General features: G+C 46.0%; 1 protein-coding gene across 1 annotated transcript; it reads left to right on the top strand.

Annotated features, from left to right (window-relative positions):
• Window positions 1-11,933: 11,933 nt before the first annotated feature.
• Window positions 11,934-54,375, top strand: SEC14L1 (SEC14 like lipid binding 1). The gene is made up of 16 exons (XM_071573617.1): window positions 11,934-12,045; window positions 14,348-14,439; window positions 36,752-36,901; window positions 36,992-37,123; window positions 39,154-39,282; window positions 39,533-39,767; window positions 40,474-40,583; window positions 41,344-41,533; window positions 44,659-44,747; window positions 45,552-45,622; window positions 47,003-47,174; window positions 47,448-47,582; window positions 49,283-49,417; window positions 49,898-50,149; window positions 51,114-51,292; window positions 51,805-54,375. The coding sequence occupies exons 2-16, from the start codon at window positions 14,377-14,379 to the stop codon at window positions 51,908-51,910; spliced, it is 2,148 nt and encodes a 715-aa protein (XP_071429718.1). The 5' UTR covers window positions 11,934-12,045; window positions 14,348-14,376; the 3' UTR covers window positions 51,911-54,375.
• Window positions 54,376-71,018: the final 16,643 nt, after the last annotated feature.

Raw genomic sequence — 71,018 nt, forward strand, 5'->3', positions numbered from 1 at the left:
GTTTGGTTTCTTTCCTGCAGTGGAGGGTTCAGCTGGGGTCAGCTCAGGGGAGCCTGTGCTCTGCATGGGAAGGGGAGAGGGAAAGGCCTGTGCTGGGATCCTGGCACCAGAGTGATCCTGGCTTCTGGCTGAAATTCCTTACCAAAATAAAAAGGGATTTTCCTGCTTGTTGTTGCTGTCAGATGGCTGATCTGGCCCTGGTGAGCTGTTGGAAGTATTCGTGGTAGAGATGTTATTGGGAAGGATTTTAAAGGGGAGCTGGGGGTGGGATGATGGTTCAGTTAACACTGAACCAGAGGAGATGGGTCTGTGTAGGACAGGGGTCTCTTGCTTAAACTGGATTTGTGGCTGAACATCCTGGTTGTTTCTTTTCAGGTGGCTGGACCAGGAGGTGGTTCTGCAGGATGGTGAGAGCTGCCCTTGCAGTTTGATTATACCTGTGTGGTCTTTTAGGGGAAATGGTTTGGATTGGAAGGGACCTTAAAGGTCATGTAGTTCCACCACCCTTCCATGGGCAGGGAACCTTCCACTAGACCAGGTTGCTCCAAGTCCTGTCCACTCTGGCCTTGAATGTTTCCAGGGATGGGGCAGCCACAGCTTCTCTGGGCAACCTATGCCAGGGCCTCCCCACCCTCTCAGCAAAGAATTTTTTCCTAATACCCAGTCTAACCCTGCTGTCCCTTTGAAGCCATTCCCTCTGTCCTGTCACTCCAGGCTCTTGTAAAAAGTCCCTCCAGCTTCCCTGTAGTTAGAGAAAGTAGTTTTGCCTAACTATATGTAAACATAAATAAAGTCCATTTCTCAAAGCTGAATTTCTTCCTTTCTTCATATTTAATATTTGTGTATGAACAAAGTAGAAGGATGTTTAACATGCTGCAAGTGCATGTACAGGCAGGCACAGAACTGGAGGTGTGCAGTGCTCTGGTCCTGCTCTGGGGAGCCGCAGGGGGAATTGGATCCTGAATGGAATTCAGGAGTGCTGCAGGATTTGGGAGCATCTCGGTGTGCCAAGCTCCCACCTCCACTAGAGGGTGTGGAGCTCCACAGAATCCTTGTCTTTTGCTGAAACTGGAAAACCGGGAGACATTCCTTCCTTTAATCGGTTGCACAAAGAGCGAGGCCATGGCAGGATTACACCCCGATGAAGATCCTGCTCTGTGTCTTGGCAGCAGCCGGGGCTCGGCTCTCTGAGTGCTCTGTGGGATGGCCCTGGACAGCTGGGAATTGCTCAGTGTCTGTGTCGGGGGGAGGCAGGTCAGCTGTGGGTCTGATCACTTTGTGCCCACCTCCAGTGGGGCTACCTGGGAGAGGCTGCTTGGAGGGATAACTTGCACATCCCAAATTCCCTTCCATCTGGGAACAGGTCCCAGCTCTGGGGCAGGGAGGCCAGTGGGACCACCAGTGCCCCAAGCCCCCCTGCAACATTCTCCATCCAAGGACATTGTTGCCAATGCAGTGATGCTGTGGAATTGGCACTGGTGAGAATTAACCCAAGGGCTGAGCAGAGCCCAGGTCCCAGCTGAGCCATTTGGAGAGGGCAGTGCCAACAGGAGGGCAAAGTGAGGCTTGTGGAGCTGTGCAGGGATGGTGTTTTCTCTGCACCACTGGTCCCTTCTCATCCCTCTCAGTGCACTTTGTTGTGCCTGATACTGTCCTGCAAAGCAGAGCAGAGGGAAAGGACCCCTGGGGCCGTGGTGGGTGGTGCAGCAGTGATGCTCAGCACCTGCATCCTGCTGTGCTCATCCATGGCCAGGAGTGTTGGTGCAAGGTAGGTCAGAGACCGACTGTGTCCTCTGGTGCAAGATCCTGGTACAAAGCCAGCCGTGGAGTCCCAGGCAGGGTCATAACCCAGCCAAGCAAATCCTCCATCAGCTGAGTATGAAATGGGTATTTATGTGCACAGCTCAAAAATAATGAGGAAGGAGGCAGAGGTGTTTGCATGGGCACTGGAGTTTTATCTGAACTGCAGGCAGGCCAAATCCCAAGTGCTGGGTCTGGGCTGGGATCCGGTCAGACCCCATGGAAAGGGAGCAGGTTCCCTGTGAGCAGGAGAGATGCCTGGTCTGCAGCAGGCAGCTGCCAAAGTAGGGCAAGTCTCTGAGCAATGGGGAAGTAGGCCGAGTCTGTAAGCAATGCCTTGCTGTGGCTGTGGCTTCTCCTTGAGCACTAAGCCCTCAGCCCCCATAGCCACAAGGCCACAGTGCCCCTCCACTGGGTCAGTCCTTGAAAGCTGGCCAGGAACCAGCCACACGTCAGAAGCCCAGCCCTGCTGCGAGGCTGCCTTCTGCTCTCCCCTCTGCTCCTGGTTTGTGCTGAGGCTGGAACTGCTTTGAGGACTGTGCCCGGCTGGACCTTGAGCTGGGTCAGGAATTGGTTCACAGGGTCAGTGTGTTGAACTTTGCATTATCAGAAGAGGAAATTTCTGTACTTTCATTCTGATCTTGTGCAGGAATTGCAAGTGTGGAGATTTGGGGCTGTGGCCACTTCTGCTGGGTAAACAGCTGGAGAACTGCCTGGTTTCCACCTTTCCCTCCACCACCCGCTGAGGTGGCTCTGGCAGCTCTCTTAGACTGTGACATCTGGGAATAGTGCTGGCAACCAGCAGTCCAGCCCAGATCCTTCCACTCGGCATCACTCAGCTTTGCTGAAGGTTCTTCTCTGCTAAGAAGCTGCTTTTAGCTGCTCCCTCAAGAGCTGTTTTTAGGTCTGTCTGTAGCCTTGCTCTTCCTTCAGCAGCAGATAAATTCCTGTGGTCTCTGCTGGAGGGAGGGCACAGGCTGCGGGAAGGTCATGTCTGCTGTCTCACTGCCCTGATCCTGGGGAAGGATAAGCCTGAGCATCCCTTGGGCTCCCCATCCAGGGTTGCATGGCAGTTTATGTCAATCACTGTGATGATGAAGGGAGGGGGCAATCAAAGAAAGCCTAAAAATATATATTTTTAAGCCATAGCAAAGAAATCTGCCATGGCTTCAAGCTGAACCTTCCAGCCGGAGGTGAGCAGGCTTAATTTGACAGCTATTTCTTAAATATTTTAAAAGCTGCCTGGAATAAACTGAATGCTTCCGAGTAGTGACCTAAATTCCACTTGCTGTAAATTTCATTAGAAAGTGGATTTGTGTGCCTGCCAGGCCATTGCAGCTTCATTGATCTGCCCAAACCATGTGCTGTGCAAGTGCCTTTCTCAGCAGATTTTTAAATAACTCTGCTGCATGCTGCTCCCCCAGAATGTGGCTTGTTTTCTTCCTTTTCTCCCCTCTTCCTCTTTTTTTTTTAATTTGTGGTGCAAATGCATCATTTGTTTACTAATCACGTTGCATCATTAGCTGTACAGAGTCATCCCACCGGCTGTGTGGGCACAGATAGAGCAGCTGGGAAGGAAAATGTCACTTGCTTGATGTGCTTTGCTCTCAGATCCCCATCCCACGCTGTGGAGGCCAAAGACTTTTGCAACCCCAGGAGCTGCCTGCAGCTCTGCTCTCCAGCAATGTCACCTGTGGTTCTGACACCCCCTTGAAGAAGCCTTCTTCCCTTCTGCTGTCCCCAAAGCACTGTCTATCCCTGTGCAACCACGGCTTTGGGTCTTGTGGAGAGGTGTGATGGTAGGACAGATGGCATAGACTGAGCCTTACCAGGGAAAAAATGCCTAGGGAAATGTGGGAATGCCAGACCTGTGGAGATGTGGGACTGCCAGACCTGTGGGTGCAGGAGCAACATGTATCTTCCTGAGCCTGAGCAGGATCACAGAGGTGATGATGAGTTCCCTTCCTGTGGCAGCATGTCCCACCACTTACCAGCATGAAATCCAAGTTTTTGAAGCCCCTGTCCTGCATCCTTATGAAGAGGGGGCTTTCTTGGGCTAAGTTTTGGCAAGACAGACTGCAAGGAACAGCAGCCTTCCTGCTGCCTCCCTCTATGGCTGCCAGCACAGGTGATGCCTAGTGCTGGGAAACTGGCTGTCCTCTGCCCTGGGAGAGGTGCTGCTCCATCTCTGCCATAGGACGGTGATTTATTTTTGGAAATTAAACGTAAGGTCTGAACGAAGAGTCCACAGCCCAGGCCAGCAGCGTGGGCTGTTTTGGGCACAGGGCCCTACTGGCTGTCAGCAACCAGACTAGAGCTAAATTAATATCCCATAAATCTGAAATGCTCTGCTGGTTTTCCAGTCTCTCAGCATCTCTACTGGAGTTGCCTGTTATTTATTTCCCAAGGGTCTGAGGAGATGTGCAATAGGTTTTGCAGAGCTGATGGCCCGGGTCCCTTTCCTTCCTGCTGCCAAAACCCTGAGCTTCTCCTTACTCCAGCCCTGGATGAGAGGTCTCTCTCCTGGCACTAAGTGGCTTCATCTGCCCCCAAGCCTTGCCTGTCCCCAGCCACAGAAAAGACAGGAAGGAGAACTGAAGGCAAAAGGTCTCCTGGCTCTCTCCTGCTTTGGTTTTGGGCAGTGTGGGTGGTTCAGCCCTTTTGAGGAGAGGATCTCCAAGCTCACCTTGGCAGGGGAGCAGAGGCACTGGGGACTGTGCCAGCCCAGCCGTGACTGGGTGCTGGCATGGCATTGGGAGCTTCCCTGCCCAGCACAGGGAGGCTGGAGCAAGTGCAGCTCTTCTCGTCAGTGCCAAGGAAAGGGCTGGTCAGGGTATAGCTGCCAGGGAAGCTGGATTTAAATGTTAGGAGACTCACCAAAGCAGCAGTTTCTCCTTGCAACACATGATGGGGTTAACTGAAAAATGAAATTTCTCTCTATCTCCTTCCTTGTGCTTTCTCATCTCCGCCAACGGAGCTGAAGATGGGAGAGGATTTTTTTCCTATATTTAGCTTTGGAGAAATTGCTATAACTAATCGGCTTTAGGATTTTGGGTTCTCTCTTTTATTTTATCTTTTTCTGTCACTAAGACCTTGTCATGTGGCTGTGGACTGTGGCTTGCTGGCTGTCTGTTTGCTCGGCTTTCATGGAGTCAATTAATAACCCATAAAAATAACACCTCCAGCTGTTCCACTTGCAGCTGCTGGGCTGGAGTCTAATTACGGGGCCTTGGATCCCAAATCCTGCTTTGCATGTAAAAGTGCCAGTGAATAGGAAGAGGCAGAGGAGATGGCAGTGCAAAAAAGGAATGCAGTTTGGGGTCTATTTTTAGACTTTTCAAGCCAAATGTAAAAAGACCCTTAGGCTGCTCACATCCTGCTGTATCTGATCACATGCACAATATTGTTCCCATGGCACTGCGCAGCAGCCAGGGTGGGCTGGGGCTTATTTTTGACAGTTAGCTTGCCTACATTTAAAACCTCCTTCTGGGTTCAGTTGAGCAGTGCTGTGTTGTGGCTTACATCCATGTACTAATGTTTTTTTGCAATCACCTTTAGTTCTCTGTGTGCTGCTGAATGTGCCAGTGTTGGATGTGGCTACAGCAGTGATGGCAAGGCACACAGCTGCTCACCCAGTGCATCTCAGAGTGGTGGTAAAGGGGTGCCCAACTCTCCTCAGAAAGTCCTTTCTGACTGATTGAGATAAAAAATTAATTTAGCTGGAGCTCTGGTGACAGGCAAAGGTCTTCCTCCCATCTCACTTTGTCTATCGTGCACCCTCTTCTGCATTCTGAGTGGGATGTGGTCTCTGGGTGAACCTGCTGGATTCTGGAGCCTGGGGTCTTGCCTCTGTTGTGCTGCTGCTGCCTCAACTCTCACCACTGCCATATTCATCAGCTTCTTGCTTCCTTCTCGTTGCTCAAGACTCCTCTCCTTTCTTGTTCCCCACAGACGTGGTGTGGCAAAGGCCCAGGAGGGTCCAGGTGCAAAGGGGGTGTTGGGGAGGGGGCACAAACAAAGCATTGTCTCCAGTCTCTGTCCAGGGAGTTTTCCTGGGGTATATCAGTCCTTTCTATCATTGGACTCTTGTTTAATTCAGACTCAGCCTGGTTGTGACCAGAAGCAAATCAAACAGCTGTTCATTACCTAATTTGAAATACTTAGTGGTCACACATTAGTCTGCAGCCACCAGCTGGAAACCACAACTGCAAATAGGCTTCCTGTGCTGGAGACCATCCCCTTCATCAGACCAAGTTATTTTGAGACTGATATTGGAACTTGTTCTCAGAAAAAACTCTGACACCTCCCACTTGCGCAGGGGTTGCAGAGCCAGTGCTTGACTCAAAAGGCAACTCCACCTCTTCCCTGTCTGCTCAGGCTCTTCCTGACAGCTATCAGAGCCAGTAGGTGTTAAACATCTCACCTCTAAACCCTAGCGAGGTGGAGCCAAACTCTCAGTGTGCCCCTTCAGTGGAGCTCTGCTACCAGTTCACTTACCCAGGGACAGAGGATGCTATCAATCTGTTCAGCCTTGCCTAGCAAAGAGATTGCAAACGTGGCTTTCCATCACGCGGTACATTAGCCAAATTAATTCCAGGACAGACAGTGGTGCTCAAGGCCGAGACAGATTAATGCTGCAGCCGTGTCAAAATCAGCAGAGCTGCTGCCTGCAACGTGCCAGCTCCCTGGGTGCAGCCAGCCTTCTGCTCTGCCCTCCATCTCACACCTCTCCGGAGCACTGAACTTGCTGGAATCAGCGATTCAGACAATTCAATTGGAAGGAACATCTGTCTCTAAACTGTGCTCCTATTCAGGCCACCAATGCCACAGAGAGTGGGTGACAGTTTTGTATGCATCTTGCTTGCTTTCTTTAATCTCCCAAACACAGGCACGCCTGTGGAGCACAGGAAGGTTCCTCCCCCGTGAGAAGGAAAAAGAAATTAGACAGCAGATTGAGTGTGTATAGCAAATAATGAGATTGCCTTGGATACAGGACCGGAATTTATGCAAAGAATGATGCTGATCGGAGAGGATAAGCAGCATTTCTAGGGTCTGCAAACAGCATAGTGAAACTTGTGTTTCTCAAGTTCTAAGACATGCTTGGATAAAAGCTGCCAGCACAGGCCTGATCCACAGACAGTGTGATTTAAAAATAAACCCCAAAATAGCTATACTGGTAGTAATTTTGGTGTGCTTGTAGCTCATAATGCCTCATTTTCCTCCAGGCACAGGAAGAAGCTGAACAGACACAGGCACTGTGATGCTGGAGGAGCAGCAGCTACAAAGGCGGCTTGTCCTGATGAAGCTCCACTGAAAGGTGCTGTGTTTGCCCACAGGGTGCAGAGCCAGCACTGGTGGAGTCAGTGTGTCCTTTAAAAGGAGCTGGATTTGTGCAATACCTTTAATACTAAGTAATTATTTCTTGTTACTCTTCTCTTATTAAAAAAAAATAATAATTATAAATGCATTAGGGGCAAATAGGGACAAAATCTATACCTGGAGAGTGACCCAACAGCTTGATTCTATGCTTGTTGAAGTAGCTGAGAGTATTTGTACTGTCAGACTCACTAAAAGGAGGGTTGGTAAACAGCCTTTGTTTTTATTTTTATAGGAAATTTTCTCACTGTTGCATTTGCTGAGCCTCTTGGCTGAGACTGCTGTTTTTCTAAGGATTGACTGATCAGATCCTGGCAGTGCTTTAACTCAAAGAGACAACTGGAATCAGGCTCCTCCCTGTGAGGCAGGTACCAGGAAGCTCCCAGGCAGTGGCACATGGACACAGGGCTGCTTCCAAAGGCAAACAGAAAAGCTGGGCACTCCCAACAGTCCATGCTCACAACTCCAGCTCCCTGTATTACAAGCTTAACATCTTCAACAACAGTAAAATACCCCAGCAAATAAGTTATCATCCAAGTGTTTTTCCTTTTATAATGGAGAAAAGGTCATGGGGGGAGCTCCAAAGGGTCTCTTGCCCTCCTCATGCTCCCCTAAGAAGACTGTGCTATCAGCATTTTAGGTGTTACAAATATCCAATGCAGGATTGGAATGTGTGTTGGATCTGATGCTCCATCCAGACTATCCACTCCAACTCCTCACTCTAATTATTCTGAACGAGCAGCCCCCCCTGCACCACCTGCTCACTTTTGTTTTAGCACAGCATGGCTCATGAGCAGCAACACTGAACTTGGCGCAGGGAGCCTCGGAATGCTGTGGGCTTTGCAGGGATAGCATGTGGATAAGGGCTGGGATGTGTGCCACATGCTCATCCTGATTCATGTATTTCATGAATCAGGACTGAGGTCCTATTTGCTAATGTCTGTCTGTGTAACCTTTGCTGTGTCAATGGTGCCTGTGCTCTGATGTCAGCTGCTGGACTCCGAGTGCTGGCAGCTGGTGTCCCTGGCCAGCTCCCAGCCTGCAATTCAATTTTCCTACCAGTCACTCGAGAACAGAGGAAAAAACATGTTTCTGACTGTTTGTGGCATCAAAACATAAAGGGCTTCAGTTTACAAGGGTATTTAAGGCTTTTCTACAGCGTGACATATGGGAAAGTTCAGATAAATCAAATAGTGGTATGAAGTTAATACACCTTCCCTTATGGTGCACGAAATTACAGTGAACTAAGGCTGGTTTAATTCTGAATGCAAATTGCAGAACAGAACTTTAGCACCTTCTAGGTATTGTACATGAACATCTCCCCCCGGACACATGCCAGTCTGGAGATATTTTTACCCTTTTCCTAATGTTGTGAATAGTGGGAAATTACCACAGAGCTAAAAGGCAGGAGAGCTTGGGAAAAAGGGAACCACACAGGAAGAGAACTCTGGTCCCCCTTCTCATACTGACTGCGTGACTTTTTCTACAGCATTATGTGAGCCTCAATATTTATACCTGCATATTGGGATTATTAGTGTTTTCTCTGCCATAACAAAGGGCATTGAGATCTTCAGAGACACATGAAGAAATTTCTCCTCCTGTGTACCATTTCCCCAGTATGGGCTGTTCACAGAGAGAACAAAAACACATCACAGATGGGCACAGTGGGGTCTGTGGCTGAACTTGGGTGTCACGGATAGTTTTAAGGGTAGAGTGAAGCAACTCACACCCCCTCAAATCCAGCACCACCAGGTTCTGGCTTCCTGGACTGACAAGGGAAAGCAAAAATGGTGACACCTAGTGAAGTACCTGTGATGAATTAAATAACTCTGTGTAAACCAGAATCAATGTCCCTAGGGCACAGCTCTGTCTCATTAGCTGCTTGTCAGTCATCATGCTTATTTTAGATGGGAATGTTATAATTTGGGACCTTTTCCATGGTTTTAAAGGTTTCGGAAGCAGGTATTTATTTCAATGTAGACAGGGGTACATAAAAAATTCTGCTGACACATATGGGACTGATTTGTTAGGGAATAGCTCTTGAAGCATTCAGTTTGTCTGAACTCAAAGTCTCATCTCTTTTCCACATATTTAATAAATGTACAGCGTAGCAGCAAGACCTTGAACAAACACGTTCTCTCTTGTCATGACTACTGACAATCTCCTCTCTTCAGCACAACAGCTCTGAAGATCAGATCTGCTGGACAGTAAGAAGTCAGAATCACTTCACTTTTCTTCACTCCCTGGGTTGCAAACAAAAGAAACCAGAGCAAGTTCCTGCCTGCTGAAATTCCAGGGGTTTGAAATGCATTCCAGCACGACCTGGAGGCGTTTTGAATCTTTTCTTGGTACACATAAGCCCTGCACTGCTCTGAGGCAACTGTACTTTAAGATAGATATTATTACTAACAAAGGATTGACTACCAATATTTCTCATTAATTGCCATGGCAATATTGCCTGAAGCAAGATAACAATTACTTTGAGTTGTATAACCAAAGTTCATAATGTGAAGGAATGCAATCCAGGAAAAGTGCTCAGATGGAGGGAACTGACTGACCTTGCATAACCTCCCTAAGGCCAAACTTCCCTTCATATCTGGCAAGCTGCACTCCGAGTTTTCTGAAAATATTGAACACTTTGCACTTTCAGCTTCTGTCTTCTGGGCTCCAGTCTCCAGCATGCCTTGCAGTTTTCCTGAAACATTTCACCCACAGGTTTATTCCTATACATTCCTGCTAAGAGAGCACGGCTGGAGCTTCCTTATGAGAAGATGTAACAGGAATAGAAATGATAATAGAAAAATTTAAAACTGTATTAATTTCTTCTTCTTTGTCTATATGGCTAAGATTATTGTTTCTGCAGAAAACAGCTGAGACACCTACCATGATTGATTCAGACACTAAATTATGGACTTCAGTGCTTTCACTCCATCAATAAACTGCGTAAATATCTTTAAAAGTCCAAATAAAGCTTTTCTGGTTACACAGCCATTTGGGTAAGTGCAATAGTGGCAGTCAGTAAGAATTAAAACATTTCCCAGAATCTAAAGACAGAAGTGTTCTGAACAAAGAGGAATCTGAGTGGGCGTAAATTCCTCGCCCTGCTATGCCAGTAGAATTATATCTCAGGCTTTCAGAGCAGGAAAAGGATGTTACAGGCATAATGGCAGGGAATATCAATCAGATAACTGAATCTAATTACAGAGTTACTAGATTAATTAGTTAAGTTCAGCTACATGAAGGCAATTGGCCAAGTGCCACAACAGAAAAAAGACTCAGAGGAACAATTTCTCAACACATTAAACAAGTTCTTGTAAGGACTAGTTTCAGATCAGACAACAGACTGTGCTTGGCTAACTCTAAAAGACATAAGGCTTGTGTAAGAAGGAACAGTAGCTGAATCCCTTGATAATAGTAACTACAAATTCAGCTTTTCTAAGGAAAGAATTGCACCTCAAGCACAGAACAATGACTCTGAATTTTAGTAGATTTATTTTCTAAGGGAGTGAGCCATTAATAAATGATGCTTTGGGTAAACAAAATGCATTAATAATGCTGTTGAAGGGAGCAGAGGCATGTGCCCCTAACTTTCAAAGTCCTTATTTTAACAGTTTGTGCTACTCTGGCAGTGTACAAAACATGATTGTATGTGCCATGTCCTGCTCCCCGTGTCCTCCTGTGTGTGCCTGGCTGGGGGTGTGAGGGGCACTCTGCGCCTCTGCTGAGCTCCCACCTGCAGAGCTGCCTCCAGCCCCAGGGTCCCAGCACAGGAAGGACACGGAGCTGTTGGAGCCAGTCCAGAGGAGGCACCAAGATGATCAGAGGGCTGGAGCAGCTCTGCTACGAGGAAAGGATGGGAGAATTGGGATTGTTCAGCCTGGAGAAGTGAAAGCTTCGGAGTGACCTAACTGGGGCCTTCTAGTATAGAATCATAGAATCCCAGAATATGCTGAGTTGGAAGGGACCCATCAGGATCATCAAGTCCAACTCCTGGCCCTGCACAGACACCCCAACAACACTGCCATGTCCCTGAGAGTGTTGTCCAAACACTTCTTGTACTCAGACAGGCTTGATGCTGTGACCACTGCCCTGGGGAGCCTGTTCAGTGCCTGACCATCCTCTGGGTGAAACACCTCCTGTTATCCAGCCTAAGCCGCCCCTGACCCACCTTCATGCTGCATCTGAAGGGAGCCTACAAGAAATACTTGGCAGGATAAGGGAGAATGGTTCCACACTGGCAGAGAGCTGGGTTAGATTAGGTATTGGGACGTTTTTCCCCAATGAAGGTGATGAGGCACTGGCACAGCAACAGGCTGGGAGGGCTGGGGTGTCTGGCCTGGAAAAGAGGAGGCTCCACTGAGACCTCAGTGCCCCTTCCAGTGCCTAAAAGCAGCTTGTAAAATGGTGGAGAGTGACTTTTTATAACGGCAGACAGTAACAGGACAAAACGCAACGGTCTCAAGCTAAAAGAGGAGAGACGTAGATGTTAGGAAGAACTTCCCAGTGAGGGTGCTGAGGCACAGAGAAGCTGTGGCCGCCTCAACCCTACGAGTGCTCAAGGCCAGGCTGGACGCGGCTTGCAGCAACCTGGGATCGTAGAAGATACTCCTACCCACGGCGGAGGGTGACACAAGACGACCTTTGCGGTCTCTCCCAACCCAAACCACTCTCTGACCCTCCCTGTCCGCCTCTCCCCGCTCGCCGTGGGGCAGCTCCGCGCACGCGCGCCGGCGCCCCCGCCCCTGCCCGGCACGGCGCATGCGCGCGGGCCGCCCCCGCCCGGCACGGCGAGCGACGGGCGCGGAGCCCCCCCCGAGCAGCGCCGGCGGCGGCGGAATGAGGGGACGGGCGGTGAGCGCCGGGACAGCGGTGAGCGTGGAGAGAGCCTGGGGGTTGCGTCCCGTCCCTTACCCTGCCCACCCCTCCCCTGAGAGCTGCCGCGAGTTTCCCATTGTCCGCCCGCTCCCTGCCGGCTCCGCTCCGCGCTGGCCGCGGCGAGCCCCGAGGAGCGACCGGCGCTGCCCGTGGTGGTGGTGGTGGGTTCAGTCGTGGTAGTGGGTTCCGTCGTGGTGGTGGGTTCGGTGGTGCTGCCGATGGATTCGGTCGGGTTGGTGTTGGTGGTGGGTTCGGTGGTGCTGAGTCCGGTCCGGTGGTGCTGGTGATGGTGGGGAGGGGAGTCGCAGCACTGGGAGGGCGGCCCCGGACGGATCCCCCCGGGGCAACTGGGTCATGTCACAGGTGTCCCATCCCGTCCTGTCCCCTCCCAGCGTGTCCCGGATCCCGCGGGGATGTCACAGGTGTCCCGTCCCGTCCCCTCCCGGCGTGTCCCGGATCCCGCGGGGATGTCACAGGTGTCCCATCCCATCCTGTCCCCTCCCGGCGTGTCCCGGATCCCGCGGGGATGTCACAGGTGTCCCATCCCCTCCTGTCCCCTCCCGGCGTGTCCCAGATCCCGCGGGGATGTCACAGGTGTCCAGTCTCGTCCCGTCCCCTCCCGGCGTGTCCCAGATCCCGCGGGGATGTCACTGATGTCCCCCCCATCCCGTCGCGTCCCTTCCAGGGGTGTCCCGCCTCCCCCGGGACAACGCGGAGCTGTTACAGTTGTCCCCTCCTGTCCTCTCCTGGACTGTGCCGCATCCCCTGTATCCCCCTGGAGCAGTGCGGGGCTCTCACAGTTGTTTCCCCTGTCCCTTTCCAGCATGTCCCGCATCCCCCGGGACAACGCGGGGCTCTCACAGGTGTCTCCTCCTATCCCATCCCGTCCCGTCCTCTCCCGGCATGTCCCGCACCCTTTCTGGTCTGTCACTGATGGCCGCCCGTCCCCTCCCGGCGTGTCCCGGATCCCCCGGGACAACGAGGGGCTCTCACAGGTGTCTCCTCCTATCCCATCCTGTCCCGTCCCCTCCCGGCATGTCTCTCATCCTTTCTGGGCTGTCACTGATGTACGCCCGTCTCCTCCCGGCGTGTCCCGGATCTCCCGGGACAACGCGGGGATGTCCCGGTGTCCCCCCATCCCGGGATGTCCCGGCTCCGCCGCGGCGGGAGGAACGCCGGAGTTTCTTTGTTGTGTAACTCTTTATTTTCCTCTTTGCCCGGGGATTACAGAGGGCTTGCGGCTGTTTGTGCTGATTCAGGTGGTTTTCTTGTAAAATGCAGGGTAGTCATGGGTAAATTCCGCTCTGGAATGTGATGTCGGAGAACTTTCCCGCTGCTCTGGGGGTGGTTTGTTGGTTCCTGCCGTGTCCCGGGAGCCGCCGAGCCCCGTTCGGAGCCGGAGTCGCTCCCGCAGCGCTGCAGGAACGTGAGAGCGCACTGAGGACACAAAATTAAAGCGAAGTTACTCTAACAAACCCATTTCTCGCCGAAATGACGCTGGCTCTCAGCCCGCGGCTCATCCGCGAGTGCTGCTGCCAGGATTTTTCAATAAACGTAATTGCAGTCGAGAGAGTTCGGGTCAAGCCGGGGAAAGCAGAAGCGAAGCCTTTGGAATAACTCCTCTCTGTATTGCCAGAGAAATTTTTTCTGGCCGTATAGTGGAATTCTTGCAGTTTCTCCTGTTGTTTTTTTCCCCCAGCTCTCTCATAAGTTTCTCTCTCAAAAGTTTTAATTAAATTTATCTGGCGATTATGAAGGAATGCTCTGAATCGCTGTGCTGCAGTGATCCATTTTAAACATTTTTGGTTTTTTTAACCTCCTCTTGTGTTTTCTGTATTTCTTTTTTTCCTTTTTTTTTTTTTTTTTTTTTTTTTTTTTACCCAGTCCCCATTCAGCGTGAGCTTCTGAGCAGGGCAGCCCACATACAGTGCTGGGGGACTGGGAAATGCTTCCCTGCCTGGCGCTGGGATGTGTCAGTGTTTGGTTCTCAGCAGCAGCACAGGAAGTCTCACCATCCTGACGAAGAGTCATAAACCCTGTTAAAGACGTGTTACCAAAAGTAGACTGAAAATGTGCTAATTTTATGTTGTCCTTAGAAGAAATGATAAGTCATTTCTGACAAATATATATATATATTTAGCTATTCAAGGCCCCCTTGGGTCTTAAAAAAAGTCATGGAATTGTGAAGGCTTTCCTGTGGAATTGCTAGTGTGGTACCACGCACAGGATAATTGTATGAGGAAATTGAAAATGGCTTCCTACGTCTGACAAATGGTTTTAAAAATTTCTTTTTCAGGTTTGAGTTGATCTCCCCTAACTGCAGCAATGGTGCAGAAGTACCAATCCCCCGTGCGGGTGTATAAACACCCTTTTGAGTTAATTATGGCTGTAAGTATTAGTTTTTGCTGTAATTTTCTTCTTTGACAGCCCCTTGTATTGCTGAGTACTTGCTGGGCTCTTTCATAGGTAGTGTAGAATATACAAAGCTGAAACAATATGTAAAATATGAGATGTATGTGTTTTGATGGCTTCTTCTCTGCCCAGAGTATTTTTTTACATAATGTTTTCCTTTTTTCCCAATGTTTAGATATAATTTACAGATGAAATTTACAGATGTATTTGAAAGTTAGAACAAAAGTAGGATTGAAGTGTCCTGCCCAGTTGATTACTGGAAACAAACTCTTCTAGAATGGGAGAAAGTGTCATGTATGTTGATTAAAAGATTGTTGTGGTTGTATCTTCATTGGTGTAGAGTTTACAGGACTAGAGAGCACAGAGAAAGTCATCAAAGCAAGGATAAGCCTGAATGAAAAGGGAGAAAGGATCCTGGTGATACTTTGATGTAAGGGAAGAAAAAGCTTTCTAGGGAGTCCAGAGAGATGAACAAAAAGCCTTTTGGGAGTGTGGTTGATAATTTGTGTGATAGTGTTACAATAGTGCTGAAAAAGAAAAAAAATTCTAATTAGGTTCTGTCTTTATTAGGTTCCTTCTCTTTTCTACCTCTTCCCTTCTCCCTCCCTTTTTTTTTTTTTTGAAAACAGAAAGTAATTTGACATTTTAGTCTATTCAGCTGAAGCCACAGCTGTGGGGCTCTCATGAGTTACAAAGAGCAGTTAAGGAGCTTTTCCCTGATAAAAACAGTTTAAACTAAATTGTAATCTAAATAATAATTGTTTTATTTCACTTGCTGAAAATACTATGTCTAATGGCCTCAGAGGAGAGTTTTAATAGTGCTCATAGTGTAAATATTTAGATAGATCACATGGTTTGGAGTGCAGAGTTCCTTACAGAAGTGATCCTTCGCAGTCACAGGGCAAAAAAAAGGATTAGGTCACTCTACAGGGAATACTTCCATTCCTTTTTATCTTATTCCTAAAGCTGCCTCTGGTATTACACATGTAGGTCTTGCTCCTGCAAACACTTCAAGGCAGAGAGTGGTTATTTTTCTGAGCACAGAAGAATCAGACTGTGGTATGTTTAAGGTCTTTTAGGACCTTGGTACACTGACAGCTGGGCTTCAGGCGGTTTCTAATTTAAATGTGATGGTGTATGTAACTTTAGCCTTCAGTGAAGTTATACTGGCTCTTAGATTAATCAGCCAAAATTGCTTTCTTGGACAAAACTCTCTGGCTGTTTGCTGGACTGATGAGTCTTCACCTCGCTGTTGAATTGAAGGCAAAAATCGTCTCCCTTGAGTTATCTCTTCAAGGATATCTTGAGTCAAAATGCTGATACCAGGATTTTTCCACAACTCTTTATTGGGTGTAATTAGAAACACTTCTGACTATTAATATGAACTGTGAGTTCTCAAACTGTTCTGTGTCTTGGGAATAATATTTGAAGAATAATCTTTAGCAAATATTAAGCCTTTCCTTACCTTAAGGCTTTTCTTTGGAGAGAAAGAGGCTGTAGTACATATGCAATTAAGATAAAATAATAGTTGGAAAATTAAAAGTGAACTAAGAGGAGAAGAATGTTTATAAAAAGAAACAGCTGAACAAGATCCTTTCTGGGTCTGAAGTTTAGATGAGCGATAATACTTATGATTTATTTAGTCTATGTCAAGGCAGTGAGTTATCACTTGAACTTGTTCAGAATGAGCACTGGATGAACATCCTCCTCCTGCTATTTCACTTCTGTTACTGATTTTTAAAACTTGTAAAATTCCTGGGGACGATCCATCAAAACTGTCCATGTATTTTGTAGAGGAGAGACAAATTCTGTAAGGAGTATAAACAGTATATGTTAGCTTGATGTTTTGTTACTGTTTTGTTGCAGTTTTCCCTTGGTGGAGTAGTGATTGCATCAGCAGCTAAAGTATTTCTGGAAGGAATATTTGTGTCAAATTTTGTGCTTACCAAAGTGGAAGCACTATGTTGCATATTCTCAACAAAAAAGTGCTATAATGTTATTTTAACAATGCCACCAGTCTTCTGAAATGAGGTACATGGCCTGGCATATACTAAGCTTGAATTTAAAGCATCCAACTGTGACTTAATAGTATGTTTTATTTGATTTTTCTCTTTCCCTGTGTCTCTTTTGCATGCAACCTTTGAGAGAAGAACGTGTCTTCAAGTAGAGGTTTAAACCCACAGATCTGTCAGTGAAAAGCCTTTGTCTGGTCCATGTGGCAGCAGAGTCCTGTGTGCTCAGTTGTCTAACAAAAATCACTGTTTCTAGCCTGGGTCTTGTGTGGGATCTCAACTCTGTTAAGGTGCTGAGTCCTTTTAAAAATTTTGTTTGGCAAATTGTCCTTCCTTTCCTGGCTTTTCTATGAAACTGGAAATTAATTTTATAGAGTAGTAATGAAGTTCACCAGTGTCAGTGGAGCCCATGTGGACTTCACTGTGAAGATTTCCTGGATGATACACAGAATCATAGAATGGATTGGGTTGGAAAAGACCTCCGAGATCATCAAGTTCAACCCTTGGTCCAACTCCAGTCCCTTTATCAGATCATGGCACTCACATGTTCCAATTAAAAATTGGAGCTCATTAAGTCAAACTAATATTTAGCCTTCAGATGGAGAAATCAGCATTAAATTCTTGTCTATCAGCAACCAAGTGAATGCCACTTGCAGAGTGGATCATTTAGACTACAAACTTCCTATTTGCCCACTTTTCCTTTCCTGGGTTTCAAGGAGGTACTTGAGGGAGAATGGAGCACAATCAGCATTCCATTCATGCAGCTCTAGTGTGTTTTGAGAGAACTTTGTTCTCTCTGTGAAGTGTGAGTGCAGCTCTATATTAAGACAAAAACCAGAATTTAATTCCACTTTGATCTAAGCCAAGATTGACAAGACAAGTGTTTTGCAGACAATTATGATATAAAGGCTTTTAAAATAGACACAGTCAGAATTCTTTTCCAAAGTTGAATTGATGTTGAAAATAAGTTTCTCTGCGATGCTCCTCCACTGAAATCCAAAACTCATCTGTTGAACCCTGGTGTGTCTCTATGACAATGAATTCAAGGCATGAATCCTCATCCCCCAGATGTGGGAGGGCACTGGTGAAGGTGCTGTGGTTGGTAGAGATCAGGAGGTCCATTACTGAAAGCTTCTTGCCTTCCTTCATCATTAAGGGCCAGCTAAGTAAAATCTAGTACAAGCCACTTCCCTTGGAGATTTCCTTCTACTGGCAAATTGTGTGGTTCCAGATAATATCAAAGATGCAAATCTTGTAAGGAAACTCTCTCCTGAACTTGAAAAGATTCTTGAATCATAGGCTAGAAATTACCATAGTTTAGTCTGACACACCTAACACAGGCAAGATGATTTCACCAAATATTTTCCGAAGCTCACATGATGATTTTTGGCTGTTCTGTGGCGTGTATGTCATAATTAACTTCCTGAAATCTCTGTGTTAGTGTTATATATATTTTTTTAAAAAACCACCCAGACCAACAGCTTGCACAGCTGTTCATCAGGCTGAATAGAATCTTGCCTGGCTTTTCCTCCTGTTCATGCTGGAGTTTATGTAATGCTGGAAGCAGCTGAAATGTGGAAAAATGGCTGTTTATTTAGACTCACTTGTCAAGTTACCAAGGTTGAATATACTGGAGAAAAACTGAGAAGCTGCTTTTATAAAACTTCTAAAGATTACAGATTCAATTTTTTTATAGTAGCTTAAAGAGGTTTACACTTAAAGTAATACAGGGACTTTGCTGAATAAGTAGTTCTTAATATTAAAAGGCAGTTAAGAACTTGAATCTTCCTTAACATACATGAGGCTAAAATTAACTTTGGAGATTCACAACTCATTTTCAGTCTGACATACTTTAGATAATTCCCCTTGAGTTTAATTTCCAAAGTATATTTAAATAATGGATAATCAGCTGCAATGACATTCCAAGGGTGGAATTTATGCAAATGGAAAATAAATAAGATTTTGGAAAAAAATACACATTGAATTGAACCATTGACCAGAAGGAGGGGTTTTTTTTCAATTTATGGAAGCTCTGTGGAAAATGTATTGCTCTTCAGCCCATTTAGCAAAAGACCTATTTGCAGCCACAAATTACTGAGTTTCAGAAATAAATGTGAATTTAAAAAAAAAATCGATCTCGCATTTTTCCTTTGTTCTGATGGAATATCTAAAGTATCTCAAGCATAAATCTTTCCTAGTAGGTATAATGTGTAGTGTCTTTGATTATATTATTTTAATGGTTCAAATTTGCTGCTTTTGGACAACAGGCTGCCTGGCTTTCTGTGGTTTTACAGATCTGAAAAGAAATAGTTTTTAAGGTCTGTCTCATGAATTAAAGTATCCCTAAATTACAGATAAGTAATAAGATTGCAGATGGGTCAAACATGCTTCAGTGACAGAGTAGATTAGAAAAAAATTATCTGTTTTTTCATATTGACTAATCAAAGTATGATCCTTTGATCTAGATTGTAATGAGCTTCCTGATCATTTCCTATTATCTTTTCATTATAAAAGTTACTACTTTAAAAAGTAATTTAAAAATCCCCCAAACTGTATCAAGAGCCACACCTGCTCATAAATTCTTGCAATTTTTATTCCTTTCAGTCTCGTTTCCTTTTCCAGGATAAAAATGCATTCCACACATCATGTGAAGAGGGGCTGAGAGGCTGGTGAGAAAAAGGAAGCTCTTCTTCAAGTGCTTCTAAAAGCACAAAGTAGGCTTTAAATATATAGAGAAGGATATAAAGGATTTGTCTTGGATACTTAAATCCCAGGGAAGGGAACAGCCCAGGTGTCCACTCCCAAAACTGCTTGGCTGTTTTCCTGTCTTGTAGAACTCCCAGACTCTGATCTCCTTTGCTTCCTGCCTTTGTTGGAAACTCAGGCTTGTTTGCTGTTGGAAATGTGTTGGTAAAACTGCGGTGGAGCAGAGCCTTGTATGGAATTTCTGTTTTTATATGGAGTGCCCGCAGTTTCACTGGAGGTTTGCGTTGTTGATGGTCTCCTGTGTCTGCACATGTTGTAATGAACCAATGACTATTTGGCCACTTGTTTGGAATGAGCCGTGGGTAACAAACAAATGTAAGAGTTCACTTGAGCACTGGGGGAAAATATTGACTTAGTAAGCTGCTAACGGTGCAATTTACGTGTTATTTCATGACTTACTCTTAGATATTTCCATGCCTGGCTGCTTCCTGCTTTTTTTTTTTCTTTTTGTGGGCAAACACATGACCCGACTGTAGCTGACAGCTGCAGTTCTCTTGTTCACCAAACCCTTTTAGTCAGTTTTTAACAACTCTTTTACACTTTAAAAGCTAAACCCCCACTACTGTCGCACTCTGAAAGGTGTCAGTAGAAGAAAAATGTGTATCAAAACCGTTCTCGTTGCTTTGTTCTGAAAGCACCCCAAGCTTTTCACCCTTTGCAGGTGTTTTGTCCCTGGTGTGAGATGCTGCTGCAGGTTCTGATGATCAGCCAAGCAACGTTGCCTTTGAGTTAAAACTCTCAAAGAGGTGGGAGTCTGGCAGGAAGGAAGTGGTTTCACATTTTGGAGAGTCCTGGACACACATGGTGCTACAGTTACAGTCTGGAAAAAGTGTAACTTCATGCTCATGGCCTAACGTGTGGTTAGCCATTAAAAAGAATGTATAAAAGCCTTCAAAACCCTGTGGGTAAGAGTTGGGGTATTTTTTGTGTGTTAATTAGAAAAACATATTCAATGAGAAGCCAGGGGTTGCCTAGAGATCAGAATGAGGTGTTTTCATATCTCATGGACAGCTACATGAACCTCCAGTGTGGACAGTCTGTGCTGCCTGTTCTGTGGAGCTCTTACACTGAGGAATATTTCAACTGCTGTGCATTTTGGAAACAAGCACTTCATGTAAAAGGAAGTGAAAGGAGATCCTGAGGGACTGGAGGCAACTCCTGAGCACTTTCCATAAACCACCTTCCATCAGAGTCCAGGTTTTGGAACACAGAATTGAAGGGGTGGTCTTGTAACCATGATTACTTTTGCTTTGCACATAGTTTGGATTCAGTATGTGTCTGGGATGAAGGCTGGCAATGTAATCTTTAAACTGTTGCAATCTGAATGCAGAATGAATCTTTTAAGAATATGCAAGGAAATCTGTTAATTAGCTGAAGTTGAAATTAATTACAGGTTAGTATTAAATGGTGTATTTTTTTCCCCAAGTGAATTTGTCTTCTGATTTTTCATGTAGTTTAAAATTACTGTGGATGTATTCTAAATGGAGAACTAGGCTGCTAAGCTGAATTATTAACTTTTAATCTCATTTTTGTGATAGAGTTAAGACAGGTCAGGTTAGCAGCTGATGTAAAATGCTAAGTTAGGCCTATTACGGGTAATTTAATAATTTGGCTTTCTCACAGTCCATTTGCAGCAGGTTTCAGTCGTCATCAGTCACTGCTGGTTGAGGTCAGAGCCATGCCAAGGACCTGCACTGGTGGAAGATCCAGTGGCAGCATGGTTGGAATCTTGTGGAAGAAGCATCTGGCATTGTCTGGGCTCCACTGCAGTGTGGGGCAGTGCTGCCAAGAGACCACAAGCAAACAATGAGCCATCAAAATTTCTCCAGAGTTCTTGGCTTTTCTCTGCATTGCTTTGCTCAAGTAATGCTGGTTTCAGTTCAGTCCACAGAGGTTTTCAGCCTGTGATTCACAGGCTCTCTGTTCCAAGGGTTAGAGGAACATCCCCAGCTATGTGGTTTCCCGTTACAGCTAAGCTGGTGTTCCAGGTTGCTGCTCTTGCTTTCTTGCACAGACACGTTCATCAGTTCTGGAGACAGGCTGGTCACCAGCTGTCCTGGAGGAAAGGAAGATAAATATCTTGTCGGCCCAACTGCTGAGCTCCCTTGTGGGAGCAGGTGCTCGTCCCCCCCGTGCTGTGGGTGAGCTGGTGGCAGCTGGTCCCAGGAAAGAGCGAGTCAGCAGGGCCTTTGTCAGTACATGTTGCACTGTGGGAGCCCTTGAATCCCTGTGGAAATAATTAGGGATCTGCAGTCTGAAAAATGCAGGAGTGGATTGCTCTAACAGTAAATGAAGGGGCCATTAGAAACTTGATTCAGCAGTCTTCAGGTATTATTTAGCAGTGCAAAGTACTTGCAAATTGTGCCTAATGGCTCAGAGTTGTGGATTCTGTGAGTTCCTTTGGCATAAAGGGGCATCTGTCTTTACCTTAGAAAAATGAAAATTAAAAATTTACATTTCATATGCTCCAACTGGACCATGTGTGAGTGGACTGCTGGTTTTGCTTTGTATTTATGTATAAAACTTTATATTTCTTAATCTTGGTTTCCTCTTGAGTTTTAATTTATGATAATTAGATTTGGGTTCTATATATCAGCAAATTTAAAAATAAAAATGTCACAGGGCTGTTGGAACTTACTGTCTTTGACAGCAGAGGGATCGTGGGAGGGAGCAAAGGAAAGCTACCCTTTTGTATTAAAAATTATTTTTCTATTTAAACTTGTTTAATTCTTATATTATGTGTTTGGATTCCCTTAAAATAGCATTTTGATGCTTTGTCGTGGTCAGATTTATGAGGTTAAATATCTGACTCCATAGGGTTATGAATTACCTGTTGGATAATTGCAACAGTTTCCATTCTGACATTATTTATATTCTCAAAACTTGAGTATAGATGCCTTTTGAAATATATGCAGATCAATTTGTGTAGCAGTTGAAAACTGCATTGCAAACCTCAACATTTCAGCCTCTCTGATAATTTTCTGCCTTTCCTGCTGCTGCTGTAATATTAGATCATATCGCTTTGGTAATAATAGATCTCATTTTGTGAAAATGAATTTTTCCCTGGTGATGGTCAGGATGGCAATGTGCCATTTCTAGTTGTTTATGCCACAGCAAAAGGAAACAGTTTCCTGATGAGAGCACTTCCTTTCTCAAGTGCTTTGTGTCTCTTCATTTAGTGCAAAATGGGAATGCCAGGGACATTGAGTCCAGTTCAGAAACATCAGTCAGCAGAACCTTTTCCAGAGGATGGTTTTTTCCCTGGCTATTTCATTCACTGTATAAATTATACTACATGATTGGCAAAACTGTCTTTGCTGTGCAATTTGTTGGCTTGTAGATAAATTCTTCATTACTGAATCCATGGCTCTCTGAAATTACTTATTTCTATTGAAGTGTTTCATGGTCTGCGTGGTGCAGCCACTGATGTTGTAATGAACAGGATTTAAAGCAATTTCACTCAAACTTGTTTGTTCTGTGCTGACTAAACCGATTCATGCTTTTGTTTACCTTTCTTTGCTGTAAAGGAGGGTAAAGAACAAAAATTGATTCTCTATAATGCATGATTTTAATAGCTTTTTAGAAAACAATCAAATGACTCTTGACTGTTCTTTTTTAATTGGCTTTTGAACAGAGGTGGTACCTTTCAGTCTGTATTTTGTTGGGGAGGCAGATTCAGGGGTGCAGAAGCTGTACCACCTTACCATGCCAGTGGTATTACCTGGTTATTGAGATCTGAATGATATATTTGGTTTGGGGAGGGAAGGGGATTCTGTTTGCCTCTTAACAACAACCACAGAACTGAATTGCACCATAAAAGGCCTCTGTAGCTGGAGTGCTGCATTTCTGGCAGTGGCCAAGGGCAGTAACTGCCTCTAGGGGAGAGGATAAGAGTGAGATAAACATATGGTAACACTCTCTTAGGATACTCTCTCATCCTCCAGCAATGTGTCTTGACAGCCCTTCTGGTCCAGAGTGTGCTGTTGTCTGTAATAGCATTGCATGTGCTCGATTTCTTGTGCCTCCCAATTCCTTTCTGGAGCTGAGTGAGCTCTGTTGTGACACCCTGCAGCAGGAGTTAGTGTTCCATGACATGCCCTGTCAAGAGATGGATCCTCTCTCTGGAGCCTGGCTCGGGCTCACTCAGCCTCACTCCTGCTGCTCCTTGTGTTGGAAGGGGCAGTAAAACCCAACTCAGTTCTCAGTGCTGCCTGCCCTGGTGGATCTGTCAGGTGTCTCCCTCAGTTTTTAAATACTCATTTGTCATGGTGTTGAGTCTTAGTCTGTTTGGTAGTTTATGATTTCACATGAGGAACCCCTGCTCTGTACTGTTGTTCTTCCACCATCAGGTTTTAACCTTTTTAAGGATCTTTGGTACTTCAGACATGGATATAAGGGAAAGAATTTTTTTGTTACACTTTACTTCCTAGCTTAAGAGGTAAATAGCCTGTAGGCTCCAGACCCTATCGTGCTGCATTTTGATGACATTGCATTGGCATTAGTGAATGGTCAAGATTTAATTGGTGTACTTCAAAAAAATAATTATTGGGTTTGCTTAATAGAGGATGGCTGCTTTCTGCCTGAAAGGTGATATCTTACTGGTCCAAAAGCCAGACTGAGACCTTTATGGTTGAGCCGTGCTGTTTATCTTGAATTATGTCCTTTTGGCAAAGCTCAGTGTACTGATTACGGTCTTGGAAGAGTGAAATCACCAGTGCAGGGCTTAGAGACCAATTGCCTCTGGGCAAAATGAAAACCTGGTGGGTGAAGTCTGAGGCAATGAAGTCAAACCTGTTTCACTGAACCTTCATGGGGGGGTGGGGGGGATCTTGCTGGAGATCAGGAGTCTTTGTTCTTTGTGGTACTACAAGTCTTTAACCTCTCAGAAAATGGTTTAATGAGGAATTCTGAGCCCACACTGTAGCAGTGCTTTAGTCATCCTTTCCTCCTCCACTCCTAAATTAGATTTTGTCTGCACAATAATAATTTTATTTAAAATAGCCTAACGTATTCCATGTGTAAAACATGTTTTAACAGACCTTTCTATTGGAAGTGGCTGATTCTAAGACCAGACAAGTGACGAATGCTAATTATAGGGCTCATAAAAGTGAGACTTAAGTGTGGTACAATAGAGCAGTAAGGAATATTTGACTGTACTAAAAATAGATCCTCAGTGGACACAGTGGGATTGCAGCTGAATTTTAAAGTAAAACTGACTGCAGAGGAACCAGGCACGCAGTTTGGTTAACTGGAAAAGGAAAGGGGAAGCCAAGTACCAAATTCTGCTTTCACTGTGACAGTACCCTGTGCCTTCGAGATGCCTGTTGGCAACACAGAACACAGTTGTGATTGTTCAGCTGCTGCAAGATAAATAATGGTTATTTAAAAGAAACAGAGAGACAAGCTTAATGGTTTACAGAGGGTTTTATGTGTGTCTCTTAAAAAAATTTCAAAGAAAGGTAGGTTCCTGTGTTATGCAAAGGTTTGTGTATTACCAGTGTTGAAGAGAAATAGGAAATGCTTGGGAATAGCTCACATTCCCCAGTAATCACATGCTGGTCTCCAGGCATTTAAGCTTTCACTGGCCTGTCGCCAGCCTGTGCTGTGATGCTCTTTTGGAGGTCAGTCTCTTCTCTATAGTATTTTAACCTTGAGCCAAAACAGTCGTGTCCTGTGCAATTGGGGTCAGAAGCCAAGTTTTCTATCGTAGGAACTACTGAAGTTAACTCTAATTGCAGGGCACATTCTGTCAAACAGAGTGCTGTGCTCGGAGCTACGTGGCCTCTGGGCCAGGCTGATTTCCATCTGTCTTGCTTGGAACATGGGCAGGGCAAATAATTTTTTTCTGAATATAGAGAAGTTTTGGCAAATGCATTTAATATAAACAAGTTGCAGTGAAATTGCAAGTCCATCTGGTATGGCTGTTGCCCCCATTGGGTCAGGTAAGGTCTGTTTGTACTGAAGACTTGGAGCAGCAAGGCTGCTAAGTCTGTCCTTGATATTCCACCTTCAGCCCAGACCAGAGCACTGGCAATTGTTTTCTTTCTAACCAGCAATTTGATCTTGGTCTCTAAGTCATAAGCCAGCCTAACCTGAGTGATCAGGCTTTCCCAGCCTACTCCAAAGGAAAGGAAGATTAAAATTATTTTATTTGCATTCAGCATAGTTGGGTTTTCTGTCCTTAATCTTTTGTTTTTCTCGAGGAAGGAGTTGTGCTTGCCCAACTTCTCTATTCCAGCTTCTCATTTTAGAGATTGTGTGTCAAGATTGTGCAGACACTGCAATTGAAATTAGGCTTGCTGACTCTTCAGTAGAGTGCCACTGTGCTTTGGGCTCTTCTGGGCTGTCTGGGCTTCCCAAAGTGGGGAAGAAAAAATAATTAATGATTCTTTTGTGAATGCCTGAGAGGCAAAGCAGGTTTAACTCTAAAACTCTGACACAGGCTGTCCATTTTCTCCTCATATCCTGCTCTGGTCATTAATGTGTTTTCTGAAGATGGATGTTCAGGGTCACAGACAATAATATAATAGGCCACAGCTCCACCTGTGCAGGTTTATTTAGGGAAACCACAGATGACTCAGATCTGTTCTAAAGAAACACTCTTCAAATTAAAGTCCCGTTGAGGTATGCATGTGGTTATTAAGGATCCTCTTTTACAGATAAAACATGGAATGTTAGCCCTTGTCTTCAGGTCAGATCCTTTATCCCCAAACTCTTCTGCCTGCTGAATCAGTGTAGCTTTCACCACCAGAAATCTGAATGAAGTTGCATTAAATCATTGAAGATTTAATGTTTATCTGGAAGAACACAGCATTGCTGCATGTAGCAAAGTGGTTCTTAGGTTGGTTAGAGCCAGTTCTTTCCTGTTTCATTACATGCAACATCAGGCCATTATAATTTTGCTGGTAAAGCTTCTCTGTGAGCAGTTTTCTGAAATGAAAATGTTGAATTTGAAGGGTACACTGAGAGGGATAAAATACTGATCTGTGGAGAAGGAGCCTGTGTGGGTGGCTTGACTGGTCACATCCCTCATGAGAATTGAGGTTTCTGTCTGGCTGTTTTTTCCTGGTGCAGGAAAGAGCCCCTTGGCTTGCTTGGTGGGTTGGTGACCGCAGTTTCATAACTCAGCAGCGAATTACCAGTAAAATTCCACTTACCTAGAAGGTTGCTTCATAGCCTGTTTTGGATCTCCTGCTTTATTTATAAGGTCTAAATTATTTTAATGAAATATTAAAGTATTAAAGTAACTTTATTCATGTTTGAAAACACTGGATGCTGAGACTGAGAGTCACTAACTCTGTAGCCAATGCATTTATGCGCCAATACAGAGGGAGTTTGTTGCAGAACTTCCAGTCCCCCCAATAAGAATTTGCTCCTGCTTTTTGCCTTTTTTCCTACCACCTACCTTACTTTTGGTTTTGGGCATTCTTAAACAAATTATGCTTTTTTTAGTATACCTCAAACTTGTAATGAATGTGTATTACCAAGTGCTTCCTGGGATAAGCTGACAGTTTTACTGATACTTGGTTGTAAGTCCTGTTTAGGTGGAGCATCCTTTCAATGAGCTGCCCGTGAAATCCTTCTGATTTCTGGCTTGTCTGCTGGCAGAAAAATGAGCACTTATTTGCTTCACATTTACTCCACAGAGAATGTAAATTTAAATTCTGAAATGCATGCAAACTTCTTAAATTGATACAAGGAAAGGGGGTTTTGTTCCCCTCCTGAAATTGTTACTATCTTCTTGAGGCTGAGTTTGATGTTTTCTGTAACTTTTAATAACTTTTTTTTGTAACTTTTAAAAATGTTAATAGAAAATAATTAGTTCTAACTCCTGTTAATAGAATGTATATAAATATGCATAATCCTATCTAGCTGATTCTTACCCTGAGTTTCTTCAAAACATTCTCTGTAACAGCTACCAGAGGTACTTGTTGCAAACAGTGTCTTGTGATTGACAGCTAAAGTAGTACCCCAAAGTCCACATGCTTTGGGAAAATGTTTTGTGCAGTAAGAATATCTTGATTTCAGTAGGACTCCTGAGGTGATCCCTCCATGGTGACCTCAAAGGACAGAAGTTTAAACACAGAAAGACAAACTGAGATGAATACCAAAGTTTGGGAATGTGGTGTGGATGCTGAGATTGCTTGGATAGTTGTCCAGTTTCAGTGACTGCTTTTGGAGTCACCTGGAGGATATAGGGAGCAGTGTGCTGCCTTTTCACTGGTGGACTGGGCAGTGCTGGGTTAATGGTTGGACTCCATTAATAGTCTTTTCCAACCTGAATGAGTCAGTGATTCTGTGTCACCTCAGAGGGACTCAAGGCCAGGTTACAAGAACTGGCCTGCAGGGCAACTTTTAGGGCTGTTTAAAATGCCAAGTTATGCATTTGGTCTGGATTTGGAATGTGCCTGGAGCCAATAGTGATCAACACTGTAACCATGGAAATGCTTCCTGAACTACAGAGATGAACAGAAATGCCAGTATTTGTGTATTACTTTCACTTGAAGTGCTTTGTAGTGGGTTAACACATGAAAGGTCCCGTTCTCAGAAGTCCAAGGTGGAGTGTGATGTGTTGTATAAGCAGCACTTTAACTGGGAGCTCTCAAACATGCAGTTTCCTTTGTAGTACCGTTTCGTGATTTTTGTGATTGACTGTGTGTTTAAACTACTGCTATTCCTGATATTTAACAGGAAGCTGTTCCTTTTACACTGCAGAAGACTTGGAAGAGATTAAATAGGTGTGAAGTGGCCTGGACTGTGTCTGCAGAGCTGTGTGGAGATAAAGCTCTGTTAGGTGTAATTGAGCTTTGCTCCTTGTCAGAAGCCACAGGGACTGTTCTGAAAGGTTGTTTCGCTTCCCCATGTACATCTCTCACATGCTTTGGCTGAGTAGTGGTAAGTGCTGTCTGGAGCCAGAAGCGTTCAACAAAAAATTCTCTAAATTTTTATGGTCCCAGCTGGAGTAACTCAGTGGAGCTAAAGCACAAGAATAACTTCTCTGCCGTTTCCTGACTCCATAGAGATTTTTAATTTACTGAATCAAAGCCCTTCGTACAAAATTACAAAGTAGTTACTGAATTTGAGTTTGGGTTATTTTGTAGTGGTTGAGGACAATGTCCTCATTGTTTTCAGGCCCTTTGTTTCAGGAATTTGCAGAATGGCTGTGAAGATGGGAGGTTTCTTGCTGCGTTTCTAGGATCTGAGCAGCAAATTGCTGTGCCTGCTTGGTATGGCAGGTCTGTTAACCCATTTGCTAGAACAAATAGGTGTTGTTTATTCAGTGATGGGGTCCACAAAATCACTTTCACAGAGTCTGTTTGAAATGTGCAAGAAACTTAACTGGGTATTTACTTAACTTGCAAGTACTGTGGGCTTCTAATACAGCTGAATGTAAAAATGAACAGAACGGTCTTGCCCTCTTCTTCATATGAAGTATTTAAATCTGAGGCTTTATATAGTTAAGCCAGGGGGCAGTTGAATGTGTTGGAATAAATCTCTCTTCTCAACCTCCTTTCCTCTTTGTGTGGACGTTTCAAGGTACTAGTGGGTCAGTCATAGCAGTGGAGGGTCTGAAATCCTTTTCAGTGAAACCCGATTAAATCAAGAGAACCCCTTTAAACAAGTATAAGCATCAAAAGAAGATAAGGAGGAGTAGGGATTATGCTCTTCTGTACACCTAATAAAACCTTTTCTGCCATGCAGGACTCTTGAGTGACAGAGGAGCCATCAGAGGCAAGAATTTAATGGCTTTGGTTAATGCCAGGGCAAAAATGGTTTCCTGTCCACCTCTGCTGCTTACAGATGGTTTTGTTTTCCTCAGCTGCTGGTTTCCTGGAGAATTTCTCAGGAATTTCATTTCCCTTCCACAGAAGGGAAGTGAGCTAAGGAAGCTCAATTTACTGTTAAGCCAGTTAAGGCTTTCAGATGCTTTTCTCGAGACCAGGATCCTGTAAAGAGCAAGTCATTGTAGCACTTCATGCTCGAGCAAGGCCCTGGTGATGTTGATGGCATGGTTTCTGTGGTGACCTTCATTGGTTTTGGGGGGTATGGGCTGCTCAAAGCACAGGTTATTTAACAGCTGTGAATGTTCAAAGCACAGGGAATGCCTGGAGACCGTGCAGGATCCAATCCTGTCTGTGAGGTCAGGGCTGATTCAGTGTGTTAGACTCTCATGAATCAGTTGAACCCTCGATTTTCTGAATATGAGAGACAGACCTGGGCTGTAAATTTGAGCACCACTTCAGTGCAATACCATAAAAATGTGGCATTTTAAGAATCTGAGTGTTGTGCTGCAGTCATTTTTGAACGACTGATGACTTTTCTTCCCAGTTACTGTCCCTGAAAGCTCTGATCACTGCACTGGAACATCCGAGGTCATTTTCCCAGCTTGCTTCTCTCACTGTTCGAGAAATTAATTAGCTTTCAATTAGGATTCATGAACAGCATCTGTGCAGAGTAGATTCTTGTTAGCAATTGTCTGATTATTTGTATTATAACATGTTTTTGTGTGGTCTGTTGGAAAAAAATGCAAACAATAGAACTTGAAGGACTAAAAAGCCAAGGATTTGATGCATAATTATATAAAACTTTCACAGCCCCTTTTATGAAAATTTTAGGCTAACTGCATTGTTTAGGAACTTTGAGTTATTCCTGCAGAGTAGAACATTTGGGCCATTTTGAGCAATGACTTGGGAATGCTTTGCTTTGGAAGACTGTACGTAAGCAGTGCTGTAAACACTCCTAATGCACTAATGATCATGTAATTAGAAAGTCCCAGGGCAGTAGCACTTTCTACACTTGTGTTGTAAACAGGAACTTTTTAGCCTCTAAAGTGAAGCAGAATGTTTTGTCTTAATGATATTGACTTGTCCTATTGATTTTTTGGTGTAACTTACACAAGGGTTATTTATTTTGACTTGGATACACTTAATAGTCATTAATACTTAAATGGCCAAATATCATCTTGTATCAGGGAACAGAGAGTGAAGACAATATATCCTGTTCCTGAATGACTTGTACCAGTATGGGGGAAAATGCTTTTGGGCTCTAATGAAGGGAGGAGAGAAGATGGTGAAAGTAAAGCAAGGTCAGGATGCAGTTGCCAGTGTAGTAAAGTGTGATGGGGAAAGAGTTGTGCAGGTTTTTTTACCTTGTAGTTTAGAGTAAGGGGCCACTTCATTTGCCAGGTGAGTGTCGAGTCAGGTCTCATTTTGAGGGATTCACAGAGCACATCCATCCCAGCACACGAAGCAGCTGCCCCTTGGAATGTCTGCTTGGCCCTCACAGGGACAGTTCTGCCAGTTCTCTGCTCTTCGCACCCTTCTCAAGTGCAGCTCCATTTGTAGTGGCTGGATATTCCTCTCTTCCATGAAATTTTGCTCTGTGTGGGGTGGAAAAGTTTTTCTTGTTCCAAAACTAATGTACTAAAATAAGGTATATTCAAATGGGGGTTATTGGGGTTTAGTTTCTTTTTTTAACAAACCAAGATGGAACAGAGCCTTCCTTTTTAGTGGATGCTTGTTGACTTCATTGCCTTAGTCTTTAAAATCCTTGAAGTAGCTCTCTTTTAGGTGAAGGATTATAATTTTTAATTTAAAGGGCTTCCACACAAGGTATTTTCTTGTATATTTTATCATTGCTTAACCCAGTTCAGTGATAAGTTGTTATGCAAACATTTTGTTTGTTGATCTTGCTGTGATACCCAACAGGTTCATCATTGCTGGAAAAGCTTTGGAGGGTTGTATTGTGTTCTATTTCTAATTTGAACACTTTTAAGCACTTTTTAAAGGTAGAACTTGCAATGGACAGTTTAAATTTTTTTTCTTTCCCTTTTAAAATCAGGCATAGTGTTCTCTACATGATTAAGAGAAGTAGCTAATGTTCCCTTTTACAAATACCAATTCTGCAGTGGTTTATCATCCCAGTACTCTGAAAATCTGATATCTTGATGGCATAGACTGAGCCAAGATTTTCAGAAAAATAAAAACTAAAGGTGGTTAAACGATCTCATATTTGTCTAGGACCAGAAATGGTGCATATAGGAAATTTTTCTGTTTCAGATGATGCACAGCCACTCACTGACAGGTCTGACCCAGCATCTCTCATGCTGGTTGCTTGTCTATAGTCCCCACAAACCTCAGCTGTGTAACTAAAGCATTCTTGGTCTTTGCTAGAGAGAGTTCTAGAACTGAGTGGCTGCCAAGCAGCCTTTGTTTCCCAGCACTAGGAGAATAACTTCTCTCTTTGTAAATGAGAACATTTAATGAAGTGAAAACGCAGTGGAGAGAAAAATCCCTTAAGCCTCCTTTGAGCAAAGGCTGCTGTGGAGCTGCAGTGCTGGGGAAAGATCACTGCAAAAAGCAAAGTGTGGCTGTGCTGCTAGGCCTGGCTGGGACCATGAACGTGTCCTTGGAGGACTGTTCTCCTCCCAGAACTGGCTTCAGAGGGGTATTTCTTTCCAGAGAGCTCTGTATTCAACATGCTTTTCCAAGCTGCAGTCCTGTTTACATTCCCTCTCCCTGGTGTCTGGGAGTGTTACCTTACTGAAAAAACCTATTTCTAGAGCTTTTTGAGGTGTATCCGCTCTAACCATCTGTTTTCTTCCACACACCCCCGGGCTGATCCCTGCCATGTGAGCTCACATCCCTCAGACACTGGCACCGAGATCACACTGCTCTGTGCAAGTACAATGATTTTTAAATGTATGTATGGGTTACAAGGGGAATGGTAGAGAGCTCTGAACAGAAGTAGATGGAGCATGAGAAGGTATCTGCTGATCTGTGAGAGTTAATCCAGAATTGTTCCTTTCCAAATGCAGCTGCCAAGAATTTGAAACCTCTTGGTTGCCCTCCCATGAGTCAGTGCTGTTCCTATTGATCTGCAGTGCTCTAATGCAGGGGGAGGAAGGGACAGAGGGATGTGCAGGAATGATCAGGCTGCTGGAATGCAGCCTGGCGGGTCAGGGCACCATCCTGCTGGAGTGACCCTTCTTGTTTCTTTGGTGTTTATGAATAATTCAGAAGTCCCACATGCTGGAGGTGCATAGGATTAGTGCCCACAGGTGGGCAGGTGCTGCAGGCAGAAATTAGTTAGGATGTGGCACACATGGAGTGATGCAGACTAGACTGGATTGCCAGGATAAATCTGTTGATGGGTTCGCTTGAGGTGCCCTTGGAGGATGTTGTGCTGCTCTTCCAGCACTTTGGAACAGAAAACATCAAAAAGAAATCAAACATCTTGACAGCTTGATTTTGTGCAATTAAGCTGTTAAAGCACTCAGTATGCTTCATTTTCCAAATGGTGACTGAAATTCTCATTTCACCAGGTTAGAATTTCTATTTGGAGGATTCAGCTTCTAGAACAATATAGCATAAGATTGCTTGCAAGATTTTTTTTTAAGTGTAGAAGGTAGTTTTGAGTCACCTAATGGAAGTACTGAGCAATCCCTATCCCTGAAGGCAGGAGACTTGGAATATATTAATCTGGCCAGAGGAGCTGAGTAATTTATTTGCATAAATGACTGACTTTTCCCACTGAAGGGCTGAGCACATGCATATGATCAAGGTATTTTATTAGCCCTAGGCATGGTTTGAGAAGCAAAAAGCCAGAAGTCTTTGGTCCTCATGAAAACTGGTTTGGGGTCATACCTAGATGCTGTTTTAAAGGTGGTATTTTGAAAGGAACTCGTTATTCCTGAGAGTAGATTCCAAAATCTAAGGGCAGGGGCAGCAAGTACAATTCCCTTGGCTATGAAAAACAACTGCAATGGGTTTAAAATAGTCTGACTTCTGAATTGCTTTCATGTCTTTAAACATAGCTGAAATACTAGCAAGGATAAAAATGGAATAAATCCTGTTATTTTGACTCTCCTCTGAGCATGAGTTGCTAAGGGAAGCAGTTGGAAAAGAAGCTTTATTACAGTGCTGTTTTGGTTGAAATTATCCCTGTCAATGCTCTTGCTGTTAACATGCATTAAGAAAGTTAAATTTGTGGTTCAAGCTGCTTCACCAGGCTGTGTTTTTCTTCATGCACAATGCAGCTTCTAATATGTCAGAGCATACAAATGTTCCAGAGGCTGGTGGGAAGCTGTAAAAGTACATTATTGGGGAACTGCAGAATTGCAGGCTTAAAATCATCTTTTAAAGGATCTGCACACAGGTGTCTCTCTCAGCCAAAGAAGTGTTGCAGCTTCTCATGTCAAGCCCAGCAGCAGCTGTAGAGGTTTTAAGGGTGACCATGACTGTGCTTTTTACTTATGCTCCACCTCAGAATCTCCACACACTGTATGTTACATGTGACAGGAGAAAATGGTGACATTAAGCCATGTCCTTGCAGCACCATTCTTAGGAGCATTGAGTCCTACAGCAGCAGCATTTCGTTCTTGCATGGAGTCCTTCAGGGTTTACTGCAGCTATTTTGCTTTTGAGGAACTAATTGTCTTTTGTGATTGTATTTATAGAGTGACATTTGGATCCTGAGACAAAGGTGTGGAGTATCTAATGATTTTATTTCTCAAGAGAGACTTATCTGTCTTGGTTTAACCACAACTCTATCATACAGGGAATGTGCAGAAATTTTGTAATGTACTTTTTTTATCAGACTGCTGGGGGAATATTGGATAATGCAGTGCAGTTATTTCCTGTCTGCAGAGCTGGATTTGAGACATAAATTCTGGTTCAAAACACTTCAGTAATGCAGCAAAATCCCTTCAGTTCTGTTAGAAAATAAAATCAGTGTTTGATCTTTCTTTAATCTTCTCGTGCTCTTTTAATAGCTGCAGTCTTGGCAACGCATGTGCTGCTCTGACTCACGTGTCTCTTGCTGTGTTGTACCACAAATTACAGGTTTGCTTCCTATGCTGTGTCAGTCCAAGGCCAAGGAGGATCTGTCAATGTCCTGTAGTCTTTAGCAGCTTTTCCCTGTCCACTCCTCCCTGGAAGACACAGCCATGCTTGAATCACATGGAATATTTTGAAGCAGCCATGGTTTACTCTAATCACTTTTTATTCAAACTGGGCTGTTCTGAGAAATGATGCATTACAAGAACATATTGGCAGTGCTGGCATAAAAAAACCCCTCAGCCTAATTTAAGAGCCCAATAAAACTGACTGTGAACAGTTTTCAATACTCTGTGTGCATGTTCTTTAGGGAGAAAGAATCCTGTGTCGCTGTTAATCTCTTTGGAACCTTCAAGTAGTTTGCTGCAAGCATTCAGCCTGCCAGCTTGTGGCAGATAATTATTTTGTTCTTTTCCAAACTGAGCACATTCAATTCAGTCTTCCCATTCAGAACAACGAATTCTTCTTGGGCATTTCTTTATTCACAGTTCAGTAAACACTCAGGAGCAGGTAATGTTCTGATTTGCAAGCATTCACAGGGCAAATGGGAAGTGTTTGGAGGACTAAGATGGGAAAAGCATCAATATGTGCAACGAAGGAGACTTGCTAAAAGGCTTTGGTTGTTCAGATGGGGAAAATTCATAGTCATCCAAATGTAAAAAATATTTGAAAATAGTGAGAAAAATTGTAGATATCTGCTGCCCCTGCTCTCCCATCTATAAAAAAATGTTGTAACCTAAGGTCCTCAAATAAAACAAAATGTAAGCGTTAACTGAAGCAATCTGAAAACCAGAAATACTTTTGTTCTGTTTCTTCTGGAAATACATTCTTTTTTCTGACTTAGGACAACATTTAACTACATTCCCTGCAGTTAAAATAGAGATTAATTTAGAAAGAATGCTGGGACTTGTTCAGTGAGAGGGCTGAGATATTCTTGAACAGCTCAAACATACAACCTTCTGTCCAGAACAAGAGCCTTATAAAAGAAATAAGAAACGTCTTTGCCATACTAATAGGACAACAGAAATAAGAAACTTCTTACACCGTGTTAATAGGACCCATCCTCCCTTTGTGCTGGAGCTGTGAAAGGCTTTTCCCCCGGTGCTGGCTCTTGTGTTCAACACTAATGCTCTGTCACTTGTATTGTGCACACAGCTCTGAGCCCAGAAATTATTGCTATTCTTTATTTAAGCAAAACCAGCTGTGCATAGATGAAGTCTGAAGAAGGGACCGTTGTACCCCTGCCCTGGTTGTGTTTCTGGTGCCTTACAGAGGAGCTTTATGAACTCGGGACAGTCATGCTGCAAAAATGGTTTAAAAATATGCACAAGAGGAAAAAAAGCCAGCACTGTTTTAGTGCCTTGCCCCACTGTCACCATAGTAACACTGCCTTCAAACTAGACTGGAACACTGGTAATAAACTGAAGTATTTTAATTGTTCTAAAGGGAGAATTAAGAGACCTTTTCTCCACCAGACCCACACTGCATACTTCGTGCAGCTGCTGCTTATTTTGTTCCACACCCTCTCCCTGTTGGGGCTGCAGCCCAGATGTATTCAGAGCTGTTAAAATCATATTTTACCCCTTTTAAAGAGCTGTTTAATGATGTTCTCTCAGATTTACATTGTTTAAGCTTTCTTCTGCATTGGGACACCTTGCAAAATTCCTTTCACCAAAGCCAATGAGGTTCTGATAACAGCAAAAAGGAAGGAATTCAGAATATGGAAAGCAGGCTAAAGAAATAGTTACTTAAGAAAAAAAAAACCATAAGGAAGCAGAGGTATAGTAGTGACTATGAAAGAAAAGGAAAAAATAACAGTTGTGTTGTTTCCTGTGGCCACTGTGGTTATAGAACTAAAATTCAACAAGTTTTCTAATGGGGATAACACTCATTTTCCTCTTACCTGTTTTACTGACCTCAAATTCTTTACTATCCTGTCTGAGTGTGTCTGACTTAATACTGTCTTCTCTCTGTGTGCAAACTATTTAGGAGATAACTTATTTATATGACTATTCTTTCACCAGAACCAGAGCTGTTTGCTAGCTCTCCATTATTGCAAAAAGTTTACATTTTCAAAAGTTTGAAATGGCCTCATTGTATTACATGACTGACTGTTGTTGGACAAAACTGTGAGCTGATAAACTGCAGTGAAATCATTATGAACATTCTGCACAGGGAGCTTGAGAGCTCTGTTAGCTTAAGAAATAGCTTTTGAAATGTTTTTATTAGGCCTTTGGGAGCTGTAAGAAAATCCCTCTGGACAGCTCGATGAAGCACCGGTAATTAGTGTGTGGGGTTTTTTATTTAATCCAACATACAATTGTTTTGTCCTGTGGTGTTTTAGAACTAAAGGGTCTTATTTTCCTGTTACTACTGACAAGAGAGTTGTCACTGAACAGAATGAAAACCTTCCTTTTTAAGAGGGAGGGGAGAAATGAGGTGTGTTGCGTGTTTTAAAAATCGTTTTACTGGAAAAGAGCATGTTAATAAATGCATTGTTTGGAATGCACTGTGACTCTCAGCTCTAATGTGGCTTCAATAAGGCTCAGCCCCTTCCACAGAAACTCTGAAGGGCATTGAGCCTCCAGTGCTGGTGGCATCAGGGAAGGAATTCTATGCACACCCTCAGGAATTAATTGTGATGATTGTTTTCTTCCCTTTCCGTCTGTACAGGCATATGAAAGAAGGTTTCCTACGTGTCCTCTGATCCCCATGTTTGTAGCCAGTGACACTGTAAGCGAGTACAAGAGTGAGGACGAAGCCATCCACGTGATTGAGCGGCGCTGTAAGCTGGATATCGATGCACCGCGGCTCCTGAAAAAGGTGATTGGCCTTCCAGTACCCATTTTATACTTCTGGATACCCTTCCACGTAAATATTGTATCTTAACAGAGTCTACCTTATCTTCCTCAGATTGCAGGAGTGGATTACGTCTACTTTGTCCAGAAGAACTCCTTGAATAGGCGAGAAAGGACTTTGCATATAGAAGCCTACAATGAAACCTTCTCTAATAGAGTCATCATTAATGAGCACTGCTCTTACACAGTGAGTAGCAGGCTCTTGGTGCTGCTGCAGATGGAGCTAAGTCAGTGTTTAGATTTCAGCACTCAAAACCAGAAGTTGGGTTGTTCTTGGCTTTTGCCTTGCAAGAAAAAAATAACCACCACACCACCATGAGTGATAATTGTTGTCAGTGTTAAATGTGACACGCTCGCTTGGAGAACTGAGACACGTTTGGCACCTTCTTCCTCGAGCATCTTCTTGGAGAGCAGAACACAAAATAATTTGCTGTGTTTGACAGCTCTGTTTAGGCAAATCTGTGGTCTGTAACAGCAATGTGGGCCTTGGTGAGGCTGATGACACCCTGACAGAACTGTCAAAGGAAAGTTCAGCAGAGCTCATTTGCCGTCTGCTCAGCTCAGACTGAAGTTCATTGAGTCAGCTAAGTTTTAACCTATTTTTTTTCATTGTTCTTGGTCTTCAGTGCAAATGTTTTCTGATCCAGAGGAGTCTGGTAGCATGTTTACTGCTCTGGTTGTAGTTTATTTCTGCATGGCTTAGCCCATGCTCATAGGCTATATACCATGGCAATACAACTTCAAATTGATGTTAAAGGTCAGATCAAAGCTAACAAATGTAACTAATTTATCTCTATTACAACATTCCTTTTATGTACAGGTCATAACATTTTCTGTTGTGTACAGGCCTGTGGTTAAAAGATCACTGGATGTCAAACCCACTTGACACTATTATCTGATTTTTTTATTATTATTTCTGACATTATTTCCAAGACAAATTCAAAAATAGTTTTCTACCTGCAGTTTTTCTGTGAAAGCTCAATTTAAACAGGGGAAATGCTTACAGAAAAGTGCATGTGGTAAATATGTACAAAACACAACACTTCTCCTTGCCCTGGCTCTACTCAGTCAAGAAATTAGTAGGTAAATACAAAACTAGATTACAAAACAAGAATAAATTGTTTCCAAAAGATCATTCTTATTAAAGGTAGTTTATAATTGAATTTATAAACATGCAGGAAGATACTTACATGATGTTGTTGTTATTTGTACTTAGGCTGTACAAGCAATTCTTGTACCTCCTGTTCCCTAAAGCAGAAGAAGCAAAACAAGGGAAACTTTTTGTTTTCTGTAGTTGTCTCCTTATAAAGTGTTGATACTGTTCCAACTCAATTTTAGCATGTTTTGAGGGGGAAGGGAACCCTAAAGCATCAGGACAATTGCGTGCTCATGAATCCAGCATTTGTATAAGGACAGATTCAGAGCCCAGCCCTGAAATGGCTTAAACAAGTCTGTTTTAGCTGAAGAGAATTTAGAAAACAGCTTTTTGTAAAAGTCAGCATCAATCATAGAATTTAGGTTGGAAAAGACCTTTAAGATCGAGTCCAACTATGACTAACAATATATCTGTTTCAGGATGATCTCAGCAAACCAAGAGATAAGCTAAGAGGAAAGGTGGAAGTGCTCTAAGAGTATTCAGCTAAATTAGAAGCCTACACTTTTTTCTGTGGCATTATCATGGGAGGAAAAACTAAAACAGTTTTCATTCTACAAAATACTGAAGTACCTCGTAGGTCAGCGAGGAACAGTCTGTTGCAGGATGTCTGTTGGAAACACATCTGGACTGCAGTGCTTGGAAGTGCTCACACTGTACTTGCTGCAGGGCTGAGCTGGCCTGGGCTGTCAGTCAGCAGAGAATTCACTGTGGAGGCTTTTACCCTGTTCCACAGAAACACTGCAGTCCCAGCCCTTATCTACAATGAGACAGTGTGTAAATATGCCAGTCCTCTGGCTCTCAACTGGTGCATGGCTGTTTCTCCACCCTCCTCTTTCTTGTTAATTAAAAAAAAAGAACCATGGGACCATAGGAAGGGCCCCTCAGCATTTTGTCCTTTGGCATTGCCTCTTCCCAACCCTGTTTTGCAAGTGAAGGAAGACATGCAAATTTCACTTGAATGTTTTCTAACTGTGTGAACCTGTGAAAAAGAAACCTTTCAAGTATTGTGAAGGGAAAAAGCCCTAGATGGGTAACTGAGCCTATGATCTTTTACCTTGCAGGTTCATCCCGACAATGAAGACTGGACCTGTTTTGAACAGTCAGCAAGTCTGGATATCAAATCTTTTTTTGGTTTTGAAAGCACAGTGGAAAAGATTGCCATGAAGCAATACACCAGCAATATTAAAAAGGTGAGCCTGCAGTTGAGAAGGAGGTGACTGACTCCAAGTTACCAAAACACAATGAGGCTGCTGCTAAGTGACAGACTGCTCTGCTCAGAAAGCTGGGCTGCTTCCTCTTTAGCTTGGGACAGTGTGTCTGTGTAGGGCTGTGTTTCAAGTGGAATCTTTACAGAGATCTGGCCACTTAATAGGTTTTCAGCCCAATCCTTTCTATATCTTCAGTGGGTGTTTTTTCAGTAGCCAATTTTCTTTTTTGAAGGGAAAAGAAATAATAGAATACTACTTGAAGCAGCTGGAGGAAGAAGGAATAACTTTTGTTCCTCGTTGGACTCCTCCTGTCGCATGTAAATCAGAGAGCAGCACATCCCACACAAGGAGACCAGTTTCACCCGCTATTAATATACCAGAGTCTGCCACAAAGGAGGGCTTGAACAACAAGGAGATCCTCAACACCTCCAGCAGCCCCTCGGAGCCCACTGCGGGAACGCCAGATGGTATGGTGGTCTGAGGTGTTCTGCTGGGGTTCTTTGTGCTGTGGAGCCTCTCAGCACTGTGCAGCTTATTGTGGGCAACTGGAAAGCTCTTTATTTGGTGACATACAATATTAAAGTGCTGGCTCACCAAGCAGGGACATGTGGGATAGCTCAGGTAGCTGTTACAGGCTGATCTAGTAAATGGAGATCAGGTATGAGCAGAAAAACTTTACTGTTCATTAGGTTGCAAATGAATGGCCACTTACTTGCCCTGAAATTCAGGGATGGGTGTAACTATGGTAATAATGGGTAGGAAACAGCTGAAGCTTCCCAGGACAGTCTTCTCTTGTATCTTCCTTCCCCCTGTTAATAAGGGATTTTGGGAAAATTCTTGCACTGGGAGATCAAAGCTTCTCTAAGTATTTCTAGAAGCAGCAATCCCTATGCTGCTATGGATTGATGAATCTGAATATACTGGCAAAATGCTTTTGAAAAATCTGCTTTTGCTCCTTCCTTAGTTGCAGATGGAGAATTTATCTTCTCTATTAAGACGACTGTGTGTGTTGCCTTGCTCACCTTTTTAATAATTCAAGGAAATGTTACTCAGTTCTGACTGTGCAGAATGCAGCAACTGCTTCTCTCCCTGAGACAGCAGCGTGTCAGCTGCCTTGGTGCTTTGCCCAGACCAGCCCAGGCCCACTGTAATCCCCTGTACCTCTCTCTTCAGACAAACTAGACGCAGACTACATCAAGCGGTACCTGGGGGACCTGACCCCGATGCAGGAGAGCTGCCTCATTCGGCTCAGACAGTGGCTCCAGGAGACGCACAAAGGCAAAGTAAGTGCCTGAGGAACCACTAAGGTGGTCTCTCCTGGCTCAGAGTGTGTGGTGTACCAGGTGGGCCTGGTGAAACATCCTGACACACCCCCTGTGGCTGACTGTTCCTGCTAAGTGGCCCTCCATGATCAGAACCTGATTTAACCAAGTTAAAACAGTGGCAACAGGAGTTTATTGTGATTGTCCAGCTGATTTTTCCAGCTGAGGGACCTAAGTAATAATCATTAAAGCCTCTCAGAATGTCAGCTAAACCATCACAGGGGAATACCAACAGTTTTGTAAGTCTTCCTGGTTTCTACAATAACCTTATTTTTTGCATTTGTTTGCTTTGGCCAAACATCATAGTCTCAAATATTGAAAGGGAAGAAATGAGGCCAGTTAAATCACTGATAGCAAGGCTGGGTTTTTTCCAGTTGCTTGTGATTTGCATGTGTGGCTCGGCTTCCTCTTACTTAACAATAAAATACAGTCTCTGTTTTATCCTGATTTATTTAAATTGGACTGTCTTGGTATGGTCATACAGGTGGAAATGATTACATTAGAGTTCATGAAATTTTTATATCCCTTGGAAAGGTAGCTGCAGTACCTGACAGGGCTCATGACTTTGTTTCAAACAAAGTCTGATTTCCTTGAGTAACTTCCTTTGTTACACACCCTCCTCCTGCATTTGTGCAGGGCTCATAATTTTTCAGCATCTATTTATTTTTCTGTTCTTATTTTAAACCTTGAATACAAAATTGGGTTGGGTTTTTTTTGATAGATCCCAAAGGATGAGCACATTTTAAGATTCCTGCGTGCCCGGGACTTCAACATTGATAAAGCAAGAGAGATCCTCTGCCAGTCACTGACGTGGCGTAAGCAGCACCAGGTTGACTATATTCTGGACACCTGGAACCCTCCACAAGTGCTCCAGGATTACTATGCAGGAGGCTGGCATCACCATGACAAAGGTATGGATATTGAACAGCCTTTCTAGGTTCTGAATCAAAGGTAATAGTTGTCCTACTGGTTAACTAGAAGTGACTGGTTAGAAATTCTCAGTTGTTACATAATAAACACACTTAAATTCATAGAAGGGTTTAGGTTGGAAGGAGTATTAGAATAATCCTGTGGCTGCCATGGACAGGGACAACTTTCACTAGACCAGAGGTTGCTCAGAGCCCTGTCCAACCCGGCCTTGAACACTTTCAGGGATGGGACATTCACAGCTTCTCTGGGCAACCTGTTGCAGTGATGTTGCCAGCTCCCAGGAGCTGCTGGAGGCAGACTCCAAGATCATAGACTTTCTGACTAATACCGACATATTTAAGCCTTCTTTGCCAGGAGCTTAAAAAAAAGCGATTAATTGAACTTCTGTAGCAGTCTGAGATGCTTAAAAGAGTGTTAGGCAAATGCTGAGTGTGCTCTTTCAGTGATTAAAAGATGTTTGCAAATAAGTGTATCTTTGTAATCAATTTATTTCTGATGTTGTATAAGTCTGCTGATGGCATAAATGAATATTTATTTGGCATTACAATCAGCCTAATGATGAGAAGTGGAATGTTGCAAAAACATCAAATAGAGCAGGTTTATTTAAGAAGAGAAGGAGCTTTGGCTGAATTCCCTTTGCATGGTGAGCCACAGCCAGATCTTTGCAGCACAGATGACTGTGCCTGACACACTCCCCTGTCCCTCTGCTTTATCGAGCACCAATCTTGTTGCTAATACATACATGGAAATGAAACGTTGGAATTTGTGGCTTGAGGCAAGCTGGGCTCTTTAGATAAGGAAATGATCCCTACTGTGAGCGATCTGTGTTCTGATTGAGTCTTTTCCCACTAAGCACCATTGTTTCTGCTTAGGTCTTCCTGTTACAGGCAGTGTGTGAAACAGGACAGGATGCTGACAGCAGTAGTGGCCAGGAGACAGGGAAGATGCAGCAGAGGATTAATCATAGAGCTTGAATGGCTCTTCCCTGCTGCTTTGGGTTTGACAGATCTCAAACTGAGAAAGTGGAAAATGAGAACATGCTTGTAAAGGTTGTAGAGGAAAAGACCTGTGAATAAGTCCTCGCTTTCGCCCAGTTCCTTCTCCTTACTTTGCAAAGGCTTTCTCTGTCAATAGCACATAACTGGGTCCTGCCAGTGAGCAGAAAGGTACAGAACACATCAAAGACTTGTTTAATGTTCTTCTGAGAAGTTCTTCAGTCTTGTGGTGAACTTCATGCCCCCTCCCTTCCCCTCCTGATCCTTTGATCTCTCCTGCAGCATGCCCACAAGTAGAGCATGGCTTTGTCAATAATAGAAACACAATTTCAGAACTGAGCCATTCTCTGTAATTTAAAATTTTACAGTGCTAGGTTCTTTTTTTAAACCCTCTTTTCTAGTATTGCTCCTCTCCTCCTACATATGCTAAATGTGCCAAACTTAAACTGGCTGAGTGTTTATGGCTTTTAGTGCTAAAGCAAAAGCAGAGTGATTATGAAGCGTGTTGTCTAGAATGAGCTATTAGTGCAAAAGAAAAAAGTTATTATTTTGGCTTGCAATTAGCACAGTTTTCTATACATCTGAGTGGCTTTTATTTTGACAGGAATGCTTCAATCTGATGTCTTTTTAAGATCACAAAGCTCTAATGGAATATAAAATACACAGTAATAATACAGCACTGTCAGCTGGGACTCTCCTTCATGTGTCATTTGGGTGGACCAGGGTTACTAAACTGTTAGTTTGGGTTTGGATGTGGATGTGTATCCATGAGGGAGGGAGGGGGACCTGCTATGAAGCTTAATACCAATTTTTGTTTAGTGTTTCAAAAGCTAAACAGTACATTCCAAGATAAGTGTGTGCTGATGTTAAAATAACATTTTCTTTCAGTCCACCTGATAAAACACAAAATACTGTGAACTTCCATGAGGGTGGTGTCTTTGCCAAATAAATAACTTGCCTTGACTCTGCAGTTTTGGTTGTTTGTTAGGATTTTTTAATAGTGTATTTTTTACAGTTTCTTTCCTTGTGTCTCAGAGGACTTAATGATAATTTGATAGCCCTCTTGAAGCTGTTGGAGGGGAGTGAAGCTGCACAGACAATGGGACTTGAAGGAGATTTTTATGTAGAAAACTTTATTTTTAACCTTCTTTTTATTTTCTGTCTTAACATACTTTTATAAGGTGCTGATTATTTAGCCTATGTATTAGATTAGATGAAGCAAAGCTTAAAAAGTGCATCACAGCTTTGAGAGGAGACTGGGAGCTGTTTTGGACAACTAGCTCCTATTAGGAACTGGCAGAAATGCAAGCTTTGATTCTCAAATTCAGCCAACACAGTTATTTAGCTTAATGCCTCAGTGTGCTGCCAGTGTCAGCCTGCCCAAGTGTGCAGCCAGATGACTGTGGAAAGGCAGGGCTCTAATGCAGAGGGTCCAGCTGAGGCTGATCTCAAGAGCAGAGTCTGTTCTCAGCAGGCTCAACCTGCATAAGTGAGGCTTTGTGCCAGTTCCGCAGAGTGTGCAGTGACACAGCTCAGAGTGTGGCTCCAGCAAACACTGCAGAAGGCAAGGCTGGGTTAAGGCTTTGTTTCATTAATTCCCAGAACTCAGAGTACCTACTCCAGAAAGGTTGCTGTGAGCTATCCAGAGCAATATTGCATCAGGTGTGATAGAAGCTTCTCAGCCTTCGCTGCAGCTCCGCAGTTAAAGGGAACACTTGAGTTCATTAGTGTATCTGAGCTGTCCTGGAAGCTAATAATAGTCCTGTGTCTTTAATTGTGTATACAGTTGTGTGCAGTGTGGTGCTTGAAGTCCTTTGAACTCCTTGAAGGTCAGGGAGCTATTTTGGCATTAGAATGTCTTTGCAAACTTTTGCATCAGGAAATCTTTAATCTCCTGATTAAAGTTTTGAAGTTCAATTACAGATAATCTGTTGGTGTAGCTGCACAGGGTAAAGTTCATGCTGCCATCTGCTCCAGGTTATTCTTCTTCTAGGGGAGTTTTAGCTGATGATGGTTGTTTTCCATTCAAAGTTTTAGCATAAAACCAGCTCATCAAACTGTCTCTTGCTGTAAAGTAAAGGACACTCTGGTGGTTTGGTCTCTTTGTGCAGATGGTCGCCCACTGTACGTGCTGAGGTTGGGGCAGATGGACACCAAAGGCTTAGTGAGAGCTCTGGGGGAAGAGGCCTTGCTTCGATACGTGAGTATTTCTGCAGCCAGCAAGTTGCTAACAATGTGATATTTTCCTTTAGAAGTTTCCTCTGCCAGAACATTCATCCCTCTGGGTATTTCAATGTACTTTCTGGCCGTCTGTTTTTTGGTTTGAATACATCTAAAAGCTCCTGGTAGCGGTTCCTTTAGCCTTCTTTCCAACTGCAAACTGATGGTGGAAAGGCGTAGTCTTGGCAGCTCCTGAAGTTACTGGTTGGCATTTTCACAGATTCTTCTGCACTTGTGCAGGGCTTCAAGTGGAAGCCTCTGCGTTTGTACAGAAAAGAAAATGCCACAGAGTTTGTCAAGCCTGTACTCAAAGGAAAAGAATAATTTTAAGAAAAAGTGCTTGCCTGTAGTTCTGCCTTCTCTAAAGGCATCACTCACACTGTGTTATTGTGTAATAGCTCAGTTTCCAAGCAGAAAGCTGGCAGAATTCCAGGTTTGCACTAACTTTTTTTGCCTCCTAATAATGACAGTCACAGCCATAGTAACTGTTAGAAGCATCGACTGGATTTTAGTTTTTCTCTCCCAGTGCCATTTCCAGGCAGACAGTAAATTTTGTTAGCCCTAGTTCTGTTTCAAGGTTACTTTCTGTGATTTCAAAAGGGGCTTTAATTTCTGAGTAATTGGGTGTAATTGCAGAGAATTCTAGTTCATTCTGTGTGGGAAAAAGAAGTTCATACTGGTTTGATCTTGTAGTTTTAATTAGTCATTGGATATAAATGTATTTTTCTTTATCATATCTACTGAATTTGAGACTCTTCTCTAAGCCACACTCTTTCTTTTACAGGTCCTTTCAATAAATGAAGAAGGACTGAGGCGATGTGAGGAGAATACAAAAGTATTTGGCAGGCCAATAAGGTAAAATAACAAGTGGATCTGCTCTTTGGGAATTGCCTTCTTTCATGGTGTGTTTGTGGGAAATGCCAGGCAATGGAACAAGCAGAGTGTAGGCTGTGTCTCACGTGCAAGTACAAGCACAGGTACAGTTAACTGAGAACCTTCCCAGTTAGTGATAGAGGGAACGTGCCTGGGGAAGCCCCAGCAGTCTCAACATTATAGTGGTTCTTCTTGGGGCTGCTGTGCTTCTGCTTTCTGTTGGATATCTGCAAAACAGTGCAGCCTAAGTCCCATTTCTCTTCCTGGAGGATTTTATGGACAGGCTGCCAGTATAAGTGGCTGCTCAGCTCTTGATTCCAGGTGAGGCCATGAGGCTCCTGTGAAACCTGGGGTCTAGTTTTCCAAGTATTGACGTGACTTGGTGTGAAATTCAGTCAAAAATCATTCGTTATCACATCCTTAAGTCATTGTAGGGATCACTTATGAAATTGTTAATGGCAAAATGGATTTAAGGGTGTGGAATGAATGGAGGTCCATCTCTGAGAAGATCTTATATTTCTTGGCCTCTCTTCAATTTCTGCCTCCTTCCCTTTATCTGTAAGGTCCAGGGATGTGTGGTATGTCTGTTTATCTTTTCCCTGTTACAGAACTTGCTGTCCTGGCTCTCAGTGGAAGGTCAAACCCAAGGGATAGGTTTCATGTGTGTAGCTGAAATTGGGCTGCCTACCGGATCTTCATTTGTAGCTGTAATCCTAAAGGGCTGCATATTAAATATTTAAAGTGAAACAAAGAAGGGTTTGGTGTTTCATAGAAACCTTGTGCATAATGGAATGGCTGCTGGCTGGTGCAGCACAGCTGTAAATCTTGAATTCCTGCCCAGGGCAAGACCTGAACTTGGATAGTAACTGAAACACATGCTGATACTCAGTATTAAGAACATATCACTCCCTGTAGAAGAAGCTTCTGTCCCTGAGATCTGACAACAGAATTAGCTTTGACATGTATTGGCACCGTTACTGCAGTGTGCGAGTAGGAAATCTGCACCGTGAATGTGAAATTGCTTCATGGCAGCAGCATGGCCAATTAATTGATCTCCCAGTAAAAGCAGTGGTTTAATGTTTGGGCTGGCTGTAGACAGAATCTTTTGGACTTCATATGAGCCTTTACCTGCAATCTAAAATATCTGTGAGGGAATCTACAAGATGTGCAAAGTGATGGTTCCACACTCTTAAGACAGACCTTAAGCTCCAGTGAGTACAGATAGCACAAAGCAAGGAGGGGAAACAGGAGAAACATGCAGTGGGCTCCACACATTTCAGTATGTTGGTCACTTGCAGAAGAAAGGAGAATTTTGATGCTGTTGAGATTTTTCTATTTATTTTTTGTCTTTCTTGAATTCAGCTCTTGGACCTGTCTGGTAGATCTGGAAGGCTTGAACATGCGGCATTTATGGAGACCTGGTGTCAAGGCATTGCTGAGAATCATTGAGGTGGTCGAAGCCAATTACCCTGAGACTTTGGGTCGTCTTCTTATCCTAAGAGCACCTCGAGTATTCCCAGTTCTCTGGACACTGGTATGTTTGTAATTCAAGGTGTTACTCAGCTCTCTCGGTACACTATTACACTTGCTGTTTGTAAAAGCACTTTAGAGTTCAGGTTTTATAAGAAGGAAATGCTGTCATTTGAAAACATTTCTTTTATAAGATTCCTGGAACAGCTTGAAAACTACCTAAGAACTTGTTCACATAGTTGGTTAATTTGGTTAATTTGTGATCAAACTGACTTCTTGAAAATTGACTCAAGAAATATGGGAGAGCCTGATCTATTCTGTTTTCCTTTGTTTGCAGGTTAGTCCATTCATTGATGACAACACTAGAAAGAAATTCCTTATTTATGCTGGGAATGACTACCAGGGTCCTGGAGGACTGCTGGATTACATCGATAAAGAAATTATCCCTGATTTCCTTGGTGGAGAGTGCATGGTATGAATATAAACTATTGCATATACAGCAAGTTATCTGTGGGGTTTTTCTTCTGTTTTTCACTCCTGTAAGCAAAGAAGCCTTTAAGCACAGAGTGATTCCTAGTGTAGTGTGAAGATGGGGGCTATGATGTAGGACTCCAGGCTTAGTGGTGTTTTCTGGATCCACTTTAAAAAGACAAGTACAATGCTTCTCTACAGTGAGTATCAAATAGCTTATCAAAATAGCCAAGCACAGTTCAAAGCCATAGTCTGTTACCTGGCAAGTTCAAACAGACAAGGTTACACAGCACTGAGGAAGAGCTGTCACCATCAGCTGATCAAAAGAGTCTGTGTGACCTAAGAGGACTGATACCATAAGGAGCCCAAGGCAACATGAGGCACATCTGCTGACAGGGCTCAACAAACATCCCAGTCTCCTCACACAGGGGGTGCATTGACAGCACACCAGAAAAATTGTTTTACTGCAGGGTACTGTAATTTCTCAGTCCCTTGTCACATGGCTTAGTAGCTGTTTCCTGCCTAGACTCTGGGTATCAGTTGAATCTCGATGATACTGTCAGGTCTCTTTTCCCTTTAATGTTCTTGACAACACAGGCTCACTGGGGGATTTTTTTTCTGGAACCTCCATCATAGTAACACTTGGGTTATTTTTTTTCTGAATTCAGCTGTGTTAAAATAGAACCTCAAGCTTGTGTTTTAAGCCCCTGTACACTTTCTAGATTAATTTCTGTACCATTCTTAAAAATTCATCTCTGTCTGTTCAAATACAGTCTCAAATGATAATGAAGTACAGTTAGATGTGTTGGAGTAGAACATGTGTTTATCTTCAGTGGGCTGCTTTTTGCTGCAGCAGTAGCTTTCAGTGTTATCTAATTTGGAGCTCAAAGCTGGCAAAATCCACTGCTTAAGTAAGCAAAAATGAGTATTACCAGAAAGCAAATTGCTGCAATACTTCCTGCCAGTTACAGGCAATGACAGAATCTCTCTGTTCTTCTTTACTTTTGGATATTTGAACAAAAATTACTTTCCTGAGAAGCTTTCAATTCTGTCGTGTAATTCAGTTACCAAACACTTCTACTGCCCCAGACACTTCTGTGGAACCTGTTCCTGATCAGATAGTTGTCTAACTCCATTGCTAGAGGCTTCTTAAAGAAGAAGTTTGCTCAGGGAAGTTGTGTAATCACTTCCAGTACTGGGCTGAAGTTATAACTTCAAAACTGTTGCCTTCCTGGCTGCAATGTCCTATTACCTGCTTGGAAACTTACTGTATCTCCCCACTATCCATCCTTTAATTGAGCTACCCCAGTTCTTTCAGGTCTCTGTAGGCTCCATTTTTCAGACTGAGTCACTATTGCCACTTTCCTCAGGATTCTGAAGTGGCTCACCTCTTTTTTCAGTAAGGTGGTATGAGAGATAACTACAGCATTTGCACAGCCCTTTTCTGTGGTGCTGGCTGTTGTGTTTGTACAAGATCTGTTCCTCTGGTGTGCAGTTCTGCAAACACCAAAACAAGGTTATTGTAAAAGAAATTTATGTACGTGTAGTGTACAAGCTATAAAATTACTTTCAGGCTGTTTGCATCTCATTCTTTGGAATACTGCTGAATGTGAGGTTTTGTTTCTGCAGTAGCAACAGGCAGAGAGTGGGACAGGGAGGGAATGATCACAGGAGATAATTTTTGTGGCTGTTTGTTTTTAGTGTGAAGTACCAGAGGGTGGGCTGGTTCCCAAGTCCCTCTACCGGACAGCAGAAGAGTTGGAAAATGAAGACATAAAGCTTTGGACTGAAACCATCTACCAGTCTGCAAGTGTCTTCAAAGGAGCTCCACATGAGGTACAGCTGCAGCCTGACCTTTGCTTTCATTTCAGCTGCTGCTCTGGACTCTGGTGGACTGAGGAGGGTTTAGAGTTCAATCATTTAGTTGCCCTGCTTCCACCTTGCTCTTCTATAGTTCTGGTGCATAATGATGCTTTGGTTGCTGAAGTTTGTGCCCATTCCTGGCATCATCTTGTTGCCATTTCGAGAATATCGCCGGTTTTCATTCTATTCAAAGCCACATTCTTCTAAGCAAAGCAAACAGTATTCTCAGAAGCTGCTTGAGAGCTTCTTAAAGTCATGTGTTAAAATAAAGTCACCCCATCAGGAGGGAATTTGTGTCTCAATGCTTTTTTTTGACTACTAAAAAGCCTTGACTTTTTAATAGTCGATGTCAAGCCCTGCAACAAAAAGCTCTGTTCTTTGTGGTTTTTTTCTGGTAGGTGTTTGCCTTTATTAAGCAAATTCCTGTTGTCTAATATGACTTCCTTGTCTCAGGTTCTTATTCAGATTGTGGATGCCTCATCTGTGATCACGTGGGATTTTGATGTGTGCAAGGGCGACATTGTTTTTAACATCTTCCATTCCAAAAGAGCCCCACAGCCTCCTAAAAAGGACTCTCTGGGAGCTCACAGCATCACATCTCCTGGTGGGAACAACGTCCAGCTGATAGACAAAGTCTGGCAATTGGGGCGTGACTACAGCATGGTGGAGTCTCCCCTGATCTGCAAAGAAGGGGAGAGTGTGCAGGTGAGGCACCAGACCCTCGTGTGGGAGCAGATGGAGCTCAGCCCCCAAACTGCCTGTTCTCATTCACAGCCACTGATGACTGAGTGGTGATTCAGTTCTGGGCTGTCTGCTTGCTTTTGGCCAGCGTTCCAGCTTGTGTTCCAGGCTAAATGCTACAGGAAGCAGGGATAGTATTGACGTGGGAACTGTTGGGTGGGGAAGTCTCATCAATCCAACAGTGACTGAGGTTGATCAGCAAGGAATATAGAGAAGCCACCTAGACTGAAATGCATATCCAGAAAGTAGCAAAACACAGTTTGTGCTGTAATTCTGACCCTTATTTTCTGAGGCAAACAGTCTGTATTTGAAAAATATCATAGTGCCTTCCCCTCAGTAATGAGGGAAGTCTGGAAATGAAGACTGAACTTCTGTGTGATTGTCCCTCTAACAGCCACTGTAAAGAGCTCCCTATAGCCAAAGTTCCTGAAGCTTTTTTTATGCCATTTACAACCTGTCTTTTAATTATCAAGTTTGGTATTACATGCAGCGTATTTACAGTCACACTGTGTCACTGCTGTTCCTTTTACCTTGAAATAGGAGTCGAACAGCCTCTGAAAAAGGAGCTCCTTAAGTCACCTGATTGGAAGTGTTAAACTGGAAATATGGGCAGTGACCTCTTGAACTGCAGTCTCCCTAAGGCAGGAGCCTTGACTGCCCTTTTCACTGTCTGTCTCAAAGGACAGCTGTTAATGAAAATAAATGGGAAAAAGTGGATATTGCTTTAAACCCTTGACACTCTCAGAAAGCTGGAGGAACCGTTTGTTGGTGTTCTGTCCCAGCTTTGATAAGCATGTTCTGTGGGGAGCCACAGCTTCGGGAAAAATAACAGCATGTAGGCTTTTTTCTGAGCTTAGCAAGGAAATTTCAAGCCTGCAAATCTTTATTAACAAAACTAATTTTTAATTTTTGCTGTGTCTGGTTCCAGGGCTCCCATGTGACCAGGTGGCCTGGCTTCTATATTCTGCAGTGGAAATTCCACAACATGCCTGCCTGTGCTACAACCAACCTGCCTCGTGTGGATGATGTATTGGCATCTCTACAGGTGTCCTCTCACAAATGTAAAGTGATGTACTATACAGAAGTGATAGGATCTGAAGATTTCAGGTATGTCTGGCCAATGTCAAACTTTTCTCACATGTAGATGATCCAACCAGTGTCCAGTGAACTTAAATACAAGTTAATTGTGAGGGCATTAAAAAAAAATCAACCAGTACTGGCACTGAGGACAGCTAATGTGTAAAAGAGGTTAATTAGTTATCTTGTGGTAATCATCACTAGTCACTTTGCTTTGAAAGCCTTGTGTAAGTTGTTTGGCTTGGCAGGTTGTCCTGGAGAAATGGGTGTGACTCAGAATGGAATTGAGTCAGTTCTGTTGCTGGCCAGTTGATAAACTTGGCTGAAATTATTTCTCAGTCTCTTTGAAGAACATCTGGGTTTTGTGAGGTGTGCAGAGTCCTCATTTTATGTGTTGGGGCAGAAAAGTTTTTGAGTATTTGCACCAAAACTGTTACTTGCTTTTTTCCTCAGTGTGCAAACAAATACAATGTAGATACAGAGCAGAAATCAAGATTTTTGCATGTTCTGAGGCTTAAAACTTGCTGTCTTTTTGATTACAGGGGATCTATGACCAGCCTTGAATCAAGCCACAGTGGATTCTCCCAGCTCAGTGCTGCCACCACCTCCTCTAGCCAGTCTCATTCCAGCTCCATGATTTCCAGGTAGTGCCACAAGAGCTGAAAAGCAAATGGATGTGATGGCTGGACCCTCGCCTGTGGCAGCTGACTGCAATACAGCATATTCAACTGGCAATTGTGCAAAAAAAACCCAACCCCACCCCACAAAAGCCTTTTATAGATAGTAAAGTAGCTGTTTGAATTTTACACTTAGTGGTTTTGGTCTTTGTTAGATCTGACAGCTTGTCTCTTGACTTTAACTCTTTTTCCTAACTCAGCCATAAATATTTTTGCAAGTGTGCTTGCACAAATCCTAAATCTGAACACAAGGGCTCTTATTGAAAAGGAAAAACAACCAGTGCATCAGTTAAGAATAATTTTTTTAACTGTGTAGATGTTTTAAAAGCAAAAAAAGAGAAAAACCCTACCAAAAATGTTCCATAGTGCATTAGAGATCAACTGCAAGTCTCCTGTTAGGACATTCCTTGCCATCCTCAGAAATCCCCTGTGATATTCCAGTGCTGCAAGCTGTTCTCCCATTGCCACTAATGATGTCCGAGACAACAGCAGTTGCTGGATACTTGACTTTGTGAGTCCATTTTTTTCAAAGCATGCCCACGGAGCTGTGGCCAGGCTGTAAACACTAAATACACCTTTTGTATGAGCACATTTTTGGGGAAATTTGAGCTCTGGGTCTTGATGGGTTATTTCATTATTTCTTGGATTTGTGCTTGAAGCACTGCAGAGAGAGAGGCAGAGAGCAGGCTCTCCCTCACTGTGTCACACTGGGCTGATCCAGAGCTGCTCTGAGGATTTGTTCCCAGCTCTGTGCTGGAGCTTCACTCTGTTTCCTTAGTACATTCCAAGTGAATTGATTTCACTGAGTTTCTGTTCTTACCAGGAATTTATGCAGAGCTTTAGCCTGCTGCCTGAATCAGTCTGAAGGAGGTATGGCTTAACATCCTTCCTGTTCACTTCTCACTCCCTCAGGCCTCCTGTTCTTGCCTGTCAGAAATAGAGCACTTCACTTCTGAGCAGCACAAGTTTTAGGGTGGGCAGGGAGCACAGGGCTCTTCCTTCTGGGTGACACAGAAGATGCTCTAGGCATTTTCTGGACCATTTTCACTATTGCCAATGCCATTGTGGATTTTGTCCCTGTCTACCCAGGCTCAAGCTGAACCTGGGAAAGTCCATTCAGGTGTTCTTCCACCTCAAGCCCTCTCTCCATGCACAGCGGAAGGCTCCAAAGAATCAAGTGTTGAGCAAAGGGCTGTCAGACAACTACAAACCACACCTGGCAGTGGAGCAGAGAAGATTTTGGTCTGAAATGCAGCAGGATTTGCAGTTAGACCCTGCTTGGTCTTTTCTGACTCTCATAATGCTAAATTGTCCATCCAGGCTCAAGGAGCTTCTGTGCAGGCTGTAGTCCCTGCTAGGGAGGGGATAAGCTCTGTCTTGGGGACCAGCACTGTTGAGGGTAAGTGGTAGAGGAGTTTTCACTTAGAAAGCAGAACTCACTTGAGATTCTGAAACCCCTGCTTGAGGAAAGCTGGTTCTAAATTCGGTATAAAGCTTTTTTATGGCTGCAGAGCTCTTGAGAGGTAGGTTCATGACCTCTAACAGCACCTGTCCTGCAGACTAGTTCTGGCTGTGGATGTGGCAGAACTGACAAGTATTTTAGTAACAGAGGTGCTGAGTGACAAGTCTCCATAAACCGAACCAAACTGGTCTGTTTTGGAGGGTTTTAAGGACTTAGAAATTGAAGGTGGAGGTTAGACCTGTTACTTAAGCTGCCAGAGTGGGCAGTTGTGTGAGAGAGGCCACTGCTTTGATGTCAAGCAGCTCCCACCCAGTGTCTGCACAGCAGCCATTCCACTTCCCACTTACCAGGCTGGAAGGGCTGAAGATGGTCCCCTTTCTCTCTCTTTCTCTCTCTCTCTCTCAGATGGCGATTTTGCTGACAACTGTAAAGAATCAGCTTCATTGAACACTCCACATCTGTCCAGAGGTGTCTGGCTTTGTAGACCTTTTTGAGTTGCAGTCCCTTTTCAAGTCTGAAGATCTATATTTTGTTTTTCACTTGAGCTGGCTCAAAAGTGGCACTTTGGGGTTTTCCTACTGTTGATTGTTAACACATCTTTTAGAGCTCAAAGCACATGACAGCACAGCCGGGAAGATACAATTCCAGAAAAAAACAATAGCTAATCTTCCTCTGAGCAAAGTGCTGTGGCAATATGACTTGATCACTGCAGTCTGACTAATTAATTTCCCATGCCCTGGTCTTTCTTTGTGTGATATTACTGCTCCTCCTCCTTCTCATAGCCAGTAACTCTTCCATTGGCACTTTTCATGTTATCAGTGTCCTTCTGCACTTCACTGTCTCTCCTCATGAACTGCATATCAAATTCTGTAAATGTTTTGTATACATAATACCTCATTCTTGGTAATAAAATACAGATAGTCTTTAAAAGATTTTTTTATCGTTATCAATAAATGTGAACTGTTTGGAAAAAAGGGATCAATCTCTTTATTTTATTCATCTACTGACAAGTTTCCAGGTTATTTTATGTGCTGGGTTTGGGTCTGCCAGATCTGCTTTGGGACAGTGTTGAGGAAGCTCTTCAGGTTTGCCACTGGGGAGAAGTTCAAGCAAAGAAGTTTGTTTTGGAGACTAGAACCCTGAGCAGCACCAGGTGGGTTTAGAAGGAAATGGCCTTTGCTGGACACTTCCCTGGCACAACACAAAATGCTGACTTTCCCAATGAACACTCAGACCTGTGTGAATATACAACAGGAGTAAAACACTGTGCTGAAAAAGTCTTCAGGTAGTCCTAAAAATGAAAATAAAATGGCTGCTTTTACGGGTTATATGACAGTTTTATTCTCTTTTGTCACAGTTTGAAAGGGAACTTCACTCTGGGTAGCTCAGCTGATTGCAGAGTGTGCCTGGGGCAGAGTGTTATGTATGTCTCAGCCAAAGGGCTTGCATGGGCAGGAAAGGTGCAGGTAAATGTCTCTCATGTGCCCTGTGCAGGCTGAGATGTGTCTGGACACCTGAAATGGAGTGGAATAACTTTTTTTTCCACCTGTTTATTTCTCTACCCAAGGGCCCTGCCTTGGGTTCTCTAGCAGAGTAAGGGATGAGTCCATCCCTCCATCCTGGGTGAACCTGGGTGTTCCTAGTGCAGGCACAGCCATCCGAGCCGTGAACCTGCCTCCTTTTCTCTCATTCAAAAGAAATCATGCTGCTCTCCAGAGCAGCCCATGCAGGGGTTTGATACTCTCCATTTCTAGGGGTGAGTGAACCGTAAGACACCTGACAACTTAGGCAGGAGGCTGAGACAATCACATTTAGAAAACTAGGATGTTTAATTAGTAGAAGTAGACTAAGCTCTAGCTATTTTTGAAACAGTAGCCAGTAAGCGTCAGACCAATTTTTCTAACTCCTGGAGTTGGAGCAGTGGCTGAAATGTGTTTATGGTTGGTCTTCAAAATTTTATCCAAGCTGTGAAGTTTCTAAAATGAGAATCTTTTAACTATAGTCATGGAGGTCTGTCAGCAAGACCAGATGGCTGCCTGACCTACTTTAAGTTTTAACATGTGGTCAGTATTTTTATGCCAGCACATAATTACAAGGGACAAGCTTTCTGCTCCTCTGGACCTTACTGAGTTCAGCAGCCCTTGAGAAGGAGTCACACAAGGAGCTGGCCTTGCTAGTCAGCTGGCTGTGCTTGGGGAGATGTGGGGAGCTGTTTTTCCTGGCCAGTACTTCTTTCTGAAATGGTAATTAAATAAAAGCCTCTGACTTTACCTGAGCTGGGCAGGTGATAACAGTGTGGGCCAGGGCTGCTCTGCCATGCAGCTCCCCTGGGAGAGGCATTAATCTGGTTGAACGGTTTATTTCAGGTTTTGGTTGAATGGGGGTTTTTTGCGGGGGAAAGGATTTGATTGTTTTGTTGTTGAGTTTTTTTGAAGACAAAGCAAAATTCCTAGAAGAAATGTCATGGGTTTTTTCCTACCTGTCTCCCCTGCCAACCTTCCCTGCTCCCTGCAAAGCCAAGGGCTCCTTGTTCTCCAGATGTCAGATCCTGTTGTCCTTCTATTTTCAAACCCAGCTTGCCCATGCACCTATAAATCCTCAGTCCTGAGGTCCAAGGGTCCCGAATTGCCATTTCCAAGTCTCCCCATCCATCCCTTCTGCTGGAGCAGGAGCTGCTGCTGGCTCACTGTCCAGTGGCACTGCCCAAAAAGCAGCACATGCAGGAGCAGCCAGGACGCTTTTCTCTTCCATTGCTTTGCAGGCTCGGCTAATTCTGTGTGTGGTGCAGGCAGTCAAGTTAAAATGGTGCTGAAAAAAAGGCTTCTGTCATTGCTGGCAGTGCAGGATTCACAGTGCAGGAAGCCTGCAGAGCCCTCACCTCTGTGCTAGCTGTGCTACAAGGACCCAGGGTATGCTGGCACCATCCTACATCCCGACTGCTCCCCAGCTCCCTGAGGGCTGCACAGGACCAGCAGCTACAGGGGAAGGTGCAAGACCAGCACAGCATTCTGGAAAGCTGCTTCCCAGGGTGGTAGCTGCTTAATGCCATGGGGAGAGGCAAATCCTCAGCCTGAGGCATTAGGCTTTGTCTGTCTTTCCAGTCACCAACATCCAGCACAATCCAAGCTCAAAAAAAAAAAGTACCTTTTTATTTTTTAAGAGGAAAGCACTTACTTTATTTTGCTAACTCATGCTGGTGTAAGAAGTTTGGACGCTGGGGAATAATGTCAGAATTTTCCAGCTTGTTGTTTCTCTTTGATTCCCTCACTCATGGATGCTGCTGAATTCATTCCACTTGATGCCATCAGCCTTGGTCCCCTGGAGGGCATGCGGCAGCTGCAGGCCAAGGGGAGCAGGGAAGGGACCCCAGTTTGGGGGCTTGAGCCAGGTCTGATTCAGCCCTTTCCCCCAAGCACAGGGTGAGCTGCAGGAATGGGCTAAGAGGGACAGAGCTGGGCCCCCCACATCCTTCTTCCTGGCTTAATAAACCCACAAATAATTAGATCTCGGGCTTTTCTGGTGCTGAGGGATGCTTCCCTTTTGCTGTGGGGTGACCTGAATGGGGCAGCTCCCCCTGGATGGGCAGCCTGAGGGGAGTTCTGGCTTGCAACATCTCCCAAGTGTTGAGCTTGGGATGCTGCTGTGCCCCAGCACTGCCCCACACCTGAGGGCTGTGCTTTGAATTGTTTGAAAATAAAAGGCGAAATGAAGGAGGAGGAGGAGAGAGAGGAGAAGAAAAGGGGAAAGGGGAAAAGGAGTTAATGACTCACTTCATCCTGCCACTACCCAGCACCAAGAAGATGCAGGGCAGCCCCAGCTTTGTCTCCCATCCCATGGTTTACACACTCCCACTTTTCCTAATGGCATTTGTGCAGGAAACATCCAACTGGCTGTTGAAGAGCAAGTGCAGGGGGACTCTGTGTGACCCCCCAGTGTGGGCTGTGCTGGGGAAGATCCACAGCTGGGGGTCTGTTGGTTGCTGGATCCCAGACCCCACCCTGTGCGGGGTCCATGGCTCACCCTGCTGTTCCCCCACAGTCTGGTGTGTCCCCCCCCCCCGACCCCTTGGAGCCCCCATGGGGTTCCTGACCCCCACAGCTGCCGGCCCAGGGGTGAGCAGGGGGAGGCCAGGGCAATGCTGAGCCGGGTCAGGGGGGTCCCAGCTCTGTCGGCAGCCCCTTGTACCCCCACATACACCCTCTGTCACTTCTGTCCCTGCGGCGGCACCCACCGAGGGGGTCAGGCACGAACACACCCAGCCAAGCCTGGTGTATAGAACAATGGACTGAGGGCAAAGGGCTGGGGGAGACCCCTGGAGTGGAGGGTCCGGGGACAGGGTATGACACGAGTGGCCGCGGCACAGCCGGTCCCCGCACAAACCCCACTAGATGGTGCCAGCAGCCCACACACAGCCCCGGGCACCCCGCACTGCGGTGCAGGGGACACTGTCCCTGCTGCCGGGGGTGGGGGACACTGGCCCTGCTGCCGGAGTGGGGCACTGACCCCGCTGCCAGGCAGGAGGGTGACACTGTCCCCGTTGTCGGGAAGGAGAACACTGTCCCCTCTTCCAGGGGGTTGGGACAATGTCCCCGCTGCCAGGGAGGGGGGGAGACGGTGATCCCTTCTGTCAGGAGTGGAATACTGTTCCACTGCTCCCTTTGCCAGGGGCTCGGCGTAATGCTGGGGCTGCCCCATCTCTCCCATGCTCTGCTGCCCCACGGCACTGGTCCATACTGGGAGCTGCACACAGGGCAGGGGCACCCGTGTAGCTCCCCAGTAAGGGGAGCATTTCGTGCAGGAAGAAGCCACCTCTTCAACACCCAGACCCATGGGGCAACTGGGCTGGGGCAGCCCCAGATCCCCCCAGACCTCCTCACCCTGTGCCCTGCACAAGCCCCATCCAAGAGGATGCTCAGCTCATCCTCCAGGCACCATCCTGCCTCTTGGTTTGCTCTCCCACTACTGAGAATCTTCCTAAACAGTCACTGTCTCCCAGGAGTCCTGAGAAAGTTAATCAACACTGGAGAAAACCCTTGAGGAGCTGGTGGGAGAAACCCTGTAGAATTGAAAAATATTCTATTGATTTCTTGGCCCCAGTAAGAATCAGCCCATGAGTCATAATGGGCTGTATCCAAACATTGACGTTTAATTATGAGCAGGATTCCACCAGGGAAAGGGAGATAGAAAGACGAACAGCCTGGTGAAAAAGATGAGAACTGAAAATGCAAGTTCTCCCAAAAAAAAGAGCCTTGAAGGGAAGGCAAAATAAAATCTTTCTCATGTATTTTTGCATTTGCATTGTTATTTATATTGTTGTAACACAGTACCTCTTTTTGGAGGTGTGGAAATAGCAACAAAGGGGCTGGAGGACTCTCAAGTCCAAAATGTGTGTGCCACAGCAGGACTTGCTCCTCTTCCTATGGCTGGCACTGGCACAGGTCCTGGGCAGGGGCTTTTCCAAACCTGGGGAATGTTGGGCAGTCAGTGCATCCTTCCTTGAAGCTCCTGACATTCCCTCCAGCCTGGAGAGGCCAAACAGCTCTGGGCACATCCCCACTGGAACCCCAGAGCCCACCTGCTGTGGTGTACAGGACATGGGCTGCTGTAAATACAGCCTGTTAGTGGATTGCTCCTGCTCCAGCAGATTTCCCTCAAATCCCTTGTTAGCTGGTGATAGATGTTTCATAACAACTCCCAGAAATCTTTTCCAATCATGGTTTGTGCCAGCAGAGCATTACCAGGCTTATTCACATCCTGGCTGTGTGTGCAGCCCCTGCCTGGCTGCACTGGCACACCCAAAGCCAGCAGCTCCTGTACCCAAGGGTGAGGGCTGCCCAGGGACACATCGGGACATGGTTCCCAGCCCAGGCTGTGGCAATGCCATTTGGCCACCATCACCAGCCCAACCCCATGTGCCCACCCTGGGCTCAACACCTGCCATGGAGTTGGCACAGCAGGACCCCAGCACTGACACCCAGACCAGACCCAAGCAAAGCAGCCAGATTTTTCTTGCTGGACATGGGTCACTTTAGGGGTGAAACTCCCGAGGCAGCTGCTCTGGCCCCACAAAGGTGCCAGCTGGAGATGGGGGTCTCTGTAGGGCAGCATCCTTTGCACAGTTTTCCGTAAAAGGACCCTATTTCTTTAGCAAGTGAAAGGTCTGTCTCTCCATTGCCTGTTCCATCAACCCCTCTGCAGAAATCTTGTCTGTATCCCTGCTCCAAGAGCAGCCAAGACACACTTGCATGACACTGTTCCCTGAGCCAGCCCTGGGCAGGCACAGACCCGAGTGTGTGTTCATCCTTCACAAGAATTAAACAGGAAAAGAAGCAGGAGAGGATCATGTGAGCTCTCCTTGGGGAGGGCTGGAGCTGCCCAGCACTGGCAGGGACATCACCCAGGGCAAGGTCAGTGGGCCCTTTCAGTCCACCCAGTAACTCTCCTCTGCTCACCCCATCAGAGCTGCAGCACCCAGGACCCTGCAGGACCCTCCAAGGGGTGCAGTGGCCTGAGAAATCATCTTTGACGATATTTGATGCTCTACAGTGCTGCAGAGAGGAGGGAACCCATTCTGCAGCCACGTCTCTAGCTCTCCTGGGCCCTGGATGCTGCTGAGAGAAACTGCAAAAAACTGAGGAGGAGGAAGAATGGCAAATCCCATCCCCTGGGGCAAGAAGACCTCTCTGGATCTAAGAAACAGTTTTCCCCACCTGGAATAAGGCAGGATCTTGGCAAGAGGTGGCTCGTGCTGCTGCCCAGGACTCAGTCGTATGTTGGAGCTGGAGCTCCAACCCTCAGACACAGCCCAAGAGGTGTCCCCATAGCTGGCACTCACTGAGAGCAGAGGGCACCACACAGACCCATCCCACACTGGGACCAGTGGAGCACTGGCGTGAATGTAGGTGCACCAGACTGACTCATTGTGGTGATTGTCCTGCAGGATTGCCCACAGTGGGACACCCAGCAGTCACATCTCCAGGTCCTTCCCCTGGGGAACGTGGAGCAGTGACACCAATCTGTGCAAGCAGATTTCCAAAATCCCATTGAAGCATGGCCCAACCCCACATGGGACACACTGCTGCTGGGGAGCCATGCAGGGAGGGATCCCAGAGCAAGCCACTGATCCCAGAGCATGTAACACTGGCAGTGCTGGGGCTTTGCCTCCTATAACAGAAGAACAAATGTGTTCAGGCTCAAGGGCTGTGATGCTGTTCCATATTTGCTTTGCTTTGCCCTCTGAGGTGCCCTTGCTGGGGGCAGTGAGGCACTTGTGGATGTGGTTTAGAGCTGTGGATCTGAAATAGCATCCTGGGAATGGTGTTGGACCACTCCTGGAGGACCAGAACTCTGCCCTGGAGCCAGGGACCCACTGCTGGGGCTTGCACAGAGCCTGGCACAGGACCTGATGTGGAGCTGCTGGAGAAGGAGGAGGAGGAGGATGAGTGTTAATTAATGAAGGTCTGGGAAAGCAGGCATGAAGCAGGTCAGAGGATAACACACAGAACCAGGTCTTGGAAAGCTGCTGTAGTTTCAGGTCATGTTGGGGAGCTGGTGGTGCCTGAAGCCACCCCAGGGCTCTCGCTGGAGAACAGCCAGGAGACACCATCACTGAGCCTCCAGCCCAGGCAAACAGCAGCATTAACACAGCCCCAGGGATGAACAGTCTGGTTAAGAAAAAAACAGTTCAAGGAGCCCACTGGGGATGTAGAGAAAGGCTGGAGTGACGTCTGACACACACATACCAACCTCCCCCAGGAGAAGGTGAAGACCCCAGGGCAGGCAGGGATGGATGGGGATGGAGCAGGCAGGGCCTCAGGGCTCTGAGTCAGGCCACAGACATCACAAGCTGACAGCCCCTTCAGTGCTGGCCCCTGAGAGCCCCTGAGAGCCCCCAGGGCAGGTCAGAGATGCTGCTGGGTCAGTGCTCACTGGGACAGGCTGGGAGACAACCACTGGCAGGGACCTGGAGAGCTCCAACATGGCCAGTGAAAACAGAGCAAGGAGCAGAGCAGCTGTACAAGTTTCAGTCTCCTGGTTCAGGGAGGGCAAAGTCATAAATTTCAGCTGTCTGTGGTTTGCAGCTCCATAGAAAGTGCAGCCAAAAGAAAGTGTTTTCAGCCCTAGAGCTGAGGGCAGAGGGACACCAGAGCTGAACCAGTGCCAGGCTGCAGCAGGGGTGCTTGGGAGAAAATTTAACTCCCCTGACAATGAGAGTGCTCCTCCTGCAGCCCCTCTCTGCAAGGTTTCTCAATGCCTTTAAAGTGCAGGGTCCCAGGGGCTCTGGCAGCAAAGCTGTCAGCCTCAGAGCAGCATCCTTCCCTGTGCCATCTGGAGCGTGACATGGTGGCAGCAAATCCAACTTATGAGCCAGAGGATTGCCAAACACATCTGGCTTTGTCAGGTCATCCCGCACCGCTGGCGCTCATCATATGGATCCAGGACAAAGCCTCGCCTTTGTTTGCTCCTGTTGGGGCATCAGGAGCGTCCTGGGCACTGCAGGATGGCAGCTCGGGAGCATTAGCTCACCGTAGGGTGAGTTTGTCTTCATGCTAAACTCTTCCTGGAGATGTCAGCTGCCAGAACGTGTCATTTATGCTTCATGGCGCTGCCTTAGCGCTTCATGGATGTGACAGAGTGACAAGCAGCAGCATCCTTGAAGGAAGGGCTCAGTCTGCATGGCTCTTCTGTAATAAACAAGTATGAGCAGGGCTGGGCTGAGCCAGTCACTCATGGTGATTCTGCAGGGGCCAGGGATGTCCGTGGAGGTGGTCGTGGTGGTGGGGACATGGGAGCTGTGCTAAAAACAGCCTCGGTCACTGGGAGGTGCTCCTGAATGCAAAGGCAAGGCTTGGGCTGCCCCAGCTCGGTGTCAGAGCCGGGATGCTGCCTGCCCGCCCCGGGCTCTCCTGAGTCACGGCCATCGCCCTGGGAAATGGGGCGGCACTGGAGGGAACTGGGTTGCTGCTGCTCTCTGTACAACGGGCAGGCTGGAATGGCAGAGTCAGCTTTGGGAAATGAAACCATGGGGGATTCTGCCTGTTGCAGCTGTAGTTAGAGCACTCGTGGGGGTCCTTCTATCCATCCATATCTGGAAAATCCTTCACCAGTGTGAGCCTGCTCACAGAGACTGGCAGCCCCTGCCACAGACCCTGGCTGCAGAATCACAGGATGGTTTGAGCTGGAAGGGACTTTAAGGGACATCTCATTCCAAACCCCCGCCATGGGTTGGGAACCATCCACTAGCCCAGGTTGCACCGGGGGGCCAGGTTACTCAGAGGTTACTCCTGGCATTTGCCTTGCTGCTCCAGCAGACCACCCCTGCTCCCCCTGACAGGCTGAGGCAGTGAGGGGTATTGGGGGGCAGTGGGGAGTGTAACTGGGGGGAGAGGGGAATGTTGGGCAGCAATAGGGTCCAGCCCCAGCTGGCAGCCCCCAGGGACATCTGTCTGCTGCAGCCCAGGGGGCAGTTGGCAATTTGCAGCTTTGCACTTTTATTTTCATCTTCAGAGAAGCTGCTCCATGAGCCAGGAATGTAGCAGTGTTTTCCCCTCCTTCTTGCCTCAGTTTGTCTTGCAAAAACAAATCTCCCCTCTGTCCCCTTCCAGCAGTTCCTGTAGAGGGTTTTAGAAACAATCCCTGCCCTGCAGTGCTTGGCTGGAGGGATGTGTATTGAAGGCTGGGATTTTCCCTCCCCACATCCCTGCTGTGAGACCAGAAGGAACTTGGCCAGGGTCAGCACAGCGAGGCCCATCCATCAGCTGTGGGTAAATACAGACAATTGTTTGGAGTACTGTTGGAAGGGAGAGGAGGGAAGCACATGAGCACCCACACAGGTCACTGCACAAGGAAAATGGGCTGCTGCAGGACGGCCTGGCTGACCCACAGGGTGAGCACAGCCCTCGCTGGGAGATGTGTTCAGGTCCTGGTGTTAGATCAGAATCCCCTCCCCTCCTGGTGCCACTGGAGACACACTGACTTTGATAGAAATGAGACCTGAATTTAAGCATAAAGCAGCTACGTGGGATATCTTACCACTGCCAGCTCCTCTCTGCTTCACACTAATCCTAGAGGAGGCTGAGGGAGGTGCACTTCACTCCCCATCTTCAGAGCCATGTAAGAGCCACAGAGCTCTGCTCAGGCACTTGGGAACAGCTCTGATGCTAGGAGACCACAGCTCACAGCCCTGCAGGGAAGGGAGCCCTGAGCCCCCCATTTCCCCACCAGACCCTCAGGTTTGCAATGTTCCCTACCCACCACTCCCCTCTTGCAAATGTTATTTTGGGTTCTTCATCTTTTAGTCCCAGAGCATCACCTGAACAACCTGATCTAGTGGGTGTTCATCCCTGCCCATGGCAGGAGGCTGGAAAGGGATGATCTGTTAAGTCCCTTCCAACCCAAACCATTCTATGATCGCTCCTCCTGGCTCAGCTGGCAGTCTGTCCTGCTGGGCATTGTCCCCAGTATCTCTGCTCACAGAAGGACACTCCTGCCCAGTTACACTCCACAAGAGGGGACGTTTCTTATTTGTAGCTGGTTTACAGGTGTCCAGGGTGTTCTGCAAACCAGAGACACAGCATGGCTCATCCTTCAGGGCAGGGAGAACCCCACAACAGCAGGCTCCAATCACAGGCAGCCAGGGAAAGATGCCATTTCATGGATCACCAACACTACTTTGATTCCTTCCAAGCAAAAATTTGGGGGAAACCAAGAGAACTCAATGGCTGTGTTGGGCAAACCAAGAGAGCTCAAAGGCCAGAAGCTGAGTGACAGCACAGAGCTGGGCACAAAGGGGCTCGGCAGGATGGTGCCCCTGGGCATGGCCAGGGCCGGCTGCTCCTGATACTCCCTGACAGAAAATATGTCACAAACATGAGATGTCCTGACAGGCGTTGGCTGCGCCAGAGCCCCGAGCAGAGTCTGCAGAGCCGAGGCAGCAGCTGCCCGAGCAGCACTGTCAGGAGCTCTTATGGTGACAGTGACTTTGGAGAGGGGGTGATGGTGAGTGGATATAGTGCTGGGGGAGCAGGCAGAGGTTTCCTTCTCTAAACACAAGAGGGGCAGGAGGAGAAGTTTTTGTGGGAAGTCAGACGAAAATGCTGAGATTCCACTGCTGAAGGCTGCAGCCAAGGAGCTGCCATGCTGGGTCACCTGTCCCCCAGGGCAGGGGACAGGCAGCCCACACTGTGGGACCTGGCACATTCAGAGGGAACATCAGACTTCCTTGTAAAATGAATGAAAACCTCCTTTTTTTGCCCTTGCTTCTGGGTGGATCCATCCTTTGCTCCTGCCTTGAAAACGATGGAGCAGTTTGACCATAAACATGTCTACAGCAATAATCAGCTCAGATCCAGGACAACACTGAGGTCACTTCTGCCCCATGATGTGAAGGTTTATTTGGTTATTTAAGGATAAGGAGTCACTGGGGAAAGGGAAGGGGACTGTGGCATGAAAGCCCAAGGAGTCAAGGCCATGCAGTGAGCAGGGAAGGGCTCCTCATGGGCAGTGACAGGTGGCCCCAGGCAGGCAGAGCACTGGGGGATGTTTACAACATGACATTTTCATGCACTCTGAAAATTAAAAAAACCCAAACAGTTGGTTTTCAGGGCGAGAGTGTCACAGTCTGCCTGCCTTTGCACTGGGCATGGTACGGAGCGCTGCTCCCAGCAGGACATGGGTCAGGGAAGGCTTGGCTGCCAGTGCAGCTCTGGGCAGGAGCTCAGCCTGGCTGCTGGGCTGTGGAGATGGCTGCAGTGTCCCCTGGCAGCCTTAGTGACAGCCTGGGACAGAAGGGCCCTGGCTCAGCCCCAGCTGCAGGAGCACCCTGGGTGGGTGAAGACCCCCTTCTGTGCTCCTGTCTCCCCAGTCTGGAGTCTTGAGCATCTCCTGCCAGCACCAGACCCTGATGTACCCGACCCTGAGCTAATGCTGTGGATCCACTGAATATTCCATCTCCTTCAGACACTGCCATGAGAGCCACATATTCACTCTCAGCCCCACAACCCCCATCAGACATCCCTAGAGGGTGCCAGGCTTTCTCTGAGATTTAGAGCGGTTCTTCACTTCACATTTCAGTTTCTTGGACAACAGCAGGACCCAATGCTGTATTTCAGGAATGTTCATACCTAATGTGCTATTTTTCACCTGGAAATCCCTTGCCTGTGCCTCCTAGGACATGTATCAGTCATCCAGAGATGCACTGCCAGGTGCACCCTCACAATCTTGCCCTGGTGGATGCTATTACACTTTGTACCATTTCTTTTCATTCCTCTTTCGCATTCAGCCCCACTGTCAGCACCCCTGTACCCACTGGCTGCTCCTGGCCGCTCTCCCTGCCCTTCCCCACCTCTACCCCAAACCCAGGACAGCAAGTCCAGTCTTGATGTGGGGTTTTCATGCCTATGGTAGCATCACCCACACAGCCCGGAGCCTTCCACCTCTGCCTGCACTGGTTTCTTTGCCATTGCCTGTCCCCCAGCCCATCCACCACTGCCTTCGGGCTGCAGCCTCGTGTGGAGAAGGATCAGCCCCACATGGAGGAGCTTCAGGGTTCAGCCCCTCATGGAGGAGGCTCAGCCCTGCTCAGGGTAGTGTGTGGAAAACTGAATGTACCTTGTAACCTCCATCAGTCTTCACTGCCTTTACTGGCCCCCTCAGTGCTAATATGAAGACATATGCTTGTGTCTAGAGAGGTTAAAGCACATGTTGGGTCTGGGCTTCTCTCAATGCCACTGCAGTGGGCAAAGCTGAGCAGAGCAGACACTGGGACCACCAGGACCAGCTCAGCCTGCTGCAGACGGGGTGGACTGGAGCTCTGCTCCCCCACTGCTGCAGGACACACATCTGAGACCTCGGCATCACACATTTAATTTCCAGATGACCCGAGAGTTCTGCCATGTCACCCCATGTCACCCAAGGAAATGCCGTGCTGGTGGCCTGAAGAGTCGCGAGCTCTTTGCTCCAGCCAATAATCCTGGCCAGGGCAAGATAAGAGACGTTACTGAACCTCCTTTGAGCCTGAGAACAGCTGCGCTAAATCCCTTTAGTCCTCAGCAAGACATTTGTTTACGGGGAGACTGGGTTTTGTTACCCAAGGCTGTCTAGTACAGGCTGTCCGTGGCTTCCTGCCCACCCCCTGCAGCGCCAGCGTGGGTCCCTTGGCCCCCTCAGTGAGGGGGGGGAACAGGGGCTGTGGCAGGAAATGGGATTGGGGTCCAAGTCGGTTTTCAAACCCCAAATGACCTATTTGGCCTGGAGCAGGGATGAGGTGGGGAGTGCTTGTGACAGGGTCAGCTTCCAACGCCCCTGTGCCTAAAGCTGGGTGCCACAGCCATGACCCTGGGGGCTGAGCTTCCTTGCTGATGGCAGCACAGGTTACACTTGTTTCCATGAGCCTGGCTGTGAGTTGTATGAGCAGGACATGCCATGAGGATTCACTTCCCCTGAAGTGATTAGTGATGCCATCAGGGATCTCCTCCTGTACTTCCTTCACTGGCACTGGAGGATCCCAAATTCAGCCCCACTCTCCTCTTCTCTCTCCACTGATGCCCAGCCCTCACCAACTCCTGCCTTTAACCCCACGTGGCACTGGAGGTCACCAGGCAGCAGGGCAGGAGCCAGGGTGGGTGTGACCCTCTCCAGGGCCTGTCACCCCCATGTACCCTACTATCGGGGCTGAGCCACAGGCTTTCCCCCTTGGAGTGGCATGTGCCCCCCAGTGGCCCCACCAGCACCAGGAACAGGATCTGTGTGGCAACAGCCTGTTCCAGACAGGCTGCACAGAGCAGCACGTATAGCTGATCCATCTATGCATCCGGGAGGGCTGTGGCTCCCCTCTGAAGTGGGGGTGGAAGCTGCATCGGTTCAGGTTTCTCCTCTCACCTGTCGCTAAATCAAAGGCCATTTGGATTTAATCTCTGGGAGAGGCAGGTTTAACCCTCTCTGGTGCAGCTGGGTGTCCCGACACCAGGGTGAGGACCTGCCTCCCTGACCCTGGTATGGGCAGCAGGGACAGACAGGCAGCTCCATGCCAGCTTTCTCCTTCTCTCTCCTGTTTTAGCCTGGTCACCCACCCAGGGCTCATTATGGGTGGGAGAAGCAATGAGTCACCCCACAAGGCTGTTGCCTGGCCACGACCTGTGGTGATGGGCAGCATCTGGGGACACACCAGGCACTGCAGATGGTGTCACTGGGGTTCCTCACTACTGCCCACTTCCTTCTCGTCACCCCAGCAGGAACACTGGAAAACCCTGCTGGAAACTCAGCTGCTCTCACGTACACCATGAATTTATCCATGGGCAGAAACAGGAGGCAGGGGCACAAACAGGTGGTGTGGGATGGAAGCATCCTGCAGGCACAGGCTGCCTTCGCTGCCTCTGTGTCCTGCTCTGAGATGCGAAGGCACAGGGTGCTGGGGGCTCCATTGCAGGAGCCAGCACTGTATCAGCTCCAGCAGCTTCCAGAGTCATGGGAGTGCATCACAGTGCTGGAAACTGTTCATCACCACATTTATAACGATGCTTCACTGCCTGTGAGCAATGGGCAAGGCCCAGGGCTCCCATTTACCCTGTGTGTGACCCGTGGTGCTGATCTGGGGCACCATGTCTGGGACTGGAGCGGTGCCCAGCACCAGCTGCTCCAGCTCTGTGCCTGGGAACACTGGGGCCACCATTCCCTCTGAACCGTGACAGCTGAGCTCTGAGACATGAGCTCCCCAAAACCACATTCAGACAGCACGGGCTGTTCCTGAAGTGTGTCAATTGTCTTGCTTACATTTTGGAGCTGCAGCAGAGCCGTGCCTGGCAGTGCAGCTGGGGAGCACTCAGTCAGTGGAAAGGGTTTGTGTGCTCTTTTGGCTTCCCTCTCACACAATCCCTTTCAGATACCAAACAGAAGCTTCAGAGTGAAATACAAACGAATGTTTTCTAAACATGCTGCAAATCTTGTCAGGACATTAGGACCTTTTTTGGGAGAACTCCACTCACACCCCTCAAGCAGGAGCTCCATGGGCTGGTTTCAGGCACCACAGTGTCCCACGTTCCCCATTGCAAACAGCAGTGTGAGCAGAGCAGAGCCCAGGGTTTCTCCTGTATTAAGTGCTATTGGCTTTGTCCAGGGGTCCAGGCACCTCCTCTGCCCTTGCTCTGTGCCTCCCTAGTCCCATCATCTGTGGCTGCCCCCAGTTCTCCCCTGCCAGGACATATTGGAAAGCAGCAGCCTACATGTAATTTTCTGTCTGTCTGTCCCAAACTGCCCTCTCCTGACTGCCAAAGGCTTTCCAGCCTCCTGGGGCTTTGCTCAGGCAGGGACTGGCCAGTGTTTGAAGTTTGTCTTATGGCTGTGCCTGAGCCTTGACAGTGACTGAGACCCTAGGGACCTTCCCCCAGGGTATCTCACTGCTGTTGGCCCTGCAGAGGGCTGGCTTTGGGGAAGGATGACCAGGAACATTGTACATCTCCAAGCACCCCTTGTTCCAGACCTGCTTGTGAATGCTGGATGTTCACAGGCTGTGACTCCACCTGCCCCAAATCCACCCCTCAACATACTCGTGTTGTGTCCCAGCTGTTGTCCCTTCATCCTTTCTCCTGCTGCCTGCCCTCTTCCCTGCCCTGCTCAGGGCTCTTTTCCCTCCCTGCTCCCTTGCAGGCAGGTCGCTGCCTCCCTCCCTCATTCCCTTCCTCCCTGGGGCGTCACGGTCCCCTCTCCCACGGGCACAGCACTGGCAGAGGTTTTGCCCCTGATATGCTCCAGTTCCACAGGTGCAGCACGTGCCCGCAGTGCAGGATCCAACATTCCACCTGGATTACGAAGTCCCACAGGGATCCTGGTCACTCCTGCAGCCCTGCAAAAGCCAGGAGCCATCTCAGCTCCACACATCACCCCAGTGGGTCCCAGTGCTCATCCCACAGGATACAGGGCTTTTCTGTAGGACTCACCCACAACTGTCCCCATCTCCAAGTGCCCATAAGGACCCTGTGAGTCTTTCCCTGGGGGAAACACAGATTGAATTTTTTTTTTTTACAGTATCTGACCCAAGCTGGCCAGCCTTGAAAAATACAGAATTTAAGGACATCACTCTGGGCACAAAGAGCTGCAGTGGAAAACAAGTTGCCGTGTTCATCCTTCCCTGTCTCTTCCCTTCCCTGCACACAGTCCCCCCTCGCTTTGCTTTCCCTGCTGTCAGGGGCCATAAGCTCATAGGGAATGAGCTATCCATGCAAAAGGCCTTTGGAAATATTCATTGCTCATCTCCTAACAAGATTACCCTGAAATTCTCCATTGCTCTGAGGGAGATTTAAAACCTTTCAGGCTCTCGGTAACCATAGCAGCACAGATGTGAGAACTGAGGGGAGACAAGTGATGTGAAAAATCATTGGGGATGCAGAGACTGGCTCTGTGTGACTGTGTGTTGACTGTGTAGGACTGCAGTGCCACATCTCTTTGTCTCACACAGCCTAGGCTGGCCCTTTGTCCTGCCCACACCATGCAGGACACTTCCATTTTTTGCAGAAATGAGCCAGACCAAGGACAGTGGTCATGGCATGACCCACAGCACCAGGGTCACCTTCCCAGACAGAGTTTTGCTGGTTGGCATTTGCCAGTGCTCCATCAGCTCATGGCTCCTTCACTGCAGGGTGCTGGTGAATAGTTTGGGAACAGAATGGGGAGTTTGGAGCCTGGGGTGCCCAATTCCCTCCTGCCATGAGCTCTTTCTTCATCCTGGGCATCATTTCTGCACCTGTGAGAGAAATGTTGCGTGTTGTGCCGTTGAACAGATCCATGTTTTGAGGACCTTTGGAATGAAATTCTCGGAAAATGAGCAGCAGTGAGGGGATCACACAGTCCCCCAGCACATCCTGAGAGCCCGTGAAGTTTTGTTACAGCAGCTGGAAGGAACCATGGGAAACCCCTTTCATCTCCTCTCTTGAGAACCCCTGTCACTACATCTATCTAAGCACAAAGAAGCATTGGCCAAATTCTTTCTTATTAAAAAAATGAAAGGGCTTTGGCTTTAAACAGCTTCCAAAAGCTGGGTCGAGATTACTGGTCCTGCCCTGCGTCCTCACTCTCTTGGGTTTTTTATTTCCACTGATGCTGATGGCACGATCAGGCACCAAATCGTGATCGCTCTTTCATTCGTGAGCTTATACCCAGCACCTCTGCTTATCCATCCCTTCTCTCAGTTTTCAGCCTGTTAAGGTCCTATAGCTGTGGAATCAAATCTTCTGCATTTTCAGCTCCTTCCAGATCCTATGGCTCAGCCCTTGGCATCATCTTTGGGCTCTCCTCATGACTCAGGAAATCTTTCCAGAAAGAACTTCATGTTAGTGAGTAAAGGTGCATCACCATATGATGGATTAGGGTACTGGACACCAATCCCATTGCCAGTCCTGCCAGGCACCCTTCTCCTAGAGCAGGCTGAGACCAGGACAGGACTCTGCTCATCCTGATATAATGTCTTGGCTCTCCTAATAATAAGACCAGCTAAAGAAAGCTCTTAACATGGCTGAAATGTAACAATAATTGAGGAATTAAGAGGGAGGAACAGTTCTTGTGAAAAGAGTTTTGAAATCAACAAACTTCAGCCAGATCAATAAATCATAATCAATAAATCCAGCCA

This window comes from Pithys albifrons, chromosome 19 (assembly GCF_047495875.1).
Source record: "Pithys albifrons albifrons isolate INPA30051 chromosome 19, PitAlb_v1, whole genome shotgun sequence".
Taxonomy (NCBI): domain Eukaryota; kingdom Metazoa; phylum Chordata; class Aves; order Passeriformes; family Thamnophilidae; genus Pithys; species Pithys albifrons.

Excerpts from the sequence above, each read along its gene's own strand:
- SEC14L1 (XM_071573617.1), top strand. The coding sequence starts at position 14,377 with ATGGTGCAGAAGTACCAATCCCCCGTGCGGGTGTATAAACACCCTTTT. Across the intron at positions 14,440-36,751 it reads CTTTTGAGTTAATTATGGCT|GCATATGAAAGAAGGTTTCC; the intron begins GTAAGTATTAGT and ends CCGTCTGTACAG. Across the intron at positions 44,748-45,551 it reads AAGAGGCCTTGCTTCGATAC|GTCCTTTCAATAAATGAAGA; the intron begins GTGAGTATTTCT and ends TTTCTTTTACAG.